This window comes from Schistocerca nitens, chromosome 2, assembly GCF_023898315.1.
Source record: "Schistocerca nitens isolate TAMUIC-IGC-003100 chromosome 2, iqSchNite1.1, whole genome shotgun sequence".
Lineage (NCBI taxonomy): Eukaryota > Metazoa > Arthropoda > Insecta > Orthoptera > Acrididae > Schistocerca > Schistocerca nitens.
In genome coordinates, this window is record NC_064615.1 from 1,165,516,095 (window position 1) to 1,165,588,183 (window position 72,089).

Below are 72,089 nucleotides of genomic sequence, written 5' to 3' on the forward strand. Positions count from 1 at the left end.
TTATGGGTTTTATTTAAATAGTCATTTTAGGTTAAAACGTTGCCACGCTTCCACCGAAGGAGATTTTTTTTTTTTTAAATGGATGCAGTTTCGGTGGCAAATAATTTGAGTGTTGTACCATTTCCATCCCTCTTACTGGGTGCATATTTTACGTGTTCGTGTGAGTTGTTAAAATTTTTTTAGTTTAAAGTAATCTGGTGTGTTGCAGATTTGCACCAGTGTAGTCATTCAGAGGTTGTTGTGAGTGGTCATGACTACGGCTGTGTTGAAAGGGAGCGGCAAGGTTATCAGCGCGAAGGCTCATACTGTTAATATTGTTCTTTCTGCCTCTAAATAAAATTGTTACTTGATATTTAGAGGGTGCTTTCCTGCTTATAATTTCAAATCTGTTTTGAAAAAGCTTTTAGGGATAAAATTCACATTTGTTAAAAGTAATTTCATTTTCCATCAGTTACTTCCTGGCAACAACTTCCACGTTCACCTAGCGTGATTAAATGTGTTAATGTTCATGATGAATCGCTAGTAAATAAAGTAAATTCTTTAAGAAAAGATTTTGAAAGTAAAATTTCACGGTTCAATAAGTAACATTAAATTAAAGTCTATATAAATAAGCAGGCCGGTGTGGCCGTGCGGTTCTAGGCACTTCAGTCTGGAACCGCGGGACCGCTACGGTCGCAGGTTCGAAGCCTGCCTCGGGCATGGACGTGTGTGATGTCCTTAGGTTAGTTAGGTTTAAGTAGTTCCAAGTTGTAGGGGACTGACGACCACACATGTTAAGTCCCATAGTGCTCAGAGCCATTTGAACCATTTCTATATAAATAACAAATAAATATTCCTTTGTACAAAATAAGTCTCCGAAAGTTCTTCGCCGACTGCTTTGAAATTTTGGCACAACGTTGCATTCGAATACTCACTTGTTTTTAGGAGGGTGTGCTGAAAAGTAATGTCTCAGAACTTTTTATTCTGTTCTCATTATGGGTTGAGGCAGTACATGTCATGCGTACTTCTCGGCCAACTTCCCGTTTCGCTGATGCAAACTGCGACGCTCTGCCGCTAGAGGGCTCCGAATTGTAGTGGGTAATATGTAATGTGTGTATCGTAACTATGTCGGTGCGTGAGAAACAGTGTCCTGTAATTGAGTTTCTAATCACAGAAGAGTTCGTCCACCTGCAGAGCACCCTCTCCTCCAGCGTGGTAACGCCAGACCAAGGTCCGTAAAAGAAATAAGGTTGAGCAGTAAGCGTTCTGTCCTGCCATTGGCTGAGGCTGTGACGTCACGAAGGAACCGCCGCTGCCTCTGGAACAGCGCTACAAGACGCAGCCCGCGCATTTAAGCGATGTATTTGTGAAGTGTTTGTTTCTACAGAAATAGTAAAAGGTAAATTGTTATTCTGCTATTTCTAGAAAGTTACTGCTATATTCTGTAGCTTGTCCAGCTTTAAACATACACTCCTGAGTGCTGACCTTAACAAAATCAAGCGTCTATAGATCAAACTATACAAAATAAGTGCAAAGTACAGTTTGTTTTGCAGTACTCTACCAAGTAAACGTTCGAAATGAGCATTCAATTTTCTAAATTTGGCTCTGGGAAAAGTGTTAACTTATAGACAAGCTCTCTGTAACGCTCATTTATATTCTGTTTACATCATGTCTACAAAAACACTGTCGTTTTCACTCAAGAAATTATGCAATTGCCTTATTTGTAGGAAGCATTTGAATTACCTACCTGAACTGACACACACACACACACACACATTCTTAATTTTCTCACACTTCAAACCTTTGGCTTAAATTTTTATCAAGGTGGATGTATAATGTTTGCCCTACTTGTTAAAATTCACTTATATAAAATGGCATTGAATCAAAAAAAGTGCTGCAAAATACGATTTACAGGAAATAGTGGTAAATTAACTTACCGAGTCCGCCGTTCAGCAAAGTTGGTATGTAGTGTGGGAAACAATAAGCCAATCCTTGGCACTGTCAGTGTAGAGTCTTGCTAGTTGTGAAACAAACACAGTCAGAGGACCTTCACTTCTATCACTAAGTTTATATATTATTTAACTTTCACAAATACTGTTTATTTATATTCTAAAGCGATGACAAATACCACTTCCTTGCTTTCCGTTGCTGAGCAGCAACTGCTTTCTTCGACTTGTCCTTTGCAGACAGCCAACGCAGTCGGATAAATGTTGTCGTCCTAGCGTAAATCTTAATGATTTCTGGGTGAATAGTGGAGAACCGCTCGGAAAGGATAGCGCACAGGTTCTTGATGACACCAGTTTCCCTGGACAAACTGTCGTGTCCATGGATCTGGGCAAAAATTAATTCAAATTTGCTAATTGTTTCGAGCCACGTTTCTGAAGGCACAAGCAAACCCCCACGAGAAACCATGCCCAGCCATCCTCTCGATGTCTCCTCAGGCAGTGTCAGTAACTCTCCAGTGGGTGTGGCCAGTGATCTGTCATACTGTCTGCATCGATAAGCTACATATCCAGCAAGATATTTAAATCCTTCAGTGCTACAATCAGAAGCCAGTGACATTGGAGGCACATCGGATTCTCCTATTCCAAAATCTAAATCTTCTATCCTTCTCTCCTTCAACCATTGCCAACTCCTCAGACATATCAGGCAGGATATTGCCAAAAACAATTGCAGTCACGAATCTTCCTTCTTCATCTGGCTCAACAGACGATGCGTTTGCTCCCAACAACAACAGTCTTATCCGGCTCTTTACCTCGAATGGCGATGGATGATCATAAAAACGTCTACAAAGTTAACCAAACGGAAACGACAACACGCATGAAACACAACACGGACGAACCACGACAACACAAAGATCAGACGTACACTTCGCGCGCGCCAAGAGCTGTTCCTCAATGACGTCATGCGCAGAACGTCAGAAATGGGTTTGCTTCTGCGCAGCAGTTACTGCTCCCTCGTGCGCCAGACCACACACGAGCGCTGCGACACCTGCAACAATCCGCCACCTCGGATTCACTGTCACCGATCATCCTTCATACAGTCCCGACTTGGCCCCATCCGATTTTTATATGTTTCCAAAATTTAAGCAACACCTCCGAAAAGACTTTCCTTTGGTAGTAACGGATCCGAGCAACAGGAGAGGCTGTGACTCCGTCAAAAGCGTCAAACAAACCTTCTCCAGTGACGGCATCAACAAACCGGTCTCTCGTTGGGGGAAATGTGTTCGTGACAGGGTGACTGTGTTGAGAAATAAATACACACTGATGTGATCAAAGTCATGGGATGCCTCCTAATGTAGGGTTTGACCTCCTTTTGCCTGACGTCCTGCAGCAACCCTGTAGAAATATTGAGCCATGCTGCCGCTATGATTGCGAAAGTGTTCTAATGCAGGATGTTGTGCCCGAACTGACCTCTCGATTATATCTCATAACATTCGATGAGATTCATGTCTGGCGATCTGAGCAATTATCTAGAACGTTCCTCAAACCAGTTGCGAACAATTGTGCGCTGATGACATTGCCCATTGTCATCCATAAAAATTCCATCACTGTTTGGGAACATGAAGTCCACGAATGTCTGCAAATTCTCTCCAAGTAGCCGAAGAAAACCATCTCCAGTCAATGATGGGTTCAGTTGGACCAGAGGACCCAGTACATTCCATGTAAACACAGACCACACCATTATGGAGCCGCCACCAGTTTCCACAGTGCCTTGTTGACAACTTTGGTCCATGGGTCCGTAGGGTTGGGTTTGACTTGGGGGAAGAGACCAAACAGCGAGGTCATCGATCTCATCGGATTACAGAACGATGGGGAAGGAAGTCGGCCGTGCCCTTGAAAGGGTACAGTACCGTCCGACATTGAAAATAGGTACAACATTCTTCATTAGTCTTGTCAGAACAACATATTTTTTTTAATAATAACTCAATTTCACTTAACACACCGAAGCCGGATACCAGTGTAGCAAATAATGACAATTTATTTATTTAATTGATCACATGTGCACTCCCAAAAAATAAATCCCTACATCCAACTTGGTGAGATCTGCGAAATGAATGAATGTATGGTCGTCTGCTAACCACAGATAGTGAATGTGCAATATATGATCATCTTTGAGACGATCCTTTGGCCACCTTTGGTGGAACCAAAGAGATGAAATTTACCACGTGTAGCAATAAGTTGAAATACTTCCGAGTGCTAAAGTTAAGCTGAATTACTGGCGTGTGTACTATAAGCTGAAAATATTTAAGAAATGGCGTGTGCAGGCCTTGAAATTAGAGACGAGTACTTCCACGTGGTGAGTACTGTGTGAGTCTCAATCTGTGTATGAGACAAAGGATAAAGAGAAGTACTCGTCCATGGTATCAGTTGAGAACTCGCGTGTGTGATGAATATGATATTAATATTACCTTTGTGTGTTATGTTTCCGTGTGACGCTAGAATCAAACTCTAATACTCTGAGAGTGAAGCAAAGTGAGTCAGCCGTCTATCCAGCAACGCCACTTGGCTTGCATTGCACAGGAAGACGTGCATATATCCTCCAGAGTTGGTAGTAGGAAAGAAAAGTTACGAAGTGCGGCAGTGTCATGTGAAACTGGGATGAACACTAATTGAAGTGGGAAAGCTGAAAGTGATGTGATTCTAACGTTGTGACTATTCTTTGTGTTGTATCCTATGTTGCCAGTGTGATGTATTTCATGTAATTTAAGTATGTGTGGTTTGCATGGGAGAGTAGCAAGATAGGTTCAGAGGCAGTGGGTTATGCATGTTCCTTTTTGTACCGCTCGGTCTGGAGGAAATTTTCGTGATGATGGGTGTGAGAGTCGAAGTGTGAGATACAGCAAAAGATCCACCATCCTATCCAGAAAGTGCACTGTAGCGTTAAATAATTACGAGACCATAAGACAGAGAATCACCAATATAAAGCCATGCCCACTGGGCGGAATTTCTCATGTGTAATTGTTGTATAAAATGTAATGGTGTATTTAGATTATCTTTGAATCATAATACACTCCTGGAAATTGAAATAAGAACACCGTGAATTCATTGTCCCAGGAAGGGGAAACTTTATTGACACATTCCTGGGGTCAGATACATCACATGATCACACTGACAGAACCACAGGCACATAGACACAGGCAACAGAGCATGCACAATGTCGGCACTAGTACAGTGTATATCCACCTTTCGCAGCAATGCACGCTGCTATTCTCCCATGGAGACGATCGTAGAGATGCTGGATGTAGTCCTGTGGAATGGCTTGCCATGCCATTTCCACCTGGCGCCTCAGTTGGACCAGCGTTCGTGCTGGACGTGCAGACCGCGTGAGACGACGCTTCATCCAGTCCCAAACATGCTCAATGGGGGACAGATCCGGAGATCTTGCTGGCCAGGGTAGTTGATTTACACCTTCTAGAGCACGTTGGGTGGCACGGGATACATGCGGACGTGCATTGTCCTGTTGGAACAGCAAGTTCCCTTGCCGGTCTAGGAATGGTAGAACGATGGGTTCGATGACGGTTTGGATGTACCGTGCACTATTCAGTGTCCCCTCGACGATCACCAGTGGTGTACGGCCAGTGTAGGCGATCGCTCCCCACACCATGATGCCGGGTGTTGGCCCTGTGTGCCTCGGTCGTATGCAGTCCTGATTGTGGCGCTCACCTGCACGACGCCAAACACGCATACGACCATCATTGGCACCAAGGCAGAAGCGACTCTCATCGCTGAAGACGACACGTCTCCATTCGTCCCTCCATTCACGCCTGTCGCGACACCACTGGAGGCGGGCTGCACGATGTTGGGGCGTGAGCGAAAGCGGCCTAACGGTGTGCGGGACCGTAGCCCAGCTTCATGGAGACGGTTGCGAATGGTCCTCGCCGATACCCCAGGAGCAACAGTGTCCCTAATTTGCTGGGAAGTGGCGGTGCGGTCCCCTACGGCACTGCGTAGGATCCTACGGTCTTGGCGTGCATCCGTGCGTCGCTACGGTCCGGTCCCAGGTCGACGGGCACGTGCACCTTCCGCCGACCACTGGCGATAACATCGATGTACTGTGGAGACCTCACGCCCCACGTGTTGAGCAATTCGGCGGTACGTCCACCCGGCCTCCCGCATGCCCACTATACGCCCTCGCTCAAAGTCCGTCAACTGCACATACGGTTCACGTCCACGCTGTCGCGGCATGCTACCAGTGTTAAAGACTGCGATGGAGCTCCGTATGCCACGGCAAACTGGCTGACACTGACGGCGGCGGTGCACAAATGCTGCGCAGCTAGCGCCATTCGACGGTCAACACCGCGGTTCCTGGTGTGTCCGCTGTGCCGTGCGTGTGATCATTGCTTGTACAGCCAATGATGGTCGTATGCGTGTTTGGCGCCGTGCAGGTGAGCGCCACAATCAGGACTGCATACGACCGAGGCACACAGGGCCAACATCCGGCATCATGGTGTGGGGAGCGATCTCCTACACTGGCCGTACACCACTGGTGATCGTCGAGGGGACACTGAATAGTGCACGGTACATCCAAACCGTCATCGAACCCATCGTTCTACCATTCCTAGACCGGCAAGGGAACTTGCTGTTCCAACAGGACAATGCACGTCCGCATGTATCCCGTGCCTCCCAACGTGCTCTAGAAGGTGTAAGTCAACTACCCTGGCCAGCAAGATCTCCGGATCTGTCCCCCATTGAGCATGTTTGGGACTGGATGAAGCGTCGTCTCACGCGGTCTGCACGTCCAGCACGAACGCTGGTCCAACTGAGGCGCCAGGTGGAAATGGCATGGCAAGCCGTTCCACAGGACTACATCCAGCATCTCTACGATCGTCTCCATGAGAGAATAGCAGCCTGCATTGCTGCGAAAGGTGGATATACACTGTACTAGTGCCGACATTGTGCATGCTCTGTTGCCTGTGTCTATGTGCCTGTGGTTCTGTCAGTGTGATCATGTGATGTATCTGACCCCAGGAATGTGTCAATAAAGTTTCCCCTTCCTGGGACAATGAATTCACGGTGTTCTTATTTCAGTTTCCAGGAGTGTAGTTACTGGTGGCTTGTTATCTCTCCTACAGCTATGTAGGAACACTATATAACTTAATTCGATTACATTGTGGAATGGTATTGTTCCAAAGGCATACAGAATTTGTTTACTATCTAATCTAGTAGTAGTTATTGTTACGTGAACTAACAAACATCAACTCACACAGAACTGTAATCAACAACACCGACATAGATTAGATCCTCATGGGCTGAACAAATTTTTTCCTGCAGAGGGATGTTCATGTGGATGATACTATAATGGGTAGCACCTCATGTGGACGCTGAATTGAAGTTCAGTGCCAAGTCCCCTTCCCCAGGTGGTGCTGGTGCAGGTATATATAGATAAACCTACTCTTTCCTGTCTTCTTTTATTCTCTTCTTTATTTGATTATACCATAAATTTATAATTCCCTACTTCCAAATCCCTGTATTCGTCTTTAAAACTGGGTGCAACAGCTGTAAATAAATAAAAGATAACAGCAACGTGCAGGCAAAAGAACTCCACAGAGCCCCAATTCCACTTGATGCTACAAGAGCAACAGTCCCCGTGGTCTCAACTGCGTAGCCCAATTTTGCCGTGCGGTGATGGTCGTGGGTACTGGCTAAGAGATCTGGGTGGCGCACTATGGCCTGCATTAAGTAATAAGATGGCAGTCCCTAGTAGTCATAATGCAGCTTGAAAAAAAATAATAAATAAAAAATCCAACTTATCCTAATGGATACGTTCGTTGTACGTACCACATTGATTTCTGTGGTCATTTCGCACAGTGTTGCTTGTCTGTTAACACTGACGACTCTATGGAAACGCCGCTGCTCTCGGTCGTTAAGTGAAGGCCGGCGGCCACTGCGTTGTCTGTGGTGAGAGGTGATCCATGAAATTTGATATTCTCGGCACACTCTTGACATTGTTGATCTCGGGATATCGAAATTCCTAACGATTTCCGAAACGTCTAGCTCCAACTACCGTATTGTGTTCAAAGTCTGTTAATTCCTGCCATACGGCCATAATCGCGTGAGAAACTTCTGCACATGAATCATCTGAATACAAATGACAGCTGCCCTGCCCCTCTACACCTAGTGTACGTTACACGACCACCACCTATATACAGGTATGTGCATGTCGCTGTCCCATGACTTCTCAGTGAAATTTCAAGTTGATTGTTGAAACAATATTTTCGAAAACAGTTTTTGATAAAGGAAACTGAAGAATTTTTATTAAATGAAAGATAATTTTTTCCCTCCCAAGGGACACTGCCTTATCGAAGGTACCTTCAGTACTGGGTGGGAGGGTTTGCGTGCTTCAGCGAAGTTGCGGATAGGCCTCAGCGGAGGAGCCAGACGAAATATGTCTCACCTAGGGAAGGTGACCCCCCTGCGGGTTCAGGGGTAAGAATAGGCCCGCGGTATTCCTGTCTGTCGTAAGAGGCGACTAAAAGGAGTCTCCAACGTTTCGGCCTTAATGTGATGGTCCCCTAAGGGGTTTGACTACTACCTTTCCAAATTTTCAGTTAGTGCGTACCATTTGGGGAAGGACACCTTACGTGGTGCATTCTATATCCATCTTGCCCTAAGATCTGGCATATTCGTTTTTTTCATGGAGTTGGACTGACACTGAGCTTCCGGCCACATCGGCTGCAGTGTGCTCTGGGTAGCCTACATCCACTCCATTGTGAATTTCCATCTCTGCTCTGTTTATTAATGGATATTAGACACCCGTCAACCAGCACAGTAGCCAGTCTGTTGTGTCGTCATGTACCCTCTTGCTGGTAGCCCCCTGACTACACAGGGATTGCACTGCTGATGCCTGAGCTGCTACCTCCCCATGTATGCCGAGGAGTAGATGCCTATCCCTCTGGGGCATCGGGACTCCCGGGAAAGGCCATCCTGACAGGTGGTCTTTGCTGTGGCTGGGTGGCCTGTGGGGAGAGCCACTGGTCGGAGTGGGTGGCATCAGGGTGGATGACCCGCAACGAAGCGTGGTACATCATCTCTCGCTGGTGGTCCTCCACCAGCAGTCTCTAAGCGATTGAGGTCTAACCTCAACGGTAAGAAGTACGAACCAAGATCATTTCCCTCCCTGGCCACTCCATTGGAGTAACGTATGGCTAAAGAAGGCAGTGGAGAATATTCACCCTGGTACCTTGTCTGTATGCGGGTTGATGGTGAATCTTTTATGCCAACCAAGCCTAAGTTTTTTGTGGAGCATTTAGAGGACAAGTTCGGGGAGGTGGAGGGCTTTTCCAAAATGCGCTCTGGGTGAGTACTCATCAAAACAACATCCTCTGCCCAGTCACGGAGGTTGCTCGCTTGTGACAAGTTGGGGGATGTTTCAGTTAGCATCACGCCCCATAAGAGTCTCAACATGGTCCAGGGTATTATCTTCCACAGGGATCTTCTTCTGCAGTCCGACGATGAACTACGCGCCAACCTAGAACGACGAGGTGTTCACTTCGTCTGGCGCGTCCATCGGGGTCCGAGGGATAATCAGGTAGCCACCGGTGCCTTCAACTTGGCCTTCAAGGGTGATGTCTTACCCGAAAAGGTTAAGGTGATGGTTTACCATTGCGATATCCCTCCTCCGATGCAGTGTTTTAAATGCTGGAAGTTCGGGCACATGTCATCCCGCTGTACTTCCGGCATCACGTGTCGAGATTGTGGACGTCCTTCTCATCCCAATACTCCATGTGCCCCGCCTCCTATCTGTGTTAACTGCGGAGAACACCATTCCCCCTGCTCACCGGACTGTAGGATATTCCAGAAAGAAAGGAAGATTATGGAATATAAGACCCTGGACCGCCTGACCTACACTGACGCTAAATGGAAATACGAGAAGCTCCATCCTGTGCCAATGACGTCGACGTACGCTGCTGCTGCAACAACAGTTCTCCCATCATCACATACGGTTGGCTCTCAGATCGGTCAGCATCAACCGGCCCCCTTGATTATGGGGGGCACTTCACTCCCTGTTGCTCCTGCTCCATCTACTTCAGGAGCAACACCCCCCCCCCCCCCCCCCAACCATCGGGGACGCCAGTCCCCACTTCTAAGCTGGAGAAGCGTCAGTCTTCTTCGGCTTCTCTCGCTCGGAAGGGATCCCTTGGGTCCCTCCCTTCCCAGGTTCCTACCAGCGGCACAGCAGACACCCACTAGTGGCTGAAGAAGCCACAGGTCGCTGGTCGTCAAGCTTCGCGCTCATCTTCGGTCCCAGAGACTGACTGCAATAAGCCCTCCCAGCAATGGCAACCTAAGGAACAGCGAGAGAAAGCGACGTTGAAGACCCGTAAATCCAAGGCACCTGCGGTGGCGCCTACTCCACCGCTACCTACAAGCTCTGCGTCTGAGGATGAGGTGGTGATTATTGCGTCCGTTGAGGACCTCGATCTCGCCAGTCCCTCAGACGCAATGGATGGCGCTTGCACAGGTGCTCCATCGGAGGCAGCAGGTGACCCGGCGGCGTAATCTACCTCTCTAGTCCTTTCACACCTTTCTGAGCCATGGACAATATCATCCTCCAGTGGAACTGCAGCGGTTTCTTCCACCATCTAGCTGAACTCCGACAACTTATCAGCCTTCACCCTTTCTTCTGCATTGCTCTTCAGGAAACTTGGTTTCCAGCAATGTGAACCCCCGCCCTCCGTGGCTATTGGGGTTATTATAAGAACCGGGCAGCTTATGAAAGGGTGTCTGGTGGCGTCTCCATCTATGTCCTTCACTCACTCACAGCGAGTCTGTCCCTCTACAAACACCTTTAGGGGCTGTAGCTGTTTGGTTGTGGACGCCACAGGCTGTTACCGTCTGCAGTCTTTACCTTCCACCGGATGGTGATGTCGCGCAGCAGGTCCTGGCTGCGCTGATAGCGCAATTGCCGCCGCCTTTCTTGTTACTGGGCGACGCCCATAACCCTCTCTGCGATGGGTCAGTGGCAATACGTCGAGGAGCCACCGTTGAGCATGTATTGGCACACCTCGATCTTTCGATGGTGCCTTCACACATTTCAGTGTGGCGCATGGCATGTACTCCGCCATCAACCTTTCGATCTGCAGCCCTAGCCTCTTACCACCTGTCCAATGGAGAGTGCATGACGACCTGTGTGGTAGTGACCACTTTCTGATCTTTCTGTCACTGCCACAGCATCCGTCTTCTGGGCGCCCTTGCAGGTGGGCTATGAATAAGGCTGACAGGGACTTGTTCTCCTCCACTGCCGCTATTGAGCCTCTCTGTAATGACGACATTGATGCAGTGGTTCACTCGGTCACCACCAGCATCGTCACTGCCGCAGAATCTGCAATTCCCCGTTCTTCTGGGTCCCCTCGGCGGAGGGCTGTGCCTTGGTGGTCGCCTGATATCGCTGAAGCGATTAAACATCGCCGGCGGGCGCTCCAGCGTCACAAGCGACATCTCTCCATAGAATACCTCATCGCCCTCAAACGGTTGCTTGCGCGAGCCCGCCGTCTTATCCGCCAACGCAAGCAGGAGTGCTGGGAGCGGTGCACCATTGGCCTCCATGTCACTCCATCGCAAGTCTGGGCCAAGATCCGACGCCTCTATCGCTATCAGACCCCTGTCAGCGTCCCTGCGCTCTCACTGAATGGAGCAGTTTGTACTGACTCCGACGTAATTGCCAACCACTTGTCAGAGTATTTTGCCCTGAGTTCCGCTTCTGCGAATTACCCTCTGGCCTTCCGCTCCATTAAAGAGCGGATGGAACGTTGGAGCCTTTCTTTTCGCACCCACCATGCTGAATCCTTCAATGTTCCATTCAGTGAGCGGGAATTTCACAGTGCCCTCACCGCTTGTGCTGATACCGCTCCTGGGCCAGATCGAATCCACTGTCAGATGCTGAAACACATTTCAGTGGACTGCCAGCGACGCCTCCTTGACCTTTACAACCGTATTTGGGTCGAGGGTGAGTTTCCGTCGCAATGGCGGGAAGGTATTGTTATCCCCATTTTGAAGCCTGGCAAGAACCCTTTGGAGGTGGATAGCTACCGTCCCATTAGCCTTACCAACGTTCTTTGCAAGTTGCTTGAACGGATGGTGACCCGGCGGTTGAATTGGATACTGGAGTCTCGGGGCCTTCTGGCTCCGTCTCAGGGTGGGTTCCGTAAAGGCCGCTCCGCAGCCGACAATCTGGTGAGCCTGAAGTCAGCCGTCCGTACTGCTTTTGCCCACCGTCAGCACATGGTCGCTGTCTTTTTCGGCATGCGGACGGCGTACGATACGACATGGCGCCATCACATCCTCTCTACACTTCATGATTGGGGTCTTCGGGGTCCGCTGCCGATCTTTATACGCAATTTTCTGTCGTATCGTACCTTCCGCGTGCAAGTCGCGGCCTCTCGTAGTTCCTCCCGAGTTCAGGAGAACGGGGTGCCACAGGGATCTAAGTGTCTGCCTGTTTTTAATAGTAATTAACGGGCTGGCTGCAGCGGTGGGAACGTCTGTCTCAGCGTCCTTGTATGCTGACGACTTCTGCCTTTACTACAGCTGTCATGGCATTGCAGGTGCTGAACGTCAGCTGCAGGGCGCTATCCGCAAGGCGCAGTCTTGGGCTGTAGCGCATGGCTTTCAGTTTTCGGCAGCCAAGACCTGCGTTATGCATTTCTGCAGGCACCGCACTGTTCACCCGGAGCCGCGGTTTTACCTTGATGCCGAACTTCTTGCTGTGGTGGAGTCACATAGGTTTTTGGGTGTGGTTTTTGATACCCAGTTGACTTGACTGCCTCATATTCGGCAGCTTAAACAGATGTGTTGCCGGCAACTAAATGCTCTGCGATGCTTGAGCCACACCCGCTGGAGCGCCGACCGATCTACCCTCTTACAGCTCTACCAGGCGTTAATCCAGTCCCGTCTGGATTATGGGAGCCTGGCTTATGGCTCAGCATCCCCATCTGCGTTGCGGGTGCTGGACCCAATACTACACAGTGGGATATGCCTTGCCGCTGGTGCTTTCCAGACCAGCCCTGTGGACAGCATACTTGTGGAGGTGGGTGTCCCTCCACCGCGGTTACGGCGCCAACGTTTGCTGGCCGCTTATGCTACGCTGGGTTCTGGCATTGTTTACACTGATGACTCGATGGTTGCTGGTCGTGTCGGTTATGCTGTGACTCTAGGGGACCACTATGAACGACATTCATTGCCAGCTGGCTGCAGCGTTTTCACTGCTGAGCTGGTCACCATCTTTCGTGCCCTTGAGTATATCCGCTCCTGCTCAGGTGAGTCCGTCATTATCTATAGCGACTCCCTGAGCAGTTTACGAGCTATCGACGAGTGTTTCCCTCGTTGTCGTCTGGTGATGGCTATCCAGGAGTCCCTGCATACTCTTGCCCGTTGCGGCCACTCTGTTGTCTTTGTTTGGACCCCAGGCCATGTTGGGATACCCGGCAATGAACATGTCGACCACCTGGCGAAAGCGGCCACGAGTAAACCATTTCTGGACATTGGTCTCCCGGAGACTGATTTGCGAGCAGTCATCTGCCGAAAAGTTTTTGCGCTTTGGGACGCTGAATGGCGCGATCTCACCACGCCCAATAAACTCCGTGCTATAAAGGAGACGACGACTGTGTGGCGTTCCTCCATGCAATCCACTCGCAGCGACTCCGTTGTCCTTTGTCGGCTCTGTATTGGCCACACCCGGCTGACGCATAGCTATTTACTGCGTTGTGAGGACCGGCCACTATGTCGCTGTGGGGCGGCCTTGACAGTGGCCCATATTTTGTTGGCCTGTCCTCTTTTAACTATGCTCAGGCAGACATTTGCGCTGCCTGATATGCTCCCTGCTCTTTTAACAGATGAATCCGCCATAGCAGGCTTAGTTTTGTGTTTTATTTGGGCAGGGGGCTTTTATCATTTGCTCTAAGTGTTTATTTGTGTTGATTCTGGCCTTTGACCTATGGTTTTAGATTGAGTTTTTAATATGTTTCTCGGTGGTTGGCTTTTCCTTTTTTTCTCTATGGTCGGCCAACCACCGTCACACTCTGTGTGATTTTAATTCGTTTTGTCTGGTCTTTGTCTCAGTTTCTCTTGTCCTGTGTCGTCTGTCATCTTTTCCATTTTTCGTTTTTACTCTGTGTTGGTGTTTTTTTTTCAAGTCTTGGAACAAGGGACCAATGACCGTAGAAGTCTGGTCCCTTTAATCCCCTCAAACCAACCAAGGGAAGGGGGGGGGGTCTCTATATGCGTGGTGAAGCCAACCCTCCTAGGAGAGTAAACCCTGATATCAAATCCTGGTCCTCCAAGTTGGGGGCTGGGTCAATGGGCCAGCACCCCATTATCCACAAAAAAACTTCTACAAGCTAGAGAATCTAAAGCGGAGCCTCTAAAATCGGGTAGCAACTCTTCACGACAATTGTTGACAAGGAAAAGGACATTCAGAGTTGGTGCACAGAACGTTCAAAGCCTGACAAATAAACACACCGAAATAGAGAATGAAATTAGTCGACTGAAGGTGGACAAAATTGTTCTGTCAGAAACAAAAATGAAGGGACAAGGGAATGAGAAATTTGGAAATTTCATCCATTTTTGGTCTGGAGTTGATAAACATAAACGAGCAAAAGCAGGCGTTTCCACTCTAATTAACAAAGCTCTGAGCGCTTACATCAACGACTATGCATTTACATGTGAAAGAATTGTCACTATTACCATCAAGTTATATGGCACTGAAACAGTTATAATAGGGGTGTATGCACCAAACGATGCTGTGACACAGCAAACCATAGAGCATGTCTACCAGAAATTTGACCATTTACTCATCCCAGTCAAAAAGCACCAAGAAGTAATAATACCAGGAGCTTTTAATATGAGGGTTGGTTCACAAGTAAATGACGCAGTAGTAGGAAGATATGGAGAAAATGTCATTAATAGTTCTGGAGAAAATCTTGTAGAATTCTGTAACCAGTATGACTTGAAAATTCTGAACACTTACTATTCACATAAAGATATCCACAGATATACATAGAAGAGACCATCATTACAGCAGAAATCAATACCTCGTTACATCATTACCAAGAAACGGCCAAAAATGGTAGTTTACTTCTGCAGAGTCATGCGGGCAGCCAACTGTGGATCTGATCACTACTTAGTTTTAACAAAGTTGACATACCCAGTTAGGAGAAAACCATTAACAACTGGACAAGTGGCTTACCACAGCAATCATGAGAAAGTAGAGCAGGCAAGGTATAAGCTCTCTCTACTGAAGCAGTTCAGCATCAAGGATTTATTTCAGTGTAGATTAGAAAATGATCTAAAAGCGATTCCAGACGATGACAATGTTGAAGTAGAATATGAAAATATTAAAGAAGCACTTACAAAATTTTCTCTAGAGGTACTATGGACTGAGAGTGAGAGTCTAGGTAAACGGGATCCTCCATGGATGTCTGATGCTATGAAGATGTTGATTAGGGAGAAGAAAAATCTCTACAAAAAATGGTTATCAACTAAATCACTACAAGACAGGCAAAACTACAGGGCAACAAATTACGAATTAAGAAACAGAATTAAATTAGAAAAGAACAAGATTTGGGAACAGAAATATATTGAAATTGAGAGTCTAATAGGTGGATCAGAAACAACAGAAGTGTGGAGGACAATTACCAGTATGAAGAAAACACAAGTAAACAAAGCAGTAGACAACCTAATTCCCGTAAAGGAATGGAAAAAGCATTATGCAGACCTTTTAATTGACCATAGGCCATATTACACGCAAGGGAATGAAGAAAAGATGGAATTAACTGATCGAAATATAAACATTACAATAGAGGAAGTGAACTGTGCATTAATTAAAATAAAGAATGGCCGATCACCTGGCCCAGGAAACATTCCTGTTGAATTACTGAAGGCTCGAGGAAGATATCTGAAGAAACGAATAACCTGCCTGATGAAAAACTATATTAAAAGGATTGAAATTCCCCCAGAATGGAAAAAAGTCATATATGGTTTCTATATTCAAGGAAGGGAACAGAAAGGACAAAAACTTCTTTAGAGGCGTTAGTGTCCACTGTACAATGAGACACTTATTTGGCATGATAATGTTTGAAAAAATTAGACAAAATGTCTGCCACTATATTGAGGAAGACCAGAGCGGGTTTAGGCAGAGCAGATCATGTACAGATAACCTATTTATTTTACAACAACTAATGGAGAAATTTACAGCAGTAGGGAAGGAGCTACATATAGCCTTTGTAGATTTAGCAAAAGCTTACGATACAGTCCCTAGATCTAAGCTCTGGGAAGCTATGAAAGGTATAGGTGTGGATGATCACCTTTTATTAATTATTATTGAAATGTACAGAGATAATGTGGTACAGATTAAACGAGGTTCAATGTTATCAGAACCTTTTAATGTCACTAAAGGTTTGCGACAAGGCTGCAGTGTGTCACCTATCTTGTTCAACTTATATGTAGAAGTGGCTCTCCGAAATTGGAAGAACAGCTGCAGAGCAATGGGAATCACTGTCATCGATGTACAGATATTTTCATAAAGTTTTGCTGACTATCAAGCTATTATAGCACAAGATGATTATGATCTTGAATTCATGATACGATAATTATATCAGGAATACAACAGATGAAGACTACAAATGAGTCTCACAAAAACAGGGTATCTGATGATGAATAGTGATGCTAAATTCGAAGTACACATAAGTGACAAAGCAGTTACGAGACAGTTAGAGAAATTTAAATATCTCGGAGCACATATTGATAAAAATGGATTGGACCATACAGAAGTAACATATAGAATACAGCAAAGCAGAAAAGTGTTAGGGTGTATGAATTCGTTTTGGTGAGATAAGAGTATTTCCAACAGAAATAAGAAAAGAGTAGGTACGATAATGGTTGAAACAGTGCTATGCTACGGATCAGAACTATGGATGTTAATTGCGGATCTCAAAAGAAGACTAATAGCTGTGGAAATGGATTATTTGCGTAGGAGTGCCAGAATAACAAGAATCGAAAGAAAAACTAATTACGAAGTAAGAGCTAGAATGAAGGCAGATGATACAGAGTTAGAAGTAAAAGAAAATCATTAAAATGATACGGACATATGATGAGAATGCGAGATCATCAGTGGCCAAAGAAGGTTTATGAACGGAAACGTAAGTGCGGAAGACCACGACGTTCTTCGACAGACCACATAAATGGAGTAATGGAACATCGCAGCATCGACAAAAGGGATAAAGAGGCTTGGCGGAGGATAACAGGAATACAACAAGATGTTGTTATTAATTAATCTTTGTACTGATTAATCCTGTAATAAAAAAAGATAATTTTTAAAAAATTAGTGTTGATTGAGGAACTTGGGCTGCTTTGATATGCTGAAGGATTCGGACTTGGCTTCGTCAGGTAAGTCTTAAATTAAATACAAGTATGATACCTATTGTCGAAAGAGATATGAAACTATTTTCCTTTATAGGTTATTCAACCGAACGTTAAGATTCTTTTGCTCTGTGACAGTGAAACATATTACAATACTAAGGCGTGTTTTGTTAACAAGATGCAACACAGGATATTGGAATTTTATTTGTTTGGCTATAGAGTGAATTTATCATAGTATGAAATAAAGAAATGTAATTGTACATTTGAGTGTGTGCGTGTGTGTAATGGTGAGGATATGCATTAGACTTTTCCAACAGAAGTTTTTCTTGCTCAGAAAAACGTGAACCTTTTCAAGGTTCTCTTTACTATATCGGATCCTCCCTTTGAGAAAATCCTGACAATATCCTTGCTTCAATGCCGAAAAAATGAAATGAAATGAGCGTATGCCATCGTTGGCCGGGAGGCCCCACCGGGGAAGTTCGGCGGCCAAGTGACCTTGACAAAGTCCACCACAAATGCTGTCGAGTGAGTAAGAAATTCTTCCATTGCCTTAATGGTTCTCTTCGAGGCGTAGTCATGTTATAGGTCTCAAAAATTCGTTGTCCACGCTGGATGAAAAACTTCACACGTAAACGGCATTCTGAAGGCACAGAAACAGAGTAAGAACTATCTGCAAGTCGAGTGTACCATATCATGTAGCACGATGAGTAACGTGCTTAGTTCATATGCGTAAAGGGTGTGTTAGAAATAATTTATTCCTAGACACAAAGAAGTGACGAGCTATATGTAATAATGTAATACATTGTTCCTCAGAGTTTGATCGTGAGCTTCTAAAGCGCTCTGTGTATGTGTAACGTTTGGACGAAGTGTTGTTCCATATTTTCTCATAAGTGACAGAAGTTATCGTGATACCGGAAGTCATTAAGGCTGTGCATAGCAGACGAGTTCTCGGTTAAGAATAACATTCATTGTACTTCTTCACTAAGAAGAGTATTTCGCTGGATGAGACGCAGCAAGCATTAAGTCTAATGATCAAGTAACCGTACTGTGTTCTCAGCAACTCCTGGTTTCATACGCCCAAGGAAATCACCCACGCAAGTTTCTCACGATTGCGTTACATACTCAGAATGCTGCTGTAGTACTATTGTCTGCTTAAACTGTTTTAGGAAAACGATATTCGAAGTTTGACCAACCGGTTGAGTACCATACGAGAGCACCAGTTTTAGGGCAGCGGCTTTGGCGCAATCGCTTACAGCTGAAACACTTCGCATCTGTAAGACAAGGTTTCACAACTGTTTCTTTACTACACTTATCAGTCGACATTTATTAAATGACGACAAGGAGGCCCATGTGTTCTTCAGATTAAATATTGCCTAGTTTAACTGTGTCGTGGCTATGGAAGAGTTCATCAAATAGATATTTGTATCGAATAACACCGGATGAAAAATTAGCGCTAACACGGAAGTAAGAAATGTCAAAATAATTTATAGACTACTTGTTTTGTTGTGGAAGAATGAAAACCATTTATAACGCACTGTAATTTGTTATCCTATCAGGTCGTGCATAATCAGTTATGTTCAGTTGCATTGTTGTTGGCAAAATTCACTTTTGTTGGCGCTAAAGATGTGTCAGTATTAATAACTGGAGACTTTGAATATGCTATTTGAAAATTTGAACGAGTTCATCACGATTTTCCAGATCGAAAACAATATGCGATGACGTCATTTTCGGCTATTTTCTGAAGTACAGTGCCACACTTCAGAAAAATAAAACATCATTATCATCAGATACCTACTAAAAGTTCTTAATAATAAACTTGGGTACTACTTCCACAAGTTTTTCGTTTTATGTAATTATAAATGACGCTTTTGCAGACGAAAATTGTCAGTAACTGATTTGGTGACGGCTGCGCTGCCATCACACTCGTGTTGCCACAACTGCGATACGAGCAACAGGACGGCACGAACAACTTTTCTGGCTCAGTTGAAATCATGAGCTCTGTGCTGAAGAGGATGGTACTGAGCTTTATTGTTATTTAAAGCCCTGAAAACTGAAAAAGAAAAGGTAGTTTTGGGTGCCCCGTGCAACGCTGTAAGTATCTAATACACTTAGGCTGTGGTTTCTTCTGAGCTGTCTGAAGACGAACACAAATTCCACGAGTTCCACCGAATCAGTCCAGACAGTTTCCATTTTTAGGAGCAACCAGTGCCACCTACTCTCACAAATCAAGACACGAGCTATTTCTCTTGCTGACAGGCTGCTCATTACAATAGTGTATCTACATCAACATCTACTTCTGCATACATACTTCGCAAGCCACCGTATGGTGCATGGTGGAGAGTACCACGACTACCTCTACTAGCCATTTCCTTTTTTGTTCCACTTGCAAATGACGCGAGGGAGAAACGAGCATTGCATGCCTCGCTAACGTCCCTTATCTTCTTAGACCTTACTCAAAATGTACGTTGGCGGCAGTAGAATCGCTTTGCAGTCGACATGAAATGCCGGTTCTATAAATTTTCTCAATAGTGCCTCGCGAAATGATCATCGTCTTTCTTCCGTGGATTCCCATTTGAGTTCACGAAGCAAAGCCCACTGTAACACTTGCCTGCTGAACGAACCTACGGTGAGAAATCTAGCAGCCCACCTTTGGGCTGCTTCTGTGTCTTCCTTTAATCCGACTTGGTGGAGATCCCACACACTCGAGCTGTATTCAAGAACGGGTCGCACTATTGTTCTGTACGCTGTCTCCTTTACATATGGGCTACACTTTCCTACAATTTTTCCAGTAAACCGAGGTCGAACATTCGCTTTCTCGACTACCGTCCTAGGATGCTTGTTCCACTTCATATCGCTCTGCAACGTCATGTCCAGATATTTAATCGATGTGGCTGTGTCAAGCAGCACGCTACCGATGCTGTATTCGAACATTTCGAAATTGCTTTTCCTACTCATCTGCATTAACTTACATTTTTCTAGCTAGCTGCCGCCGACTACAAACTTTGTCTAAGTCATCTTCTATCCTCGTACAGTCAGTCAACGAAACCTTTCCGTGCATACGGTATCATCAGCTAAAGGCCACACATTACTGCTCATTCTGTCCGCCAGTTCCTTGGGGAACTCCTGACCATACCCTTGTCTCTGAGAAACACTCGCCACACAAAACAACGTGCTGGGTTCTATTACTCAAGAAGTCTTCGAGTCACTCACATATGTGGAAAGATATTCCGTATGGTCGTACCTTTATTAACAGGCTGCAGTGAGGCACCGTGTCAAACACTTTCCGGAAATCTAGAAATATGGAATGTGCCTTTTGCCCTTCATCCATGGTCCGCAGGATGTCAGGTGAAAAAAAGGCAATATGAGTTTCGCATAAGCGATGCTTTCTAAATCCGTGCTAATTTTCAAGTTGGTGCAACATTTGAATGACATTAAAAACAATATGAAAAGTTTATTTCGTGCAATTGCATCTAATATGATAATTTATTCAGTGAGGTATATATAATGGCTTAAAATTAATAAAGCTAGGATAGTACTTCTACAACTGCTGAATTTCGAAGTCAGTATGTAATTCAGCTTGAGGCGCAGTCAGAAGAAACGTTGCCGGATGTGAAGTGAGCTCAGTCACCATCGATGGTGAACTTTGTGTAGGGGTACACAATGAATATGTAGAAATGGAAGAGGCCCATAATGATAAGGGAAATTCAGACACGTAATTCTCAGCTTCGTTCAGCTGATCATTGAAAAGTAACAGATATTTAGCCTTCAAATATCTTCTGTGCCTATGACAAAATTGCCTGCAGTCATGGAACACTCACTGAAGGAGCATCCAGTCAGCATCATAAGCTGATGATTCCTGGCGTCTCTTCATTTCAGTTAGATTTTTCATTTCCAGCTTCACCTTTGTATCGACAGCATACGAAAATGTGAGACACGAGCCCTCTCTGTACTGCAACGTAGCAGGCGGCAACAGACACACCCGAGGTACTTAGCTGGCAACCTCACTGCGGATAATCTCCAGAATATCTTACGAATTTGCTCGAGAGTGGAGAGAGGATTGGCTCTCCATCCACCGATAAAAACAATTCCGATGTGTTAGCTATGTCTCATACAGCAATGCGTGACTTAAAACGCACAAAACGTAAACTGGCCAGCGACTACATTCGTCACTGCAAATGTAAATCAAAATATGCGCAGTGGTTTATTTATTTGCAACATATTACAATAATTATGAACAATGGTGAAAAGAAAACTATTTCGTTACCAAGTTCCGATGCGGGACTAATGATGAGAAAAAATCAGTTCTTTTCAAACGCATAGTTTCCTTAAAATCGAATGAGAAACTAAGCATAGCGGAAAACGAATGTGAAGTTAAAAACACAGCTTTTGAATTTTTTACCCCAGAAGTTAAAGTTTTACTGACAAAACTAAGTAGAGAAACAGACGCAGCTTTGCATCTATTACATACAACAGTTCTTCTGATGACTCAAAATGTATGACTACACAGTTGCTGTGTAACAACCGGCGCTCCCTGTTGCTCCATGCAGTACAATAAAGCTACGTGCCTGTGTCGTATTACTGCCGTACCAGTGTGAACCAGTTTCTGCGCTTCAACTAATTATCTATGTGTTCCACCAATGTAGGTTGCTTCTATGTTGTGTCGCTAGTCGCATAACGTTTCATATTGCATTATGCATCGCTTCAGTGAGAACCGCGCCCTAGACTATAATTCTGCACCTATTATGTTCGAGTAAAGCAATTATCTTTTTATTTCTAATCTTCGTTCACACACTTGCGTCGCTACAACAAATCATGCTTCTTCGGAATGGAATAATAATAATAATAATAATAATAGGCTCTGTGGTAAATTCGTGAGGAGATATGATCGAGATAAGACAGGAATCGTGATGGTTTGACCATTTGTTTATGGATACATTAGTAGTGGAGGAAAGAGAGCGTCACCACACTCTGTATTGTTTGCCAAATTTATTAAAAATGGCGGATCTAAGATGGTGGCCACAGATGTGGCAATGTCGCAGTGACGTCATGGTGGGAAGTGCAAATTTTGACAGGAAAATAGGGCAGTTGGGGTACCTACGCTAACCTAAGCCCCTTCCCCTCCCCTCCCTCATGAGGAAATTGATGGGAAAAGGATTCAGTCAGTGCAGGGCTGCCAGATAGGATGGATGTAAGTCTTCATTTTGCATACATTGTTTATTTAAACAATTTGAGTTGTCGCAGGCAGCAGCTCCATCCAGTGTGTGTTCACCATGAGGTCCAGAGTCCAGCTGAACTAGTTCACAACACTGCCATCAGAGGGCGCTGTCAGCCCTCCCCCTCACGCCTCTTGTGACGTAATCCAAGATGGCGGTCTGGGGAGAGAAATGGGGGGAAAAGGACTCAGTCTGTGTCTAGCTGCTGGACTGGGAGTGCGGACGTAATTGTTTACTGTGTTCAGTGGATGAGATGTCCGTGCTGGAGAAGGAGAAGTATATTAGCTGTAGGCAAGCAGGTGAGGACTGTGTCGATAGCAATGATATTTGGTGAAGATGAATACGTTTCATGGAATAATGAACATGCAGCAGGATGGGGCAAGTTATGCTTTGCATCTCATACAAATAAATGCGTGTGCTGTAACTGCAGATCACTGGATAGAAGTCCAGTTAGTCAGTCTTCTGAAGCACAAGAGGCAGCAGGGAGCGCGCCGACTCACGGCATGGCAACGCGGTAGCCGCGCGCTGATCACTTCCTGTCGTGTTGGAAGTACCCGCGGCCCTCCTCCTCCTTCCCATCCCCGGCGCACGGATATCCTTTGTTGTTGAGCACGAACTGCTTCAGGAGTTATTACATCTGGTTTTGTGGAATATTGTCACATACATAACTTGAAGATGTCACACGGTCTAAACGTACCACTGCACAAAGAGAGAGAAAGAGCTTTGCAGATGATGCGAGAATATTTAAACAATTACACGTTTAATTCCGAGGAATACCATCATTGCAACGCTTGAACACGGGCTCTAAAAAAAAAAAAAGATCGAGACACACTTATGAAACTGCCGCTGAGAGACTTCGCGCGCTTTTGTGGGAAATACTCTTGTCTTTGAGCACTAGCTGCTTCAAGAGTTACTAAATCCAACTAAAAAGATCGCTGCACAGAGGCTTACCTCATTTTGCGGTGTATACCGCCATACTTGAACACATTCTAAAAACGATCGCGGCACGCTTGTGAAAGTGTCCCTGAGACACTTCGCGTGCATTTGTGAGAAACGGACCCCGAAACTGATATCAGTTGCAACATCTTATTTTACACGCCAAAACGACTATATTTGGAAGTCGAAATAAATATATCTGTAACTAAACAGTACGCTCGCAGCTTTTCGAGTTTTAGTTGATTGTTTGAAGGCACTGCCAGAGAGAGAGAGAGAAAAATTTCTGAGTCCTATAGCTGCTGTGGTATCCATCACTTTTCTGAAATGTGAGTGGGTTTAGTTTTATATTTACTGCTGCGGAAATCAGGGACGTTATTTTCCTCACTTCTCCAAACACTCACCGGTGCCTAAGCACAGACGGGAAAATTGGAACAGAATTCGAAGCCCTGTCCTACAGACGAGAAAAATGGATGGAATTTTCGGTGACTTTTCTATGTCCTGGGGATGCTCTAAAACCACGATGGCGGACGAGGAAGAACATCCCACCAGAGGAGAAAGATGGTCTGCTCGGAAGTGTCTCTGACTACTCGAACAAAGAACGCAGCTTCTATTATTAGCTGAAATTTATTGCACAACTCAATTAGGCTTCACCTTTCTCATTCCTACTACCAAGCCTATACTCTACCGTAACTCTTTCTTCTGGTCTACCCCCTACAACAGAACTCCAATCCTACTCCATTATTATTAGATTTTTGTCTACCTTTACGTACTGATTTACCCACTGAATATCCTGATATACTTTATCTTTTCATCTCCTGATTGTAATGTTGGCGTGTATACCTCACTAACTTTTCGCAGTAATTCTCTCTTTGTGCTACTTTCCTATTCATAACGAATCGTACTTTCGTTATAATATTTTATGCTGCTGTTGATATAACTCTATATTCGTTTGATCAGAAATCCCCCATCTTCTTTCCGTTTCAGTTCACTGATCACCACTATGTCTAGATCGAGCATTTGCTTTTCTGTTTTAAGATTTTCTTCCATCCCTACTGTAGCATATTAACTTTCACCAGTTCAGTTGACTATTATGAAGAAATATCTCTGATCTGTATGTAGTAATATCAGTGTCATATTTTCGTTGTCTTTTTTGCTAAACAAACGAGCTTCCCCAGAATCTTTCGGACCCTTCTTCTCTCATCTGTTTTCTTAAAGAAAGACGTCCATACTTGTAGTGTTCAGATCGTCGTATTCTGAGATACAATGAGTTATTATTTATTACATAAACCCATCACGTATCACTTCTGTATAAGTATATTCTATGTTTCAGGTATTTACTTCCGCTGTGAGGCGTTCGGTGATGTGATGATTGCGCTCCACCCGCGCACAATCACATGCTTAATTACATCATTTATTTTAGAACCTGTAATCTGATTTGTTTTAAACACGAAATCTGATTAATGTTGCTGTGCACTGCTGCATATTTCGTCTCAATGTACTGCGTTTTCACAGTCATGCTTCAGCCAATTTACCGCTATCCGGGAGCGATCTCTGCGCCTGACTTCATCAGAATAGAATGAAAAATCGATAACACGCGCAGTTAGCTACTGTGGGAATTTAATTCAAAACATATTTCTGTTTAAAATTAATGAGAGTAATTCCCATTCCCGTTGCAGTTCTTACAATGTATCCCGTCACAGAACAATTAACATTCTTAAAAATGAACATGAACAGTCACAACTGAAAGAAACTTCTTCTTTTTAATAAGGTTACCGCCTTCGGTCTGTTTTAGACCATATTCAGACCTGATACCGTGATGCTCGATCGTGTGTGTGAATGGAGCAGGCTCTACGAGTCCACGAACGCCAACTGCTAACGCCTACTCCATTCACACCATTCTAGCTAGCATCATGGTGTGAGGTCTGAAGATGGTCTAAAACAGACCGAAAGCGGTGACCTCATTAAAAAGACGTTTCTTGCAGCTGTGACTGTTCATGTTCATTTTTAAGTAATTAAAAAACCGCTGTTCTCCAACGGAAATGTTCTCAAAAATTGCTAATTGACATTGCACCAGAACTTTGCTTTGCTTGACGCGTGCCTGTATTACACTATCACGTTCAAGCTTCCGACATTCCATGCTCAGACTCGTAGAACGTTACCATTTCGCTGGTTATTCAATCTTTTTCCTATGATAACCTCAGCCTTGGCAGTCCCCTCGCGAAGATCCGAAAGGGGGGACTGATCGGCATCTTTTGCTATTGAAGAGATCATCACGACACTTTTCAATGACAGGCTACATATCCTGTGAATATACCCTATACGTCTGTTACGCAGTGGTTTACGTTGCCTTCTGCATCCTCATGCCGTTGATCATTGCTGATTCTTCCACATTTTAAGGCCGGTTTCCCATCCCCAAGGGCATGGGACTGCCGTCAATGTCTGCCTTCGATCCTCTTTAACAGGGTCATTGGCAGTTGTCAACAAATGTTAGTGAAAGTTTTTCTATTCTCAAAAATCGACGAGTGAACACCTGATTGCAATAGTATATCCAGTGAATGAACGGATATTATTAGAAAAAGAAATAAGAACGAAAGTACAGTTTTGTTGAATTTCGCAAAGAAAACGTATTAAAAATAACTCTTTATTGTTAGTGAAGAATGGGCGCTCAGAATTTTGAGAGTTAAGGCTTCCCAAGGTGTAAAACGTCTTCAATGTAACGCAAGTACATCACACTCAAAGGCTAAACTGGGCCATTATAAATATGGATAAAAGAAGTAAATAAAAAAAAGCTGCTGAAAGCAAAAATGCTCGAATTTCCACTTTTCTCGGAAATTTTCCGATACCATTTTGACTAAACACAGAGGTAAAATGGATCATTTCAGCTCCGAGATACACTATGTGATCAGAAGTATCCGGACACTTGGCTGAAAACGACTTACAACTTCGTAGCGCCCTCCATCGGTAATGCTGGAATTCAATATGGTGTTGACCCCCCCTTAAACTTGCTGACAGATCCCCGAATTGCTCTCCAACAGTGGGAAGCAAGAAGGTGCTTAAAACATCGATGTAGCGCTGTGCTGTGATGGTACCACGCAAAACAACAACGGGTGCAAGCCCCCTCCATGAAAAACACGACCACACCTTAACACCACCGCCTCCGAATTTTACAGTTGGCACTACACACACTGGCAGATGACATTCACCGAGCATTCGCCATACTGACACCCTGCCATCGGATCGCCACAGTCTGTACCGTGATTCGTCACTTCAAACAAAATTTTTCCACTGTTCAATTGTGCAATGTTTACGCTCCTTACACTAAGCGAGGCGTCGTTTGTCATTTACCGGCGTGATGTGTGGCTTATGAGCAGCCGCTCGACCTGAAATCAAAGTTTTCTCACCTCCCTCCTAATTTTCATAGTACTTGCAGTGGATCCTGATGCAGTTTGGAATTCCTGCGTGATGGTCTGGATATATGTCTGCCTATTACACATTACGATCATCTTCAACTGTCGGCGGTCTCTGTCAGTCAACAGACGAGGTCGGCCTGTACGCTTTTGTGCTGTACGTGTCCCTTCACGTTTCCACTTCACTGTCACATCGGAAACAGTGGACCTAGGGATGTTTAGGAATGTGGAAATCTCGCATACACCAGTGAAACTCAATCACCTGACCCCGTTCGAAGTCCGTGAGTTCCGCGGAGCGCCCCATTCTGCTCTCTGGCGATGATAATGACTACTGAGGTCGCTGATGTGGAGTACCTGGCACTAGGTTGCAGCGCAATGCACCTAATATGAGAAAGGTATGGTTTTGGGGGAGTCCGGATACTTTGATCACGTAGTGTAGATCTCGTTTCACATAGTTTCAGCTCAATGTATCGGGGGCTCCTGCACAGCTTTGTTGTGGGCAGTATGATGGAAACTTTACTAGTTGAGATATCGGTCCAGGTAGGTTGGCTTATGAATCACCAAGTGACCAAGCCGACAATTTACATTCCGATTAACCAGTGCCTGTAAGAACGGCATTTTCCTTTCCCTCTCCATTGCCGAAGCGAACTTTATGTTGGGTTGTCCCTTCTTTACATCATGGATGTAATGCTGTGAACTTTCTTTGCTACCAACGCAGATCAAAAATCAACGTAACGGTAAAAACAGGATGGACAAACAGGACATGTGTTCGTTGTCGTTCTTCAAAATTCTCTATGGAACACTGACCACAGTCGGAGGCAAAGGTGAACACTGGCCATTCGAACGCTAAATCGCGCGGGATTAGCCGAGCGGTCTTAGGCGCTGCAGTCATGGACTGTGCGGCTGGTCCCGGCGGTGGTTCGAGTCCTCCATCGGGCATGGGTGTGTGTGCTTGTCCCTAGGATAATTTAGGTTAAGTACTGTGTAGGCTTAGGGACTGACGACCTTAGCAGTTAAGTCCCGTAAGATTTCACACACATTTGAACCAACGCTAAATAGTGGTCACCGTATGTCGAAGTACTCTGACGACTTCTGTTTGATCGAGTGATTTAGTAATCCGAGACAAATGATTGTCATGACAAAAACCGCTAGATTCTCTCCTTTATGAACCACCGTAAGGATGGTAAAAAGTACCTCAGGACTTGAACCGAAAAGTGAACAGTCAAATTTCATGTGGTAAAATTTCAAACACTACACTCTGTTTGCATGATATGATTGTATTTGTACACCACTCACATCATAAATGAAGCGTATAGACAATAAATATCCATTAGAAGGCTCAGAATGCAATTTCTACTACAAATGTCTCTATTTTGAGATTTTTAAATCCAGTAATGTTTCAATTTCTGTATCTTGAAGAATTGTTAATCATTTTTGTGCATGATTGAAGTAGCTGTAGTTCTCTTTAAACAGTTAAAAAGACGGGGTTCTTTTATTTATTTTGTGTGAGGTTACAAAAATGAGTAATCTGTTTTCTGTTTCTTATGATGGTAAAAAGAAGAAACTGGATGTAGCTTCTTGTTACGAGATTGATGTGATTTCATTTCCAAATGCGGTATGAGGTGTAAGTATGGTGTGGCACATTAATTTTAAAAGTCCTGAGAGCGAGAACTTTGCCTTGTGTGATAGTTACTATTCACAATATGAATAAAATACTGGTTATTAGACATTTATTTAGTATAAATTAATGTAATACAGGAACGGTGACGCCTTCAGTATCTGCTGCCGTTTGGGTAGACAATGATGTCATGAACCTGAAACAAAGAAAAAAAATATTTGTAACACATTGCTAACTGTGGAAATAACTTCAGGAAAGGGTGAACAAGGAAAGAAAAGTAGAACGTGTCCCCTCCATTACAGAAATGTGTTACAATTACTACCTCTTGGGAGTCGTTCAGATGGTTTGGATACATAGCCATAACCGGATTTTGAGCGAAACCTACATGTTTCCATGGTGATACGGTGTACCGATCTATGCCATCGACAGTTATCATTCATCCTTAGACTCCGTAGTACCATCTCGCACTGCAGGTGAGCTCAGTTGTTGTCAAGTCTTCGAAGAAAACACTCGAATAACGTTATGTTGGCATTTAGCATGTAAGGGTTCGATGTTCATCTTGATTTGATAGTTTAGGTTTGACTGTTTGTGTTTTCGTTTTAGAATTCATGATGTTCAGACACTGATAGTTCCATTAAGCCAATGTCGATACATCTGAGCGTCAATACTTGATGTGCATATGGTGAGTAATTTCTTGCTCTGTGGCAGTTGATGTTATGACCAACTGTGTCGAGTAGCTATTTTTTTTTTTAACTTTGGACCTATGTTCCGCCACTCGTCGATTGTATTGAAGTCGGGATGCCTTACTTATTTGACGATCGAACATTTATGGGAATAGAGATGATTGCTTTTGAAGTGGTATGTTATATGTTCTTTTGTGGAGTGGTTACTATATTTTTACTGATACAGTTCCCCGTTGGTTTCATCGTAAATTATGTGGCGTATAGTACTTATATTACGGTCGTACACTTCTCCTCACAGGAGTGAATTCATATGGAAGTGTCACGTGATGACAACAGCTGTTTTAGCTGTTGCTAAATGCGTTTGTGTGACAGTTGAGGTATTTAAGTTAGTTCTTATTGGTCCTTCTTTACATTTTTTTGTATAAACCGTAGGTTTTGCCACACATTGATGATCGTTTATTTTTGATGATTCGATTTCGGTAATGGTGGGGTACTACATCGTTTCTTTAATTGTATACTTGGGCCAGTACAGTATGGGTTGGTTAGAAACATAGGTCACCTGATATTCTAGTAGGTTTTTCGCATGGCTTTTTATATTTATTGGTAAATGCATTACTTAATTTCTTTAATTACAGTCATTAGTCCTTCCCATGACAGTTTTGTCGGCTGGCTATGCCTACCACTGACGGTACTTTTTTTGTTTATGCACTTTTCATGGAATAGATTGGAGAGACTGATTTAACTTTTTAGAGGGAGCGGCGCTTTTGCCTATTTTGGTTGGGAATACATGGCTTGCTGTCACAGGTCGGACTTCCATTACTTATTTTTTCTTGACGACTCGTATTTGCCGATACTATGCTTTGTAGCATATTTACCTTGGTATAGTCGGTTCTGTGAGCGGGATATGTAGTTTTTTAGCTATATATTATATTATGGGATTCCCTTGGGGCGTTTTCTGTCTTTACTACCGATTTCGTTTGGCTAGATTAACCCACGATTAATTTGCCACACCGCATATTTAGGTCAATTTTTACACTGATTTTTGTTTGGGGGGAGGTCTTGATTGTCTGGAAACTATGTGCCAGTTAAACGAGTTTCATTTTAGTATTTTTTTTTTGCTTTCTTTAGCTTATAGGTGTTATCTTGGCTTACATATATTTCAGTACTTTTTTATTAACACAAGATTTTATGTCTTTGACTATAATGTTTCCGATTTTCTACGCGTTTCTCTATCTGTAACCTTTTGTCTTCGATTCTTAGCACGAGTATATTTGTGCTTATACGTTACGGTAACGCATTAATTTGGCTGGTTGTGGCGTACGGTAGGTACCTGGATTATGAGTAGTGGTTTATCTCATAGATTTTGATTGTTTTTCAAGTCTCTGTATCTCGCTTTGTAACGCTGCATACTATTGGTACGTTGTAGGTTTTTATTATTGACCACGTGTTCGTCTTTTGTGAATTTGTACGCATTTATGAGGGGATTTTCCTGATGATAGTGAAGTCTTCTTGATATTTTTGAGAGTGAGGTTGTTGCTGTTTCCTTATGGTGTGAATTGTTGCAATCAATTCATCTTCATACCCCTTATAACCGTTTACATGTTTAGACTCAAACTGACATATTCCCCAGGTACCTCTTTGCTGTATCTCATGAGCAGTGTTGGATTGGTTTAGCATTGTTCTAGCTTTGTGACCGTAACTTCACCACACTCCTTGTGGGGAATGTTGATATGTGCTTACCATATACTTGCATTTTACCGTGTATATAGGTTCTGGATTGATGTCGACCTGATGATAGCTGCGAGTCTTGAGTTTATGTGCAATGTTGTGGCTCACAAGTTTTACTGCGTGGCTCGAGACTCATGGCATACTTAGGCTTGTGCCCATACATTGTTTGGTTTATCGCCTTGGTTTCTCCATCATTTGCAAGATTTTGATTTAGTATTGTTCCACTCTACCACTGATTTTTAGTATGAAGTTATTTAACAACTCAATTTTTCTTTCACAATTGTTGCCTCCTCTTTTTGCGATAGTATGGTCCTTAATTAATGAGCTTATATTTCGGTGATTTGTTGGTCTTCACACCCTTATCTTAATTTTAGTTTGTTCCATTCCCACATTACCTATGCGAAACAGCTTGCTATGTGTGGGTTCTTATTTGGACGGGTTCGTCGTCTTACAGAAAAGGACAATACTACGATGCCTTATATTCCCAGTAAAATAGTATAACATTGTCATGTGAGATTTTGGAGGAGACCCCTTAGTGAATATGGGTTTGAGCTCCTTGTTTGTTCCACTCTTCTTTTTGTCCGCCTATTAATTGATGTACGCGACGTCAAGTCTTATCCGTTTTTTTTTATTTGGTTTATTGGATATGCTCTCGAGGTAAATTGTGACTATTCCTCGCATGTTCTTTGCATACCGTTATTCAGTTAATATTTCGTTTGCCATTGGGTTTTGCGTGTGGTTGCATTTTTGATGTTGTGACAACTAATTCTGATGTATCAGCAGTGATGGTAATACATAGGGGTAGATATGCACAGTATTGTGTACTTCATAGATTAGATCGCGACTTATACTTAATGAAGACAGGTCTTCATATAGACTAGGGTTTTTCTCATCTATAAGAATTATATAGGTTTTTTTAATTAAAAAACTTGACAAGCTCTTGTTTGTTTGAGCTTCTGAAGGTGTACTGTCTATTATTGGTCTTTTGCAATGTTTGGCATGCTCTGTTATAATTATGTTACGTTAAAATAGTTTCAGTGCTACTCAGTGCTGTATGTGGGCAGGTACTCGTCTTAACGCTGCCAATTGCGTTTGTAGGTATTAAGGCTATTATTATTATGCCCAGTTTTCTATATACTCAGCTGTGGTGTACCTTAGTATACACTACATGTAGCCAAAATGAAATAAAATAACCACTCAAATACGTGCGACTGTTTGGCGATCGGCCCTGTGAAATAAAAATTATAAATGCGACTGTTTATCAAATGCAGCTTGAATTCCAAGGAATAGTACCAAATAAAAAATGATAGAGAAACGAAAAAATCAAACCAGAATATAAGAGGAATAGTGCCATTAATATATAAGCAGCGAATGAATTGTTACGAACAAACAGTCAATGAAAATGCGGGTGTTGTGTGGGGATAACGCAGGGCGCACCAGCTCACCTGCACTCGTAGGTTCTGCGACAGCATGTAGACAACGGCCTCCGCCACGTCTTCCGACTCCAGGCAGGGATTCTTGTCATAGTGATCCGCAGGAACCCCAGGGAAGTTTTTGGCGAACTCAGTTCTCACAGATCCTGGAGAAACTTCCTGTGGTGAGCAACAGAGAGAGAAACAGTGAGTTTATTACTTGGAATTTTATCCATTAAATGCACGGAATATTTCCATGATAAGAGTGCAAGAATTATATTTAGTCGTAAAAAAATTTAAGATAAGGAAGTCATTCCAAGAATCCGAATGGTTAAAGGCATCTATTTTCAATTACAGTGCACTGGATATGAGTGTGTGAAAACAAAAACTGAAAAAATGCAGATAAGTGGTGGGATCTTCTGTGACTGCTTAAAAGGAGTTAGCCTCAATTACAACGAATTTTCAGCGCAGATGTTCGGCTTTAGGCAAATGGACATGGCAGACTTACTATCTCACAAAAAAATATGGCCAACCAATTGAGTCTGATACTAGATTTTGTCGTTTTTAAGGCCGTTTCCTACTAAACCGATTTACATTTTCTCGATTCTTTCTTTGATCATAGACTGTTCAACAACACTGCCTCCCCTTCCTTTACTACAGTTTTCCCGTCTCTCAAGACTATCATCTGTCGTAATGAAGTACTCATGTATTATCTCCGTGTAAAAATAATCTATGTCATGTTGATGTTAATTTGTACACTGGAGTTGTGTATAATTTAGTTCCAGATGAATAAAATGAACACTGCATACTAACCATAATTTCCACTGTCACCTGATCATAGGTTCAGCTCCAGTTTTAGCAAGCGCTGGCATGTCGTCCCTAACAGATTTAATCACTGGACCCGAACGATGAACTACTTTATCTGTGGTTATAACAAGATCATTTCATGATATTCCAATGTGTAGTTTTTATGTCTTAAATGCTGCTAGTTTACCTTCCTTTCTGCACCTTTCCGGATTATTCGACATCTTCCTCTACGAGACCAAGAGGATACGTTATATGTGTGTCCCCTCCTCAGTCCTTTAGAGTTTAACATAAAAACTTTTGGGTGTCCGTGCTACAATCGAATACCATTAGCTTATTAAAGCAAGACCGTGCGAAGAATATTCATAAGTTTGGAAAGGGCCTCAACATAATGGCCGCTTTATGGGTTTTATTTGTCATAGGAACTACTACCTTAAAAGAATTCTGCATCGACATTAACTATGTTTCTACAGTGTAATGAACAAATACCTCGTCCGCAAATATGACGTCCAAACCCTACCACTAGTTTGGGACTGAAAACTTACTCCAACGCGGATCTTGCTCTTCCTGGCGACCAGGTCCTTCCGGAGTCCTTCCAGCAGCACCTTGACGGCGTGCTTGCTCGCTGCGTACATCGAAATGAGGGGGGCCAGCGGTGGCACGTGCGCCGCTATGCTGTGAACAAAGTGTTTCACGTAAGAGGCATGTCTTACAACAGACAACAAGATTAGATTCCTGAAGTAGGCTACAGTTTCAAAGCTAGTAAGCAGCACTCATAAAAGCTTCATATTTCTGGTATCGCAAGGTTTCTTACTGCGAAAACGCGAGAGTGTAGCAGAAGATTGTGAAGAAATAAGAAACAAAGTGTGCTTGATTGGAACTACAGAAAGAAACAAGCGCAATAAAGAAGTGGATCCCATACTCCCAAGTGCGCGTTGGGGGCAAGGAAAAAACCAAGTGACTTTCATGGGCTTTAGCTCTAGTGGATGAGTGTCAGTGTTTCTTCCTTCAACCAGAACATTATTAGCACCCACCTAATAGACGGAACGCCCACGTTTCTCACGATTAACAGCGCCAACGCATTGTGGCATGGAAGCAATGAAGCCTTGGCAGGTCGCTGCAGGCAGTTGGATCCACATTTGCACACACAAATCACCTAATTCTCCTATGTTCCTTCGAGGGGGGCGATGAGCTCTGACGGCACGTTCAATCATCTCCAAGATGTGTTCGAACGCGTTAAGATATGGCGAAGCGGATATCAGTACATCAATTGGAACTACCCACTGAATTCCTCGAACTATTCCGTCACACTCCTGACCTTGTGACATGGTGCGTTATCTTTCTGAAAAATGCCACTGCCGTCAGGAAACACCATCGTCGTGAAGGAATGTACGTGGTCTGAAACCAGTGTACTATATGCTTGGCCATCATGGTGCCTTACACGAACTCCACTGGACCCATGTAAAACCCACGTTAATGTTCTCCAGAGAAATAATAAAGGCGCCACCTGCTTGTGCAGGTGTGAAGGAGGTGTTCCCCTGGAAGGGGACGGATTCGCGCCCTTCCATCGGCACATGAAGAAGGTATTGGGATTCATCAGAACATGCAACGCTCTGCCACTGCGCCAACGTCCAGTGCCGATGGTCACACGCCCATCTCAGTCGTAGTCGTCGATGTCTTGGTGCTAACATTGGCACGTGCATGGGTCGTCGGCTGTGAAGGCCCAACATTAGGAGTGTTCGTGTACTATGTGTTCAGACACACTTGTACTCTGACCAGCGTCTGATTTTAGTTCTACTGTATTCCTTTTTCCCGTTTCACTGAAACGTTGTCTAATGGCCTCTCTGAAACTCTCAATAGCCTCAATAGCCTCTGGTTGCTTCAGATTATCCATGCCTCATCTCCTTGATATCCTTTCTTTTTGCTATTTCTTGAGTTTTTCTGCAGTTCAAAACCGATCAATTACGCTCAGGGTCCACATATGCCACAGGAAATGTCTTGCACTTTAAAATCGGGTTTCTGAATCTATCTTGCCTTTATATAATTGATCTGAACATTGCCATTGGCGCCAGGTCTGTTCAACATATACAACCTTCTTAGATGATTCTCAAACCAAGTGCTGACAATTATTATATTATACTCTGTACAAATTTTTTCTATCCAATTTTCTCTTTCATTCATCTCCCCGAGTTTGTTCTCCTGCTGTTTTTCCTTCTATTTCTTTTTGTGTTCACAATCAATATTCTTCGTTCGAATTCAAATTAATTTTCACTTAATAATGTTTATTTTCTTAATTATACTCTGTGGCAACATTCAGATCCACCCAGGCCTTGTAATCCGGATGAGAGGTGTTTTGTCACGAAACTTCGGATATACATCTGTTGATCCATTCATGGAATTCAACAGGTCCGTTGATTGTAACGGGTATCCATGAACGAACCATTACAGGAAATAATTCATCATTTATTCCTGATGGTGTTAATCGTATTACAGGAATAACCGTTATACACTACAGTGTAAGTTACCTGATGAGTTGTGACATTCAGTTTAACATTTGAAACATTGGATTTCCTTCAGTTCGAGACAAAAGTTAATTGGTCCATTGATGGCATCCTATATAGCTCATTTATGTAATATTTTTCAGTGATACTTAATTTCAATCGAAACTACTTTACGAATTACAAAATTGCCTAAATATATATAGAAAAAATTTCAGAAAGGTAATTTTGTGTGTGTATATGGGGAAGGGGGCAGGGGGCGCTGGACAACCGCTGTATGGCTCTGACCAGAAATTTTCCTTGACTATGGACGAATAAAAGGGTATGAAACCGATAGCATTTGATAACAAAATTAGAGGCGAACATTTTCAGCACGCATCATCTTACACGTATTTAGTGCTGCTAGTGAAAAGCTTTACCAAGGAGGGTGAAAGGAAGACTTCGATTAGTTGGAAGCGTTGTGGGAAGTGCAGTTGGTCTTCTGAAGAAATGTTCCAATAATTCTACAGTTTTAGCATTTGCAGTCTCTGTCACGTAGGCAAGACAATAGACAACGAACGGGTTTAGAGACGCGCTGCTTGTATCACAACAGGGAGGCGTAGCTCACGAGAATGTGTAACAGAAATGCTCGGGAACATGAAATTGATTCCTTGAAAGAAATGCGACGTAGTTCTCGCGAAATCATTCTGGGTTCATTTAGGGAACCTGGATTCCAAAAGCACAGTGTAAGAGATTAGGGCACATGCAGAGACGTAGAGATATTTTTCCTCCCTCAATACGCGAATGGGAATTGTTTATATTGCCTCAAAGTACCCTCCGCCATGCACTATGTGCAAGCTCTCGTAAGAATCACGTTGTATTTCGACTAAGTCGTGATAGGTATGAGATGACAGCATTGCACCTTGAATTGTTTTAAGTAAGAGGAAATTTCTCCACGTTCGAAATTTAAGTGCTAAAGAATGTTGTAGCATCCTGTAGGAAAATTTTGAGAGAGGATTTACCAGGATGAGTGGCTGTAGGCGTGCTGTGAATCTCATGTAAGGGAATTCAGTGCCACCCTGCTGTGAGAGGCCAGTCCAGCTGGAAAGAGCTTAGAGCGGCGAGTAAAGTGGTTTCCATGAAGGGAAGTGTTAGAAAAAGATACCTGAGCATATGTGAACGGAAACACAAACGTAGTCTGCCTCAGTAGCCTCGCGCTCAACACGGCAGATTGCTAACCGAAAGTGAACAGGTTCGATTCCCGGTCGGGTCGGAGATTTCTCCGCTCGGCGATTGAATTTTGTCTCTGCGCTCGTACCGTCATAATTTATATTCTTCTGTTGAGGTAGCTCTATGATCACGCCCCGAAAGACAAGCGTCCAACCGCGGACGGCGAAGAGCTGCCTATTGCACGGAGTGAGGAGCAGAAAGCGTTTCGCGGAGAGCGTTCCAGGTATGTTGATGCAGCCAACGTAAAACGGAAAACCCATGAAAGCTTAAACTTAGGACTCCCAAGATATAGACAGTGAAATGAAAATTCCGACTAGATACCCCGCATAACTAATGAAAACATTCTACGACATAGAAAATTAGGAACGTCGTTATCTTTGGCCCACATCAGTGTCATAAAAGTAAGACCCGTGGACAATTATTAATACATAAATGTCTAGCAACGGTTCTAAGTTGAGTAAATGGTACAGACAGTGATCAGTATTACTATACATTGCACTTTAGTAGTAAACAGTGTCAGTAATTTCTTGTTATTTACTTTACTAGATGTGAAAAGACTTAATTTAGAGATGCTGCTAAATATTGATGTAACATGATATATAAATAATTTATGTATACGTTGTGTAACATCAGATGGACGTGCGTTTTAGCGTGTTTCACATAAGACGTCATTGACGTTAATCCTTGAATAATCTCTAAACTAGTAAATTTGATGTTTTTATGAACGTCACAACTGGATACGCAACTGGAAGGAGCAGTAAGTAAAAAGCTACAGCCAATTGAAAACCAGAGAGCCCTGATAGCAGGGTACACATAAGATGGAAGTGTTGGCGAGATTTATTTTTTGGGGATGAAATGGAAACTTCGTACTGGGAGATAGAGGAGAGGAAACTTGCTCCAGGAGAAAGACTGGCGACTTCTTGTGGAGACATAGCACAGACAAGTTGATTTCCTTCGTTTCTGGGCGGTGGGCAGCCGCGTAGTCGAAAGTCACAAGTTCTGTAACAGAATTTCATGTGGGATTTGAATGTTTTCGGAACGGATTCTACGTTGTGAACTCAAGTTTTCGTCAGGCTCCGTGAGAAACGACTAAATGTTGAAGGAAGTGAAATTTGTTCTTCATATAGTGGGATTTAGTAAAGTACTGTGCACACAGTCTGCTAGATTGCGTACTATTTCAACAATTTTCTGTTTTTTTTAAAATTAAGATTTTTTTTATTTGAAACTGTAGACTACATTGTCGACTAGCGTAATCTGCCATTTTGACTTCGTATACTTACATTCATTTAATACTGCAGTGACCTAGCTCTACAAATAAACCTTATATATTCCATCATTTTTCGGGAGTGCATGCGGGATATTTTTAATTCACATAGCGGTATGTCGGCTGACAACCTTTCAGCCATTAACAAGATGAGTCGCTTTCAACTTTTTCAATCAATTTACGCTCTGCGGAGTAAACACGTAAGCGTCAGACATAAGTGTTGATAACAGGAGCAACGAAGTTAGCTTCCTTGAACAAGAGCGCCACTCATAGATTAAACTTGATGCGTCTAAGAGTAAAATAAAGCAAGCCAGAATTAGCGATCATGTAGACTTAGCATTTTTCCATGATTTCTCTAGCTGAAAACCCTAGTCTGTGTTGAGCAGGTTGTCTGCTAACTGCATTTCCACAGCTTCGTTTACCACCGAATCGTAGTAGAATGAGGGTCTGACCAATATCTTTACTATACCGTAATTCAAAGCATGACCAGTGAAAATACAGTGTTCAACCACTGCTGATTTATTCGGCTGTAAAAGGCGGATGTATCGCTGGTGTTCAGCGCAACGTTCTTTTACAATAAGTGTTGTCTGTCCTACGCACCATTTACCACACGCACATGGAATTTCCTGAAAGCAGACCATCCTTCAGGGATCCCAAAAGAGCTTGTGTCTTGGCCGGTGGAAGGAAGATCACATTAGTTTTTGTTTCCTATTTATTCTTGCAATTTTTGAAGAGATATTTTCCACAAACGCCAGGATGGCCGTAGAAATTACGTCTCTTTTTTGTTGCTGTTCTTTTGGCTAGACTGGCTTGTGCGCTTTTACGGCTCCCTTAATTTGGTGTTTTGTGTATCCATTCTTATGGAACATTTGTTCCAAGTGTATCAATTCACTCTGTAAGCTGTCAACCCTATGTGCTTAAGCTTTAAATACACTCATAGTTTGTGAAGGATGTTGTCTGCATGCAAGAGTAAATCGGTATGAGCGGGCATACGGTAAACACTATGTACTAAAAAGCCATCTTTCTTATGTCGAACTAATACAGCCACAAACAGACATTCGTTTCCCGTGCCGTTCTAAATTAAATATTTTCTTGAAGGGAGTTGAGTCGTCCAAGACAATCAATCCACTTGTCTTCTCCGTGGAGCCAAACTATGTATGTTCCATCGATACATCTCCAGAACACTCTCGGTTTTAAAACTACGGAGCTGAGTGCTTTTTATTCGAAGTTCTAGATAAATAAATTAGCTACCAGTGGTGAGACGAGGCATCCATGACAATGCCGTCAATCTGTTCAAAACGAAAAGTAACTGGAGGTTAGCGCATAATTAAATAATGCTGTTATGTCTTCTTCAAACCAGCTACTAATCATTGTTAGGTACCAATAAGTACTCTGATGAACAATGAAACGATGTCAAAACTGACCAAAAAATCAGAGTTGTTATGTTCGAAAGTTTCCGATCCTCCGGGAATAATTCAAAAACCACAATCGTTATATACTTAAATTTAAAGAAGGAACGGTTTTGCACCGATTGTCGATTGACCCCTTCGTAGTTATTTTAGAGTCAAAACATTATTTCAAATCCGATCGTAAGCTCAATCAAGTCAGAAATAAATTTATAATTTAGGCCTACTTGTTTAACGGAGGGTGTTTCCTAGGTCGCAGAGACCAGTAAGCTAGAAACGCGTCTATCATTCGCTAGCGGAAGAGGTTTTTAGCTTGAAGGCGGGTAATACGCTTCGCCAGACCCGCCGTCGCAGCCCACCTGCTGATGTGGATGATGAAGCCGTCGTCGACGCCCCTCCTGAGCATGTCCTGCACGGCCTCCCTGGTGCAGATGCTCAGACCCAGCACGTTCACGTCCAGGATGCGCTTCCACTCTTCCGTCTTACCAGCTGCGGACACAAGGGAAAGCGGTTTTTGTTAGCTGAACTCCCACTGAAAGGAAGACAAAATGCAAAGTGGAAACTGAAAGAGAGACCAGTATTCGTCGTAAGCTAGGTACTGGATGTAGGTCAATAGTGAAACCAAGACGTCCACAAAGGAAAGAGAGTCCTCGTAGTCGCAACGATATGGCGATAAACTAAAAGCAACATTGCACTCCATAGCGCAAAAGAAAACGGGTCGCCCAGCTGCTGTAGCAGCTTCTGGAAGGCGCGGCGCGGCGCACCTGACTCGCCATTGCAGCACATTGTGGTCACAAACGCAGTTGTAGTGAGTCACAGCATCTCTGCGTCACTATCGATACTCGCTGTCGGCGTTGATTCTAAAAAAAGGGAGACAGTGTTTCCAGTACACGAACTCGGTTGGCGAGAATTGTGCAGTAAGAATGTACAGTTTTCCACTATTACTAGTTTCAGACTTGCGGGCACAAGATAAATTTTGAGATCTAAATTAGGAAAACAGAAATGGAACTGAATCAGGGCATTGCCTTCGGAAGAGACACTAAAACTGACGTTTAGTATGTGCTTATAATCGGAGAAATAGTGAATATTTAGGTGGACTGAAAGCAATTTTAGGTGCCATGACCTTACTCTGCTTTCTGTGTATATTCACTCGAAATCGTTTTGAAGGAACTATTCTGGTATTCGTCAGAGCGCAGTAAAGAAGCTGGGAGGAACTAAGCCAAGTAGATCGCATCCGTATCTGAATTCCACTTCCTCTGAATTCAGACACAGTGTCTCAAGCACCGTGTCACCTGGCTCGTGCAATCTATGCGATACTATATATCAAGCTAGTGGTCTACTACTCGCTAGTAACCAACGCAGACAGATATCTTCCAGTCTTCCTCGCTCTTATTTCGTTTTCCGTTTCTACGGGCCCGCAAGCATGTGTTAGCTGTCCTCGCTATATTTAGCATATTGACACTGCACTAATAAGATGTTACTACTGTCTCCACGGCGTCACTTTATCCTGGGAGGGATCTGTCTGTGAGTCGCGTAAATTCTAACACGAATGGTTTTTTTACTTCTTGCTGTGTTGAGAGAGTCCCTGAAAGAGTACCTTTCCTGAAAATGACGTTTGGGGCTTTCGACATATTCCTAGAAATCACATTCACCCTGCACTGTACGAAACGTTATACATCGTCTGCTGACAGAAACTACGCACTTCCCTACAACACAGTCGAGACCAAGATCGACGATGAGTCAGTGGTCGACACAATAGTACGGAGCAACCGTTCCGACGTCCAGTAACATTAGCTCAAATCACTACCTACGAACAAAGTCAGAGTAGTCTTAAACACCGACAAACATAATCAGAGTTGCAAAATCAAAGTCCATTGTCAAAATGTAGATGTAACACATCTACACTCCTGGAAATGGAAAAAAGAACACATTGACACCGGTGTGTCAGACCCACCATACTTGCTCCGGACACTGCGAGAGGGCTGTACAAGCAATGATCACACGCACGGCACAGCGGACACACCAGGACCCGCGGTGTTGGCCGTCGAATGGCGCTAGCTGCGCAGCATTTGTGCACCGCCGCCGTCAGTGTCAGCCAGTTTTCCGTGGCATACGGAGCTCCATCGCAGTCTTTAACACTGGTAGCATGCCGCGACAGCGTGGACGTGAACCGTACGTGCAGTTGACGGACTTTGAGCGAGGGCGTATAGTGGGCATGCGGGAGGCCGGGTGGACGTACCGCCGAATTGCTCAACACGTGGGGCGTGAGGTCTCCACAGTACATCGATGTTGTCGCCAGTGGTCGGCGGAAGGTGCACGTGCCCGTCGACCTGGGACCGGACCGCAGCGACGCACGGATGCACGCCAAGACCGTAGGATCCTACGCAGTGCCGTAGGGGACCGCACCGCCACTTCCCAGCAAATTAGGGACACTGTTGCTCCTGGGGTATCGGCGAGGACCATTCGCAACCGTCTCCATGAAGCTGGGCTACGGTCCCGCACACCGTTAGGCCGTCTTCCGCTCACGCCCCAACATCGTGCAGCCCGCCTCCAGTGGTGTCGCGACAGGCGTGAATGGAGGGACGAATGGAGACGTGTCGTCTTCAGCGATGAGAGTCGCTTCTGCCTTGGTGCCAATGATGGTCGTATGCGTGTTTGGCGCCGTGCAGGTGAGCGCCATAATCAGGACTGCATACGACCGAGGCACACAGGGCCAACACCCGGCATCATGGTGTGGGGAGCGATCTCCTACACTGGCCGTACACCACTGGTGATCGTCGAGGGGACACTGAATAGTGCACGGTACATCCAAACCGTCATCGAACCCATCGTTCTACCATTCCTAGACCGACAAGGGAACTTGCTGTTCCAACAGGACAATGCACGTCCGCATGTATCCCGTGCCACCCAACGTGCTCTAGAAGGTGTAAGTCAACTACCCTGGCCAGCAAGATCTCCGGATCTGTCCCCCATTGAGCATGTTTGGGAGTGGATGAAGCGTCGTCTCACGCGGTCTGCACGTCCAGCACGAACGCTGGTCCAACTGAGGTGCCAGGTGGAAATGGCATGGCAAGCCGTTCCACAGGACTACATCCAGCATCTCTACGATCGTCTCCATGGGAGAATAGCAACCTGCATTGCTGCGAAAGGTGGATATACACTGTACTAGTGCCGACATTGTGCATGCTCTGTTGCCTGTGTCTATGTGCCTGTGGTTCTGTCAGTGTGATCATGTGATGTATCTGACCCCAGGAATGTGTCAATAAAGTTTCCCCTTCCTGGGACAATGAATTCACGGTGTTCTTATTTCAATTTCCAGGAGTGTAGTTGGATATCGGAGAAACTTAAGCATAAAAGGCGTTGTACGAACTGATCATCCAGGTCGCAGGTGGGGGATTTATTTCATGCAGGAGACCAGTTGGCAACCGTACGTGACGTGTACGGAGTCGCATCTTCCGGGAGTGAAACTGTCTACCACACGGGCACTATCGCCGTAACTCGGTGGTCGATTTTCATATCGCTAGAGCGTTGGCATACTATCCGGACCGTCCACACCGATTCCCGCAGGTTGTGGTTTACCTGTCTCCACCATAAGCTGAGCGAATTGCGCTAAACGTGCAGTTCACTGACTGACGAACTGAAAAGGCCGATTAAACAGGATCTTTTGTTCCTTCTGAAACAACAGCCAGTAGAAAATGAGAATTTCGCGATAAAATGCAAGGAAAATCTCATGCGAAGAAAATCTCGCTGAAAGTGATACGTTAGCAAATATACATCGCTATGTTTTGGTTGAAATGGTTCAAATGGCTCTAAGCTCTATGGTACTTAACATCTGAGGCCATCTGTCCACTAGACTTTGTAGGTTAGTTAGGTTTAAGTAGTTCTAACACACATCCATGCCCGAGGCAGGATTGGAACCTGCTACCGTAGCAGCAGCGCGCTTCCGGACTGAAGCGCCTAGAAACGCTCGGCCACACCGGCCGGCACTATGTTTTGACATTGAAATATTACGTTTACAATAGTTTCAGAAGGGCGCTTGATAAAGAAATGAAACACAATAGTTGTTACGGATTTACTGACCTGTCTCAGCGCCTAGAAATGACAGTCAGTGGTTAAGGCACCGGAATGTGGAATGACATCCGAATTTAGAGAGGTTCAATTTCTCATTGTAGTATCCTAATTGCGACTTTTTCACATAGTCGCGGCAAATGCTGAAACAATTCCCTTGGGAATGTTGTAGGACGCTCTTAGCCTACTTGTAGCTTGTTGTAGGTGAGACGACTTGCATACTGCGAGAAAGTGAACATTAAGCTTCAGGCCTTTGCTCCCTTTGAAGGGAGATTGCCATATTGAAAGTCGTATTGTTTCCTATACAACAGCTCAAGTATGCATCACAGTGATTAGTTATTCCAAACGCAGATTGATCTGTTAGACATTAAATATAATATAGCTGATTTATAAAAAAAAGAGCTCATCTACTTACATGTCAAATCATGACCATTTCCCAAGCCGGCGTTATTAATCAAAATGTCGACGCCGGACAGGTTTTCCCTGATCCACTTGAATGCCGAGAGGATGCTGTCCTCGCTGCTGACGTCACCCTGAATAGCGTAAAGTTTACCGGGGGCGTCCTTCAGCTCTAGAGCCTGAAACAGAGGTGCAGAATCTGTCAACTTTGGCTCCGGTAGCAGTGTTGCCTCACTATCATCAAAGCACTAACACCCAGACTCTTTTCACAACAACAGCGCACCACAATTTGAGTAAAATAATATCGCGTCATAACTAAGTATTTGCCAAGTACATCAAATCACATTAAAAACTGAACAACGATTCATAATCATTCGGACTATTCAGATAGTAACATATACGAAACATTTATAGACCCTGAACCACCAAAAAAGTTAGATGCTTCTTCTCTACTAGTTTGCTTTAAATATAGAAATATTCGGCACACTGTGAAATTAAATTACTATGTTACACAAACATATGATGCAGCTGGAGTCATCAGTGGTTACTGTACAGGTGTTCAAGATCTTTTAAGGAGGTAACTCCCACAAGCCATCCAAGGGCTAGGAGGCTAGACAAACGTCATGGTGAATTTTTAATACTTTCGAATACGAATGGCGACTTGTAAGCAGCCATAAAAAATTTTCAGATCCGGCCATGTTAAAAACCTGTGTAATACTGACTTTTAAATCATCTTCTTCAAAGAAAAACACCTGAGTACAGTATTTTTTCCTTTTTTTTTTTTTTAAATTTGTTGTAAGTTCCTATGGGACCAAACTGCTGAAGTCATCGGTCCCTAGGCTTACACACTACTTAACCTAACTTAAACTAAGTTACGCTAGGGACGACACACATACCCGTGCCCGTGGGAGGACTCGAACTGCGCGTCTATGCCGCGCGGCATCCCCCCCCCCCCCCCCACCCCTTCCAGACCCACTCCTCTTGCCCATTGCTGTAGGCGCTCATGAAGCCATCACATTGTATGACCCACAAGTTCAATCTCATCATAGCAATAAGACGAAGAGTGATCAAATCAGATACAGACTTTTTTCTGATACTGCACGGACTCTGTGTTCCTACGAGGCGGTCGGAAGAGCACCAAATAAAAATGAATATTGCAAAAGTAGAATTTAAGAAGGTTAATGACACTATATGGGCCAGTCAGTACATTTCATGCTTGGTTGTGAAGAAGACAATTGAGGCTATCGTTGTAACTCTAGCAAATATCCAGGTAGAATTTTAAGAACGAGATGCAGAAGAATGAGGATTTAGTGCAAAGTTAAACATTTTTTTATCTAACATTTATGCTTATTGATATGTTTGCTAGAAAAGTGCTAGTTACTATTTGATTTCCCTCAGGGCAAAGACTGTGATATTGTTGGAGCAGTTAGCCGAGATAAGCTGCAAAGGATCACTTCACTGAAATGTGTGAATCACTCAGGTTTCTAGTGTGTGGAAATAATGTGTACATCTGCCAACAAAAATACTTGCTGATATTCCCACGGAATCCTCTTCCCTTGGTGGAATTCGAAAATTGCCAAAACATTTTGGGGTATATGTAATTTGCCGAAGAAAGACAGCGTGAAACCTGCAAAACCAAATAATTTCAAATCATTAGAGTTCGATAAAGTTTTACGTGTAGTAAACAGAGAAGTTAGAGGCGTTTTGTTTCAGATTCTGCAATAACTGAAGGAATCACTTGTCTAAATCCAAACACTGGAAGTTTTAGGTGCAAGCAAATGTTACTGTTGTAGGCTCAAAATTATTTATGCGGTATTAAATCGTTGGAGGCAGAAATTAAAATATCAAAAATGTTCTCATAAGACATGAACATCAAACTGGTGTGAAGAGTAATAGTTATTTACATTGTTTACGTTTTTAGAGCAGTAAAAACTTGATTGTATGGTTTGTACAAATTCAGTCAATCAGTGAATATTCCAGCTTCCTCTGCATAGAGTGAAAGAATATTTTCACATATGCGACGTGTAAAAAATATTTAAGAAGTTCAGTATCACAACTGATGTGCAAAGAGTGCTTGATCATTACGCCATCAGTCACAACAACACATGGATTAATCTGTTTCAAAATTACAAACTCTAGTTTGTTATTCTGTATTTCATACTTTCTCAGTGTTAGCATTATTGCTGTTTTCAAGGTGAATATGAAATGAATATACTCTAGAAACATGTCTTTTGAGCCATAATTTGTTTTTCTTACATGGTAGGCCGGAAATCGGGTGTCATTCGTATCGGTATGTTCCGTTTCAAGTGTTTGCTGTTAATGGGGTATTCACTTTAGTGTCCAATACAAGAATGGAAATGCTTGATAGGTTCCTGGGAATTACGCCGGATAATATTGTGGAAACCGCACAATATTTCAGTGAGACAACTGCCCGCCATCTTCAGGTGCTACTGTCGTGTCGCTGAGAAGCTCGCCAACTTATATGCTGGCTTTCTAGAACAGTGCAGGCGCCAGCAGAGGGCTCTGGTATTCGACGCTGTCTACGATTGGCCTTCGATGACGTTATGCCCCGCTGGCGCCTGCACTGTTCTAGAAAGCCAGCATATAAGTTGGCTTCTGCCATTTTACCTTTACGTCACCGATTTTCTCGCCAACTGTTGTTTTTTTCTTATCTTCATCTTTTTACCACAAATTCTGTAGGCTGAAGAGCGGCGTAGTAAGCTGCTGCCAGCCCGCCCCCTTCGGGGGGAATTGAAATTCAATAAAGGAAAAAAAAAAAAAAAATAAGTTGGCGAGCTTCTCAGCGACACGACAGTAGCACCTGAAGATGGCGGGCAGTTGTCTCGCTGAAATATTGTATATAGTATTGTATATAGCTTCAGAATAAAGGATGACAGCCAGAAACAGTTGCAGGATAGAATTTTTTTATTAAAACTCTTGACCACGGTTTCGGTACATATAAACATACCTTCATCAGAAGTAAAACTTCTAAAATTACATCATGCCATGGAGAATAATAAAATAATTATGCCAAAGGCGTCGTCAGTAATTTAAAACATCTCCATTTATACGACATGTGTAATGGGCACATGTCGTATAAATGGAGATGTTTTAAATTACTGACGACGCCTTTGGCATAATTATTTTATTATTCTCCATGGTATGATGTAATTTTAGAAGTTTTACTTCTGATGAAGGTATGTTTATATGTACCGAAACCGTGGTCAAGAGTTTTAATAAAAAAATTCTATCCTGCAACTGTTTCTGGCTGTCATCCTTTATTCTGAAGAATTTTAACAGTTGCTGCTGCAGCCATGTTTAAAATCTTGATATTGTATATAGTATTATCCGGCGTAATTCCCGGGAACCTATCAAGCAGATGCAGCGCCGGGAAAGCCTCAAACAGCACAAGAATGGAAATGATTTTCAATATTTTGCTGTTACCGGGGAGTAAGTACATTGGAAAACAAAGTTTATCTACACTGAAGCGCGAAAGAAACTAGTAGAGGCATGCGTATATGTAAACTGGCAGAATACGGCGCTGCGGTCGGCAACGCCTATAAGACAACACGTGACTGGCACAGTTGTTCCATCGGTTAATGCTACTACAGTGGCAGGTTATCAAGATTCAAGTGAGTCCGAACGTGGTGATATAGTCGGCGTACGAGGGAGCGATGAAGTGGGGATTTTTCCGTATGATCATTTCACGAGTGTACCGTGAATTAACCTGGTAAAACATCGAATCTCTGACATCGCTGCGGCCGAAAAAAGATCCTGCAAGAACGGGCCCAACGACGACTGAAGAGAATCGTTCAACATGACAGAAGTGCAACCCTTCTGAAAATTGCTGGTCCATCAACAAGTGTCAGCGAGCAAACCATTCAACGAAACATCATTGATATGGGCTTTCGGAGCCGAAGGTCCACCCGTATACCCTTGATGACTGAACGACACAAAGCTTTACGTCTCGCATGGGCCCGTCAACACCGACATTGGACAGTTGATGACTGGTTCAAATGGTTCAAATGGCTCTGAGCACTATGGGACTTAACATCTGAGGTCATCAGTCCCCTAGAACTTAGAGCTACTTAAACCGAACTAACCTAAGGACATCACACACATCCATGCCCGAGGCAGGATTCGAACCTGCGACCGTAGCGGTCGAGCGGTTCCAGACTGAAGCGCCTAGAACCGCTCGGCCGGCTGTTGATGACTGGAAACATGTTGCTTGGTCAGACTAGTCCCGTTTCAAATTGCATCGAGCGGATTGATGTGTACGGGTATGGAGACAGCTTCATGAATCTATGGACCCTGCATGTCAGCAAGGAACCTTTCAAGCTGGTGCAGGCTCTGTAAAGGTGTGAGACGCATGCAGTATGGAACCCTTGATACGTCTGGATATGACTCTGACAGGTGACACGTACGTCAGCATCCTGCATGATCTCTTGCATCCATTCATGTCCATTGTGAATTCCGACGGACTTGGGCAATTCCAGCAGGACATTGCAACACCCGACACGTCCAAAATTGCTACACAGTGTAAGTAGGCTGTTTAGGTTTTTATATTGGTAACGCCACGTAGCGCTCTGTATGAAAATCACTGGCTGTGCTGTGTGCAGTCTGTGGCTGGGTGGCATTGTTGTAATATTCGCTATTGTAGTGCTGGGCTGTTGGCTGTTAACAGCGCATAGCGTTGCGCAGTTGGAGGTGAACCGCCATCAGTGGGATGGCGGATTTTTGAGAGCGGATGATCTGGAAGTGTGTCCATCAGAAACAGTACATTTGTAAGAATGGATGTCATGAACTGCTATATATATATTATGACTTTTGGACACTATTAAGGTAAATACATTGTTTGTTCTCTATCAAAATCTTTCATTTGCTAACTATGCCTATCAGTAGTTAGTGCCTTCAGTAGTGTGAATCTTTTATTTAGCTGGCAGTAGTGGCGCTCGCTGTATTGCAGTAGTTCGAGTAACGAAGATTTTTGTGAGGTAAGTGATTTGTGAAAGGTATAGGTTAATGTTAGTCAGGGCCATTCTTTTGTACGGATAATTGAAAGTCAGATTGCGTTGCGCTAAAAAATATTGTGTGTCAGTTTAGTGTTGATCAGAATAGATAAAGAGCGAAATGTCTGAGTACGTTCAGTTTTGCTCAGCTGTTTGAAAATCAAATAATGTAAGAGGTTTATCAGCACAGTAATTAAATAATTTTTCTAAGGGGACGTTACAAGAGTTACTCCAGGAACACTCTTCTGAGTTTAAACACTTCCGCTGGCCACCAACCTCCTCAGACATGAACATTATTGAGCACGTCTGGGATGCCTTGCAATGTGCTGTTCAGAAGAGATCTCCACTCCTCGTACTCTTACGGATTTATGGATAGCCCTGCAGGATTCATCGTGTCAGTTCCCTCCATCACTACTTCAGACATTAGCCGAGTCCATGCCAAGTCGTGTTGCGGCACTTCTGCGTGCTCGCGGGAGCCCTACACGATATTAGGCAAGTGTGCGAGTTTCTTTGGCTCTTCAGTATATACAGGTGTACTGAAGTCTGCGATACAAGAATTGAAATACTGTTCAATTGTATTTTGTTGTTAGTAGGGAGCGCATGTATCGGAAAATACAGTTATGTATGTGGGTGCGTTGTGGTTTCAGTCACAGAATTTATTAAAATTTGTTATTTTGTATTGATTAAGTTGTCACCATTCAAAAGTTCCATATTTCCACTGCTCTCACAATAGTTTGTTTGGAATGGGAAAAAAAATCAGGCTGTGTAGATTTAAGGGAGAGTGGAATAGGAAATGATGATAGTGAGGTAGCAAACGAGATTCTTGTATTTACGGGCACAGGCCACAGGCCACAGGAACGAGCAGGAGTTGGAAATGTTGTAGAAATAAAAAATTAATTAATTATTTTATCGTCTTGTAAGTCACTATTATTATTATTATTATTATTATTATTATGTTTGTTATGTAAATTAATTGCACATGTAATTTTGTAACTTATTCTCATCCAAGGTGCAATAGTTTTTGACTGCCCCTGTACGCTTAAAATACCAACAGAAAGACAGAAACAGTGACTGGTTATTTTGATGGTTCTCCATAATCTACACGTGGTACGTCACTCAAATTACAGTTATTTACATTCATTTTTCCAGCATTAGCTGAATTCATAGTGATGCTACGTAGCATGTGAAAGTTGCTGGATTTGGACGGGTTACTCCTGTAACTGAAATATCAGATCTGAAGATGGTTCTGAATGAACCGAAACCGGTCATATGAATAATAAAAAAAATTTGCAATCAAGACGGATTTTAAGTAACTTCACGTTTATCTTCGTGTATTCGAGGTTTGCAATATGGCCCATCCGTGTGATATATGCTACAGCCGCCACTCTGTGTATAGCTTCCTACTCAATGCAACGAAAGAGCAGATCTGTGACTATATACTGAGCCGTTCCCGCACCGACGACAACTTCATAACAGTATTTTTGCGTCTGTATTCGCATCTAGGCGCCTAAAGGAAATCTGAAGCTCCCGTGTTACGTTGTTTGCATTTTGCATGCTTATTCGCTGTTGTGAATGTTTTCTCATAGAAACAACGATAATAGAAGAATAAGTTGTTATTATATTAGTGCGCTGCAAAGGGACACTAAAGACCACGATTCTCTTGTATCAAAATATTCATGAAACATCCTTAAACATCCTCAGAAATTTTGTCAGAGGAATTCGGAGTCACCATGTAGTGGCCAATAGTATTCAGGATTAGATTTGACGCTCCACTGAGTCTCTGGCTGACGTTTCTACTCATAGGTTCCTATCAAAAATTTATTGTGCAAGTGACGCTCTACAACTCCTCGTTGTCTATCGGTATATTTTCGTATCTGGGGTTTATACTGAGAGGCAATTGTTCGCTATCCAGAAAATCCATGGTATCTCAATTCGACATTTCGGATAACTATTAGTGCATTTATTGCATGGGTAACATGACACCATAACGATGTCTTACGAACTGTATGGAGCTCTTAATACTAGGTATGGGGAAAACCCATTGCTTAAAAACCGACACCGGTATTTTAGGTATGAACAACGGGTACTTCTCTATAGTTTTTGGTCTCGTTTACAATAGGTGTTCTTACTTTGTATTAATAACCGGATAAAAACCCGGATCATCAATTTATCATACCAGTCGCGCCAAATATTTTTGGTTTTTAAATTACACCTTTTTTTTTTAAACGCGTGATGCTGATTCGTAAAATTTCCATTGCTGTGAAATATTGGATTAGTGTACAAAATGGCGAAATTGATTATAGCTATTTTAATAATAACGCTTACACTTAAAACAGACAACACCCACATGAGATAAGAATCGGTACAGGATTGCAGAGACAATAATGTGTCCGTTATCCTTAAATACCCAAAAGAAGAGATCGTTTAGTTTTTTGGGAGCAGAGTAGGATTGTCGTATGTAGAAAAACAATATTTATCGTTGCTATAAAGATCTATGGGTTCTCAAAGACTGGTATTGTCTTTGAATAATATTATTTCTGAAGAAAGGAGTCGAGTTACAGATCAACACATTACAGAACGAGAATTTACGAACGCAATGGGGGCGACCGATGTGGCCGAGCGGTTCTAGACTCTTCAGTCCAGAACCGCGCTGCTGCTGCGGCCGCAGGTTCGAATCCTGCCTCGGGCATGTGTGTGTGTGATGTCCTTAGGTTTGTTATGTTTAAGTAGTTCTAAGTCTAGAGGAGTAATTACCTTAGATGTTAAGTCCCATAGTGCTTAAAGCCACTTGAACTATTTGAACGCAATGGGCAGTAAATATTAGCTGTTGAATTAATTCGTTACCGAAATTTAAACTATTGTCATGTAATTGTTTATAGTAAATGTTCTATTCTGGCTACTATCTAGATTGTTCATTTGGATTTTTTGAAGGAAAAATAATGAATTAAAAACTTAAACTAACAGTTGAAGGTAGCTGATCTGCTGATCATGTCTACAGAAAATGTATTTTTTGCTTAAAGGCCTTGGAATCGGACAACTTAACACGAAGGAATCTTCAACCTCACTTTTCACCCTTCAGCACTGACTATTCGTAACGCCCAAAAATTGGTATGATCCTCAATTAGAACAGGATTTTTGAGCTGAGTTTCAAACAGCTAGAATCAGTAGGAGAATACTGGTCACCATTTGTGGTATTCGACCGTCATTGTTTTCCGAATATACACTACTGGCCATTAAAATTGCTACACCAAGAAGAAATGCAGATGATAAACGGGTATTCATTGGACAAATATATTATACTAGAACTGACATGTGATTACATTTTCACGCAATTTGGGTGCATAGATCCTGAGGAACCAGTACCCAGAACAACCACCTCTGGCCGTAATAACGGCCTTGATACGCCTGGGCATTGAGTCAAACAGAGCTTGGATGGCGTATACAAGTACAGCTGCCCATGCAGCTTCAATACGATACCACAGTTCATCGAGAGTAGTGACTGGCGTATTGTGACGAGCCAGTTGCTCGGCGGCCATTGACCAGACGTTTTCAATTGGTGAGAGATCTGGAGAATGGGCTGACCAGAGCAGCAGTCGAACATTTTCTGTTGCCAGAAAGGCCCATACAGGACCTGGAACATGCGGTCGTGCATTATCCTGCTGAAATGTAGGGTTTCGCAGGGATCGAATGAAGGGTGGAGGCACGGGTCGTAACACATCTGAAAAGTTACGTCCACTGTGCAAAGTGCCATCAATGCGAACAAGAGATGACCGAGACGTGTAACCAATGGCACCCCATACCATCACGCCGGGTGATACGCCAGTATATCGATGACGAATACACGCTTCCAATGTGCGTTCACCGCGATGTCGCTAAACAGGGATGCGACCATCATGATGCTGTAAACAGAACCTGGAATCATCGGGAAAAATGGCGTTTTATCACTCGTGCATCCAGGTTCGTCGTCGAGTACACCATCGCAGGCGCTCCTGTCTGTGATGCAGCGTCAACGGTAACCGCAGCCATGGTCTCCGAGCTCATAGTCCATCCATGCTGCTGCAAACGTCGTCGAACTGTTCGTGCAGATGGTTGTTGTCTTGCAAACGTCCCCATCTGTTGACTCAGGGATCGATACGTGGCTGCACGATGCATTACAGCGATACGGATAAGATGCCTGTCATCTCGACTGCTAGTGATATGAGGGCGTTGGGACCCAGCGCGGCATTCCGTATTACCCTCCTGAACCCACCGATTCCCTATTCTGCTAACAGTCATTGGATCTCGACCAACGCGAGCAGCAATGTCGCGATACAATAAAGCGCAATCGCGATAGGCTACAATCCGACCTATATCAAAGTCGGAAACGTGATGCTACACATTTCTCCTCCTTACACGACGCATCAAAACAACGTTTCACCAGGCAACGCCGGTCAACTGCTGTTTGTGTATGAGAAATCGGTTGGAAACTTTCCTCATGTCAGCACGTTGTAGGTGTCGCCACCGGCGCCAACCTTGTGTGAATGCTCTGAAAAGCTAATCATTTGCATATCACAGCATCTTCTTCCTGTCGGTTAAATTTCGCGTCTGTAGCACGTCATCTTCGTGGTGTAGCTATTTTAATGGCCAGTAGTGTACCAGTGGACAGTAGACGGACGAAGTTTTCTTTTATGCACCTAATTTTATTTGATGTTTTGATTCTACATATCTTGAAACGTGTAACGCAAATGTCTGAGGGAGCCTTAGAAATTTTCAGTCCATGTTGGAAGACTACGTTTATTACTAGAAAAACATGAATAAAGGAAATCGGAAATCGATCATTGAAGAAACCGGTTACTTTGAGTGCTTAAACTGGAAACGAAAAATATCCGTATAACCGAAAACCCACTGTTTCAGCGATAACCGCCATCCTTACTTAATACCTTAGCGATGTTTGTTTGCATCCTAGGGCATTGTCCCTTGAACGGCTTGTTGGAACCCATGCTAAATAACAAACATAATTAAAGCCTCGTATAAAGTGTTGTTATAAAATGTTAATCAATGTCCTAACATATGTAAGTTTCCTTTCTCTCAAGATATTTGCTAATTTCGAGCGACGTTTTCCCGTGACGACTCACCTTGACCCTGTCGACCCTCCTGGCCAGCCCGACGACGGTGAGTCCCCTCCGGAGCAGCGCCTGCACGATGGCGGCTCCTATGCCGGAGCTGGCGCCCGTTACCAGGGCGACGCGGCCCGCGTACCTCTCCATGCCCATTGTCGCTGCTACTTGATACTTGTTGCTCGCGTGTTGCAGTGGCCTGTTCGGACTGCCGCGGAGCAGCGGAGCTCTGTTTATATAGCCTTGGCCCCCTGCTGCCGCGCAGATGTGCCTCGTCACAGCAGATCCCCCTCCACTGTCGTATTCTGCGTGATACAGTGCGGCAACGCCGATAAGGAGAGCAGTCAGTTGCTCGTTCTGTCATATCCGCATATTCTCCTCTTATCACTACCGGTCGGCGGCTAATGTTCACTACATTTTCTTGTGTCTTTGGTTGTCGATCTTGCGGTCTCCAGTCCGAAGATTGGTTTGATGCAGCTCTACATGCTACTCCATCCTGTGCAAACCTCTTCATCTCCGAAAAACTAGTACAACCAACATTCTTCTGACTCTGCTTACTGTATTCATGTCTTGGTCTGCTTCTACGAATTTTACTCCCCAACACTTCCCTTCCCTACAGTACTGATTTGGCGGTCCCTTGACGGCTCAGAATGGGTGCAATCCATCAATCGATTCTTTTAGTCAAGTTGCGCCACAAATTTCTTGTCTCCCTAGTTCTGTTCAATACCTCCTCATTAGTTACGTAATATACTCATCTAATATTCAGCATTCTTCTGTAGCACCACATTTCAAAGGTTTCTATTCTCTTCTTGTGTAAATTGTTTATTGTCTATGTTTCCCTTTCATACATGGCTGCTCTCCACACTAATACATTCGGAAAAGACATCCTGATATTGAAGTCTATATTCGATATTGTGTTTCTCTTCTTCACAAACGCTTTTCTTGTCATTTCCAGTGTACATTTTATATTCTCCCTATTTCATCCATCATCCTTTCCCTTATTTTGCTTCTGCTGATGTTCATCTTATATCCTCCTTTCAAGACACTGTCAGTTCCGTTCAATAGCTCTTCCAAGTCCTTTGCTGCCTTTGACACAGTTACAATGTCATCGGTGAACTCAAAGCTTTTATTTTTTCTCCCTGAATCTTAATTCCTACTCTAAATTTTTCTTTGGTTTCCCTTACCGTTTCCTTTATGTACAGGCTACAACCCTATGTTACTCCCTTCCAAACCAGTGCTTCCCTTTCATGAACCTCGAATCTTATGCTTGCCATCTGGTTTCTGTACAAATTGTAAGTAGCCTTTCGCTCCCAGTATTTCTCCCTTGCTACCTTCAGAATTTCAAAGAGGGTATTCCAGTCAACACTGTCAAAAGCTTTCTCTAAGTCTACAAATCCTGTAAACATAGGTTTGCCTTTCCTTAACCTATCTTCTAAGATAAGTCGTAGGGTCTGTGATGCCTCGTGTGTTCCTGTATTTCTCACGGATTGAAACTGGTCCTCCCCGAGGTCGGTTTCTACCAGTTTTAGCGTTCTCTTGTAAAGAATTAGTGTTATTATCTTGCAGGCATGGCTTATTAGACTGACAATTCGATAATTTTCATGCCTGTCAGCACATGTTTTCTTTCGAATTGGAATTATTACATTCTTCTTGAAGTCTGACCGTATTTCTCCTGTCTCATACATCTTTCGTACCGGACTGAAGAGCTTTGTCATGGCTTGCCCTCCCAAGGCTATCAGTAGTTGACAGAGTGTTCTCAACTCAAGGGGCCTTGCTTTGACTTAGTTCTTTTAGTGCCCTGTCAAACTCATCTCGCAGTGTCATATCTTCCATCTCATCTTCATATACGTCCTCTTCCATTTCTACGATATTGCCTTCAAGTTCGTCTGGCTTGTACAGACCCTTTATACGCCCCTTTCACGTTTCAGCTTTCCCTTCTTTGCTTAGAACTGGTTTTTCTTCTGAGCTCTTCATATTCATACAGTTTCTTCTCTTTTCTCCAGAGCCGCCTTTAATATTCCTCTGGGCGGTGTCCATCTTTTCTCTGGAGATATATGGTAGCCATGTATGGAAGTGAAACATGGACGATAACCAGTTTGGACAAGAAGAGAATAGAAGCTTTCGAAATGTGGTGCTACAGAAGAATGCTGAAGATAAGGTGGGTAGATCACGTAACTAATGAGGAGGTATTGAATAGGATTGGGGAGAAGAGAAGTTTGTGGCACAACTTGACTAGAAGAAGGGATCGGTTGGTAGGACATGTTTTGAGGCATCAAGGGATCACAAATTTAGCATTGGAGGGCAGCGTGGAGGGTAAAAATCGTAGAGGGAGACCAAGAGATCAATACACTAAGCAGATTCAGAAGGATGTAGGTTGCAGTAGGTACTGGGAGATGAAGAAGCTTGCACAGGATAGAGAAGCATCGAGAGCTGCATCAAACCAGTCTCAGGACTGAAGACCACAACAACAACAACATGCGGTTCTGAATCCTTAGTTTGTTCTCTAGCCATCCCTGTTTACACATTTGCAGTTCCTGTCAGTCTCATTTTTTATGTGTTTGCATTTGCTGCATTTTTATATTTTCTCCTCTCATCAATTAAATCAATATCTCCCGTGTTGGTCAAGGATTTCTGCTCGGCCTTGTTTTTATACCTATTTGATCCTCTCCAGCCTTCACTATTTCATCTCTTAAAGCTACCCGTTCGTTTTCTACTATATTTCGTTACCCTGTTCTAGCAACCGTTGCCTATTCCTCTCTCTGAAGCTCTCGACAATCTCTGGTTCTTTAAAAAAGATAGGAAATTAAGGAGATCGGACCTGGAAAACTTGAAAGAACTAGAGTTTGTTGTGTCTTTGGTATGATGCCTAAGGACACGAAACAAATTATAAAACTGTATACATCTACGTATCCACTCAACCATTCACAAATTTAAGCTTAAGTACACACTTTTTCTAATTTTTTTTGTTTTAGAGAGGTGCCCATTCAGCCTGTTGAAGCGTGGAATGCAAATTATGAAGATGCGAACCAGAGGACCACCTAGCAACTAGTCCACAAGCGGAGAAGATCTCTGATCCCGGCGGAAATCGAACCCGTGCTCCTTCACTAACGTGCAGCTACCGAGACGGACAGCTATAAAGTTAGATTCTGAGCTGTTGTATGAAACTTCCTGAGGCTGAATAGCGAAAACACGAGCCTAACTTGGTGGTCATCTTTGTTGCAATGTGACGTGATAGCAAATAAAATTGTTCTATGCAGTTGATCTTCATCCCTTATCTCCCAGTTGATATGTGTTTTATTTCTGTGCTTCTCATACTTTTCGAGACTAACACTTCTAACTTTCTTGTAAATGCCCTGCTGCCATTCAAAGCGAGAGCTTTCCATCATACAGGGTGTTTGAGAAGTGATCGCCAATAAGTCACACATGGAAAGTACAGACCAAAGTAGCTAAAAGGTTACAATAAACGTGGGTCCGCAAAGCAACCGTTGCCGAGGTGTCGCATTAATTCGAGTTGGGAGCCAGCTGTAAACGCCCCTGGGTACCGCAGTATTTGCGTTGGTATTTCAAGGTTTGGGATCGACTATCTGTTTGTTTGCGTATGTGCAACTCTTTCACTTTCCACCTCCGTGTACTGTGCACGTAACAGTCAGTTACGAACGTGAAGACACCAGGGACAGAGGTCACACCAGTGAAGAGTACGCTGACAAGCACTCTTCACGTATGACAAAGCGAATGGCGGCGCCGTCGAGGCTGCACGATTGTACGAAGAAGTTTTTCTTCTCTGCAGGCAGTCCGGCAGGTACATTTAGCCGGTTACATCAGCGCCTTAGAGAAACTGGGAGTATCGCACGTCCCGTACGAGAAGGTCGACCCAGATCCATAACACCCGATGTTGAGGAAAGGGTGTCGCGCATTATACGCGAACGTCCGAGTGCTTCACCCAGGAGGATTGCTACCCAAGAGCGTGTCCCCTGAGTCATAGCTGTGTGCGACGGATTTTACATCGGCAAGTACTCTATCCATATCATCTCCAGGGAGTGAAAGCCCTTAACAGTGCAGACTTCGCTCCTAGAGAGAATTTTGCAATGGGTGCAACAACAGTGTACCCTGAGTCCCCTGTTTGTAGGCAGTATTGTGTTCACGGGTGAGGCTGGATTCATCCGTGACGGTATTTTTAACTTCCGTAACTGTCACACCTGGGCCGATGTCGATTTACATGCAACACACGCCTCACGACATCGTCAGCGTTATTCGCTGAAGGCCTGGTCTGAGACCGCAATGGACTGCACATCCTGCCACAGAGACTAACTGGACAGCAGTACATGCGGTTTCTGCGGACTGTACTTCCAGATGTAAATGATGAAGTCTCACTGAGCCAACGCCTGAACATGTGGTCCACGCATGATGGTGCTGCAGCACATTTTCATTTACGAGTGCGCCGGTTTCTAACTCGGACGTATGGTCAACAATGAACAGGTAGAGGGGGGGGGGCCTGTGCCATGGCGTCCAAGGTCTCCGGACTTATATCCCATGGATTGTTGTAGGTCGGGTCATGCCAAAAGCCTGGTCTACGCTACCGAGGTCAGGTCTCTTGAGGAATTGGGCCTGCGGATTGAAGCAGCCTTCCAGCATTTTTACAATTCCCCAGGACTGCCTTAGATGATTCCAAGTCATTTCAGAGACGAATTCAGTGTTGCATTCAGATGCATGGAGAAGATTTCGACAGCCCCTCCCGCCGGAGGTTCGAGTCCTCACTTGGGCTTGGGTGTGTGCGTCCTTCTTAGCATAGTTTAAGTAGTGTGTAAGTCTAGGGATCGATGACCTCAGCAGTTTGGTACCTTAGGAATTCACACAAATTTGAACTTTAAACAACATTTCGAACATCTACTTTAACGTTTAGAGATACAATGTGTTCCTAGACAGTAATGAACCGCAACAAAAAATCTGTTGTATCTCGACAACGGTTGATTTGTGGACCCATGTTTATTGGCACTTTTAGCTACTTTTGCCCTGTACTTATCATATATGAGTTATTGAGCATCATTTCTGAAACACCTGTAGAAGGAAGGGATGGAGAATGCAGAGCAAAATGAAGATAAAACTGTCTTTGCAATAAATTGGGTTAAACTGTTTCTCCGCAGGTGAATGCATCAAACTAAAAGTAGCTTCTAGGCAGGACGAGTGTTGTCTCCATTTTGTAGACAGGTATTAGCTCGTAAGTTAAATCTAGAGACATTTATGATAAACAAGTCGAGTGTCAAATACGTTCAGCCGGCCGCGGTGGCCGTGCGGTTCTAGCGCTGCAGTCCGGAACCGCGGGACCGCTACGGTCGCAGGTTCGAATCCTGCCTCGGGCATGGATGTGTGTGATGTCCTTAGGTTAGTTAGGTTTAAGTAGTTCTAAGTTCTAGGGGACTGATGACCTAAGATGTTAAGTCCCATAGTGCTCAGAGCCATAGCCAAAATACGTTCATTGCGTTTCTTGGATGAACAAACACTTGACACCTAGAAGCTGACCCGGATCTGCTTGCAGATACTGCGATCCCGAGCTGCTGATAACTGCTGCTGATAACTACTGCTGGTCTCACCGTATCACGGTGACGCTGCAGTCCTGAGTCTTAGCGAACAGGTATATCCTGTACCGCTTTCTTACTGTTTATCTGAGATCTTTCAGTCTACTTTCCGTACATCTACCTTGTTTGGTTCTTCACACTGCTTTCACGTTTCTTGTTAATGAAGGTCTCATCGCACAGTATCATTTTTAACAAAGATACAAATTTATATCTGTTGCCTACGCATCGCACTCATGAAACATTCGTAAGATTCTGAAAATAAGTAATGAAAGTTCTGAGTAATTCTTATTTTTATTAGATGTGTAGCGTAAGGTTCTGAGCATAAATTGCAATGTTCCCGAATTGAATTTTATTACATGCATGCTAGAAGAAATTTAGAACTTCTTTTCACATTTTCACTGCAACGCCTTTCCAGCTTTGTCGAACGTAACATTGAGATCCATCTCACATATTTTGACGCTGTATTAAGTCATTCCTGTTTTCTGTAAATCTTGAGTAAGTCAATGAGTCGCTTTATTCTGCTTTTACATTGATGTTTGCCTTTCCCATACTCTTTTCATACAATCTAATCTGTGTACGTAACTGATGTGACTGAATGTGAGTTTCATAAGATTGAAAGCTGTATGCAGTTTTGCTAACGAGCGCCGGCTGGAGTGGCCGAGCGGTTCTAGGCGCTACAGTCTAGAACCGCGCGACCGCTACGGTCGCAGGTTCGAATCCTGCCTCGGCCATGGATGTGTGTGATGTCCTTAGGTTAGTTAGAATCAAGTAGTTCTAAGTTCTAGGGGCCTGATGACCTCAGCAGTTAAGTCCTAAGTGCTCAGAGCCATTTGAACCATATTTTTGCTAACGAGCAATAGCATAAGAGGAAAGGCAGAGAGATCTGACTGTACCGTGAAGATAGGTGCTTAGTAAGACAGACTGAGGTTCGCAGCGGAAGCCATGGAAAGCGAAAGTGGCTGTACTACGCCTGTTGTGGTACACAGCCGTTGAGACTTCTTGCTTACCATCCTCTTAAAATGTGGATAAAGAAAAAATCATCAGTATGTTTCTAAATCACGCAAATGATGCGGCCTTGCGACAACTGCTTCTTGGCCCTTTCAGTATCCCCCACATATACAGCTGATTGCGCCTCAACAAGGTAATTGGCTGGATTTCACTTCCTCGTGAACCATATGATTTCGCAAACATCATGTTGTACTGAAATGCATTCGCAGTTGCGAATATGGGCAATCATCAGCTGAATAATGGAATGACGACAGTGAAAATTTGTGCTGGACCGAGACTCGAACCCGGATTTTCAGTCGATCACGAGCGACCGCCATAAAATTATTTCAGTTCTTTAATTCCAATTAGGAATGCTGATAAGGAAACACCATTATGTATATGAACATAATAATCACAGTTCTTACATGAAACAGCATTTACTCTAAAATTAACTTCCATTCAATGACTAAAAATTGCAGAATACAGGTAACTAATAAAACAGGTTTGTGTGAGTCTTTTTAGTTATACAGTGTAAAAAAGAATAACGGAGAACTCCTTTATTTAATACAGGAAACAGAAAAAATAGCTCGAAGATGCTCCTGGTATGCCAAAACGAATCGGCTGGTTGAGGACATGCCTTTGGAAAGCGAACGCCGAGCCTTTGATGCTCCTGAGAATGCAGCTTCAGCTGTCAACCCTGCTCACCGAGGAGGTTCCATCTGCGGGGTGGCTGGAAAATATGCACCGTAGATAGCAAAAGCAGAAGGAACGTCAAAAAAACGATTGTGTTCTTGGGTCCATTTTTGAAAAGATAAACGACATTCATACCCTTTATCCAGGGGACAGCAACATCTTTGATGGTGGAAAATACGTCTCGTCCAGACAGAGGAACGCACTGGGGCACTGTGGACGATTATGTGCGATGGTACCCGGAGATCTTCTGAAGAAAGAAACATACGTCAGCCGCCAAGCTACAGAGGAGACTATGTTCGACCGTGTCGCCCACATGGCACCTCAGGCAGAGGCGGCTGTCCGTCGGGGCGATACCGTGGAGTTTGTGGTGGTGATGGTGGTGGTGGTGGTGATAAGTTCCTATGGGGCGAAACTGCCGAGGTCATCGGACCCTAGTCTTACACGCTACTTAATCTAACTTAAACTAACTTAATTTTAATTTTGATAGTCAACAGCCTCAGTTGCAGAGTTTACCTAGAATTTACCTAGGTTTCAGTCGGGATAATCCAACCTTCTTCAGAATAACAGTAACTACTGTTTGTCCATAGTGGACATCGTCAAGCTAAAACTACAAATCCATAAATTATCGTCAGACTAAAAAAGTTATCTGAAACTGCCTCGGCCCCACTTCGCGACCGCGATGCGGCAGCCACGAGTGCTGTAGTGGAACTACAGAGTTTATGGATTTGTAGTTTTAGCTTGACAATGTAAACTATGGACAAACGGTAGTTACTGTTACTCTGAAGAAGGTTGGGTTATCCCGACTGAAACATAGGTAAATTCCAGGTAAATGCTGCAACTGAGGCTGATGATTATTAAAATTAAAATTAATTTTTATACAGTTGCTGCCAGGGCCGCAGAATGTTGAAGATATTTAAACTAACTTACACTAAGGACAACACACACCCTCTGCCCGAGGGAGGACTCGAACCTCCACGAGGGAGCAGCGCGAACCGTGGCGAGGCACCTAAGACCACGGAGCTATCCCGCACGGGACGGAGTTTGTGCCCCGTCGGATATTTACCGGTAACGATGGTGTACCAGGTGGTTTTCGTTTCCGTGGTGAAGTACGGTTGATGAACTGCGCGCCACATCGCCAACCGGTTAACCTCTGGCTGACGTCGTTCGACAGCATTGCTGCGGTGAGTCCACATTAGGAAGTGATAAATATCTCGAATAGTGAAGTCCTAGTGAGAATAAAGTCTTCATGGACATAACTGTATTCCAGAATGGAAAGTCTGATATGAGATAGCGCTGGTGTAATGTGGGCCAGGGCTATGGGCGGTTTACATGAACGGGGTTCGAGTTCGTCGACCAAAAATCCAGTGATACTGTTGAAGCTGTGAGTCCATAACTTCAAAACTGCATATACGTAAAGAGCGCTTGGACACTGACCAGAGAGAGACCCTTTCTTCACTTAGGGAGTGCGAGGGTGTCATACTTGACATTGAATATGAGACCAGTACTGACAAAATATTCGAAGGCTGCTTGGATTCGACGCACAATCGCTAAAGTGATAGATAACATTTGTGAGATGTGTGTTACTCGAGATTCCATATAAATGTTAATAAACTGCACCTTTTTTAACATGTGCGTTGCTCGTAATAACTGACTTCGAACGTCTGTTATGATGTTCTGAAGAAGACGCCGGAAGTTGATCGCCACGTAGTGACGAATGTCTGGAGTAAAAACTATTCCTAGACAGCGCAGAGTCTCCATTGTCCTGAATGGAGCCACACTTTCATCAGGGAGTCTCCTTACATTGGCCATTGCGCATGATTTGGCGACGTTCATATGGCTACCCACACCGCCCCCGTATTGTTCGATCAACCTTGTTGCCTCTTGAACCTCCTTGTTGGTACGTACAAAGAAGAAGAGGTCGTCTTCATAGGCGCGGCGTCTGAATGTATGTCCTCGCAGTGTGATCCCTGATAAACGACGTTTCAGCGATTTTAGTGGGATCATTGAAAGCAGAACGGACCTGTCAGATTGACTGTGCAATCGATATTGGTGTCGTCATCCGTCCATTTACGATCACACTCGACGGAACGTCATGAAGTAGAAGCACGATTAAGAGTGCGAGAGCAGGTAGGGAGGTGAGAAACCTATCTGTTCCATCACGTTAGCGAGGAAGGTGTAGTTCATGTCAAAAAATGCCTGATCGAAATCGAAGGAAATCATGACACCCTCCAGTAGACAGACTGTTGCAACGGTGATCACGTCTCTATGATCACATAGCGTTGATTGTATACTAGTACGTCCTCTCAGTGGTGTCTGTACAGGCGACAGTACCTGGTACAAGAATCGTCTGAGACACATGGTGCTGTGGCGCTTAAAAATCTTAAAATTTGAGCTGAGTAAAGTGATTGACCGGTAGCTGTCAAGTCGCGAGACTCCAGAGACCTTCCAGAAATTCTGATGATGGCGTCATCATAGGAGTCAGTAGTTGCTGGTACATTTCCCTCCATTGTGGCAACATTAAGTCCTTGAATGTGCCATAAAGTTCTAAAGGCATGCCTTCTGGATCTGGTGATCGGTTGAGAACCCTGTTGGCGAATGCATCTTCAGTGGAGAGGTTTGTTAAGAGGGTCCACGGCCTGGCCATCAAGGGTATGATGGACTGTCTGCAGTATGGCTGTAAGTGCCTCATCATTAGGCTTTCCTTCACGATAGAAATGACTATATTGAGCTTCATACGAAGGCTTTAGCGACGTCCGCCTGTGATACCAATCGTTTGTAAAGGATGAGCCAGTCGGTAGGAAATTTTAATTTATTTTATTGGCTCCCAGAGATAACTTCATTTTTTCCATTATGGTCAAGCCACAGCCGGCAGCGGCGGCTGCCTGTAATTTTTCTCGTCCCACGGTCTGGCAACATGAAGTCAGCACCAAGCAAGGCTACCTCGATCACGCGCCTCCCTCATGTGCTGATGAGGTAACGCCACCCCAGCCGTCGCTGACCAAACCACACCCTGGAAAGTTCCATCGTTGCCTCTGTGGGTTTCTCGGTCCTGACCAATAAGGGCGGAGGAAGCTGCGTGCTGCGTTGGATGTACCCGGTCGCCCGCCACCAGGTCCCGCTCCATTGTCTTCTTGCTCGCCAGCGAGTTTGACGTTTGCCCTGTAGCAGTGTAGATATTCCCGCTTCTCCCAGTGCTCCGGCACTGTGGACTTAGTTTTTGCAGACACCAGCCTTCGCCATACTTTACCTTCTGGCTCACCCTCACCTCCCTTCGCCTGACAATGTATTCCCTATCGCGTAGCTTTTGCCAATAAATGGCCTTACAAAAGAAACTTTGTCCTGCTCTTTCCAAAACGCCCACCGCCGTCCCATCCACCCATCCTGTACACGTTGACTGTCAGCGAATCTAAAGATCAGCACTTGCTAACGGCTTCTGTGATCTGCGACTACATGATGCATTGATGCTGTCTTGGCATAGCGCTTGGACAAGTGCGCCTTCCAAGCTGCGCCGAGTAAGGGCCAAAATCTTACCCTTCACATGTTGAACCTCGGCCTGAAGTTCCGAGGTTGGAGGGTGCTCTAAAAGGTACGAGGATGAGTCAAATGAAAATCATAAATTTGTAATAACAAATCGAAATTTCGCGCCGTTATCCTGTAAGTTGGTAAGCATGCTACAAACAGCGTGCAGAATGGCCTGTAGGTGGCAGCATAGTGCAGATGGACACATACCGTCGCAGTATCAGTATACAGATAGCCGCCCCACTTGCGACTTGCACCAGGTAAGAACAGCGTTCTGTTATTCGGTTTTTGCGTATTGAAGGTGTGAAACCTATTGAAATTCATCGAGGAGTGAAGGTTCAGTACGGTGATGCATGTTTCTCGCAGCAGCAACTCTACGAATGGAGTAGGAAGTTTGCAAATGGTGTGACTTCAGTGGAAGATGCTCCTTGTCCAGGTCAGGCACAACGAGACTCCACAGAACATTGCAGCAGTTAGAAGCCATAGTGAAGCCGAGTGACGCTGAATGACATTGCAGCGTGTTTACAGACTATTCGTGGGTCAGCACACCACATCGTGCATGTTGTGCTCCAGTTTCACAAAGTGTCTGCAAGATGGGTGACACGGCAGCTGACTCCTCAAATGAGAGAACGACGTGTTGATGCTTGTGAAGGACTTCTTCGGCGCTTTGAACGAGAAGGTGGTGGCTTCCTTACAAGAATCGTTACTGGGGACGAAACCTGGGCTCACTTTCATCAGCCGTAAACGAAGAGAGCGAGCAAGGAATGGCGCCATTCTTCATCACCAAAACCAAAGAAGTTTCGAACAGAATCATCACCAGGGAAGGTTATGCTGACTCTCTTTTGGGACGAAAAAGGCGTCATTTTGGAGTATTACATGCCTAGAGGGACCACTGTCATCAATGCATCATACACAGATCTCCTAAAAGATCATCTGCGGCCTGCAGTCAAATCAAAGCGACGTGGATTGCTGTCAGCAGGTGTCCTTTTGCAACAAGACAATGCAAGGCCCCACCCTGCCCGTACAACAGTTGCAACAATCACAGACCTGCATTTTGAGCGTCTTCCTCATCCACCATGCTCACCAGACCTTGCCCCAAGCCATTTCCTTATGTTTGGACCACTCAAAGACGCAATGCGAGGAAAGAAGTTCCGTTCTGACGAAGAGGTACGCCACACGGTGCATGAGTGGTTGTGCGGGCTACCAAAAGAATTTTTTTTCTAAAGGAATTTATGCACTTTGTAAGCGCTGGAGGACTTGCATTGAGCGTGGGGGAGATTATGTTGAAAAGTGATACAGCTTTGTACCACTTCTGCACAATAAATAATATTTAAAAAATATTTAAGATTTTCATTTGATTCAGCCTCGTATTAAAATCCTGTCGTATCTCGATACCACTGGATTCGTTCCTTGCCATACACGACCAGCACGCGGCGTAGGGATGGCTATACACATTACACTCACCACGGGAGTATCGGCGAGTATTGTGTGATGCATCTTTCGAAGGATACCCATATGGTTGTGACCATTCGTCGATATTCCGGTTCTTGTAAGTAGGCAACGTTAAGTTTTCACTGACCCCGACTGCGCCATATTGTTCGTCGTCGAAGATTGGTCGTGCACGCGTAAGTGAAGTCACGTAGACGCTATGCATTCAGTGGGTGAGTGGTTCGTGACGTATGTATATGTCAGGAAATCGCCATGTACCACGTCCCAAATGTCTGCAATATTGAGTCTACGTACTAAGTAACTGAGTTCGGGACAGGTGGTAAAATTTGGATATTGGCCCTTCGTCGAAAGAACATAGTCGAAATCTCCACTGATAATTGTGAGCTCATATCGTCCCAGAAAAAACAGCCTAATTGGTTCAAATGGTTCAAATGGCTCTGAGCACTATGGGACTTAACATCTGTGGTCATCAGTCCCTTAGAACTTAGAACTACTTAAACCTAAATAACCTAAGGACATCACACACATCCATGCCCGAGGCAGGATTCGAACTTGCGACCGTAGCAGTCCCGCGGTTCCGGACTGAGCGCCTAGAACCACTAGACCACCGCGGCCGGCTAAACAGCCTAATTGTTTCAGAATAAAACTCCGAGCGCTCTCGTCGTTGGTCTGTGCCGGATGGCGCATAGACATTTGCTAGTCTGATCCCGTGTACTTCCTTCGTGCTGGCAGTAAGTAAGTGACGTCTTCGACTGCAATGCCTTTGCGCATGATAATCGCTGCTCCACTATGTCTGTTGGCAGCGGGGGTGAAGTATGAAGTATAACCATAAAAAGGGCCAAGTGTCCACCCTTAGCTCTTGGAACAGGCGAATGTGAACATCACTCCTTGTAACGTGTCACGTAACAATGGAAGTTTAACACAGGACTCAATCATATTTAAATTGACAGTGACAATTCTGTATACCTGCATCGGCAGCGCGTTGCCGTGCGCGCTCGTATCGGTAAGAACGAATGTTGTAGGATCTTCAGGATTATCTGTCTCCTGATCATGTTGGGGCAGACGGAGGCGTTTCTTGGTCTGGTGGGGTTTCAGGAGCAACGTCGTGCGCCCGCGAAACGAGGCAGTCAGGTCCGATCAGCGCTGATGCAGGAAGAGCGCCGGCCGGGGTGGCCGAGCGGTTCTAGGCGCTTCAGTCTGGAACCGCTACGGTCGCAGGTTCGAATCCTGCCTCGGGCATGGACGTGTGTGATGTCCTTAGGTTAGTTAGGTTTAAGTAGTTTTAAGTTCTAGGGGACTGATGACCTCAGAAGTTAAGTCCCATAGTGCTCAGAGCCATTTTTTTGCAGGAAGAGCCGTTGTCATCAGGGTGACCATGCTGGCAGCGTGTGTATCGTCGCCATTGGGGCATTCAGGGCGTTGCTGTGTACCGGAGTCGCTCGGTAAATTGTCCTGCCTGTAATGGGGGTGGGTACCGGCAACTGCGAATGTGAACTCTTTCTGGAAATCATCTGGTAGGCGTGTGACAGTTTCATTCTTGAAGCGTGATTCCGGCTCTGCCATGGATGTCATCCTCCTCTTCTTTCGCCTTATTGGTGACCTTTGTTTGTGGGGATGTGGTTTGGAGTCGGACGACGAGATGGAGTCGCTATGTTCAGGAACGCAGGTAACAGTAGGCAAAATTGTGGCATCGAGCGTTACATCACCTCCACGTCTGTCGAGACCTTCATCAGGCATCGGGGTCTCCGGGGCAGGGGCCGGTCACTGTTGGAGATTGTCGGCCTCGTATCGTCCGGTCTCTGCAGGTTGAGGAATATCGTGTGGATGTTGCTGTGAAGGCGTCTGTAGGGCATCGGGTCTCAGGGCCGCTGCGTTGGGGTGTTGTAGGGATGTCTTAGTCGCAAGAGGTGAGCTTCCTCGGTCTGCAGCTGCGTAATTCTGCGTTGAAGGCATTCATTTCACACATTTTCATAGTTACTCCACCCAGAACAGGTCGATAGTTCTTCTTCTTCTTCTTCTTCTTGTTTGGCTCTACAGTCCTTGAAGAACCTTGGCCTCCTACATTACCTGCTCCATTCTTCTCTGTCCATTGCCTTCCTTCTCCAATTTCTTATTTCCATCGCCTTTAGATCTTCTTCCAGATCATCGAGCCACCTTTTCCTGGATCTACCTCTGCTCCTTCTACCTTCAGGTTTTCCCATGAAAACTTTCTTGACACTTCAAGTTTCTGGTATTCTCTGTACATGTTCTGCCCATCTTATTTTTCCCTGCTTAATTTTAACAACAATATCCATGTGTCCAAAACATGTTTGTAGTTCTACATTTGTCCTTACTCTCCAGTCATCTTCCTCTCTCACTGCTCCAAAAATCCTTCTCAGTATCTTTCTTTCCCATCTCAGTAACCAGTTCTCCTCCTTTAATTTCAGTACCCAGACTTCTGATCCACATGTTACTAGGGTCTATAGGTCTTAATATGGTCGTGTATATTTTGATTTTTGTATTCCTACTAACATTCCTGGAATTAAATATTCTGCAAGGCAAAATAGCAACGATTTCCACTCGCTATCCTTTCTCGAATTTCTACTGCCACTTTATTGTCCTCCGTTATTACAGAACCTAAATATTTAAATGCTTTCACTCTTTCATATTCTTTCCCATTCATTATTATTGAATTCTTTTGTCCGTTTATATTGGGTTCCCCCATCACCATATTGTTTTGTTTATGTTTACTTTTAAACCTACTTCTCTTGCTGCTCCCTCTAACGTATCATAGTTCCCCTTTAGTGCCCTTACATTCCTTGCCATTAATGCTGCGTCATCCGCATATGCTACCACTTGAAGATGCCAATTAAGTATTGTTCCTCCTGGGTTTATCGGCATTTGTCGCATCACCTTTTCTAAAACTAAATTAAATAGCACTGTAGAGATCACATCTCCCTGTCGTAGCCCCCTCTGCACTTGGAATTCACCAGACAGTTCTTGCTCTATTCGTACTTTACACACTGTTGCTTTCATTGTCATTTCTGTTAAATTGACCATTTTTAGTGGGATTCTAAATTCCTTCATGATCTGTATAATTTTCTTCCTGTGTAGGCTGTCGTACGCTTGCTTAAAATTAATGTGCAAGTGATGTAGTTGCTTGTCATACTCATAAAACTTCTCTAGCACTTGGATCTGTTCCTCCTAAATCCGGCCTCATAGTCCCCCAATATCCATTTTATCACCCCTTCAAGTCTGGAGGCTAAAATTATACTAAATATCTTATATGTTACGTTCAAGAGAGTGATTCCACAATAATTGCTACATTCTGACTTGTCGCCTTTTTTATGTAACGGGCAGATAATTCCCATGTTACAATCCTTAGGCATTACCTCTCTTATCCATATTTCCTTTATCAATTCATGGATTGCCTCCTCCATTTTCTTTCTATGCCGTCTTCTCCTGCTGCTTTATTATTTTTTAGGCTCTTGATAGCATTTTTCATTTTATCTAGCTCTGGTAGTGCTTCCTCTTCCCGATCCTCTACATCTAACTCTGATTCCAATTCTGAGTCCTTTTCCTTTCATTCTCAATCACGGTTCCTTCTTTTTTATCCCCCTTTTTCCCAACAACCTGTTCGGTAATATACTTTTGCCACCTTTCTAGGACTTTGCTTTTATCTCCAATTAGATTTTCGTCCTTACCCTAATAGAAAACTGCTCGAGGTTGGAAGCCTTTCTTCAAATCTATTGTTCTTTCACAGAACCTTCTTATCTCTTTATTGTCTCCCATTCCATCAAAGTGCTCTATCTTTCTCCTTTCATGCTGCCTTTTCTTTACCCTACAAAGCTTATCCGCTCTTTTCCTCTTTTCTCTGTATTCTTCTGCCGCTAATCTCGTGTTCCTTTGCAACATTCTCCGTCTCACTTCATTTCTCACATGTATTACCGTTAGGCATTCCTCGTCGAACCACTTAACCACCATTTTGCGTTGTTCTCTTCTGCAGCTACACTAACTGCAGTTTTCAACGACTTCCATTTAGTTTCCACATTATCTTCATTCCCTGTGTTTCTCCCAATATCTCTTCTAGTTTCTTCCTATATTCTTCCTGTGTTTCCTTCGTTTGGAGTCTTTGTATATTGTGTTTCATTCTTATCTTATTTCTTTGGTTTCTTACCAAATCTATCTGAGCCATGCTGGTCCCGGCTTATGCGTTGGTTTAAACGTTGACTGTTACTCTGTGTTTGGTTTCCCGTGGTTATTGTGGTTATGCCGTGGTTCTTCTTCTTTCTACGTGTGGCAGCAGTGGTGTGTACCGATATTCGCACCTAGTACTATCTTTGGTCTGGTGCTTATAGTTTCCGCCTAGCCGGTGTGTGGCAGTCGGTCGATTGGTGTGGATGAGCCAGGAAACCTCCAAGCAGCACAGTGGGCTGGGCCCACTGGCGGTCTCTACACAGTGTCGGAGTGTGTGAGGGTTGTTCCAATTGCTACGAGGTCCGTGGCTCACCGACCCAGGACGTCAAAGTTGAGTGGTGGTTCAATTACCGAGGCCCGGCTGTTCACACTGAGCCGTTGGTTTTCATGGTTGGCACTTGGGGGTATACCCGTGAGCAACAGCGAGTGTTCGAGTTGGCGAAAGTTTGACCACCATCCGGTGGAGTTTAACCGTATTTTGGTTATTTGAAGTCCAAGTGCACCAGCGGAATTTTCTGCCTTGTGGCCGTTAGCGTTCCGGTTACATGCCCTGGCCGCTGACGTAAAATTCAGGCAGTTTCCTTTCCTCACCGTGTTGTCGCTGTCCAACACATGTGTGTAGTTTTGACAGCTTATGCGTACTTGCTTGTGGGCGGCTACGCCTTTTACGTTTTGGCTCTGGAGTTCTTTGTGTACTGGTCGGGTGGAAAGCAAGTCGTCGGTGGGTCCATTGACTGTCTCTTGGTTGGGTTGCCGGCGGATCGGATATAGTTTGGCCGACTACTTGTCTCCCTTAGCGAATGTTAATATTTCAAGTGCAGACCGACCCCGGGAAACTTCTGAGCGCCGCTGGCTGTACTGCCTTTTCTCATTGGTGTTTGTGTACTTTAATGGCTCATAGCCGATGGTTTGAACTTGTATGCTTTTAGTTGGGTTTTAAAATAATAGGCCTTCACCCGTTTTAAAACTGAAAGTTCCTTACTTGTCAAGTCTTGCATTGTTTGGGTCTTCACCCTCATTTAAAATATTTTTTCTGGATAAAGTTTTGGGCCTTCTGTCTTTTGAAAATTTATTGTAGTTGTGTTTTTCAATCACGGGTCTTCAGCCGTCTTAAAATTTAAATTCCTTACTTGTTAAATCTTAGATTGTTTGGGCCTTCAGCCTCATTTAAAAAAAAATATTTAATGATAAAGCCTTGGGCTTTCTGCCTTGCAAAAATTTATTGTAGTTGTATTTTCAATCATAGGCTTTCAGCTGTTTTAAAAGTAAAATTCTTTATTGTTAAGTCTTAGATTGTTTGGGCCTTCAGTCTCTTTTTTTAAATTATTTAGGGATACAGTTTTGGGCCTTCTGCCTTTAAAAATTTATTGTAGTTGTGTTTTTAAATAATGGGCATTCAGCCGTTTTAAAATTAAAATTCCTTACTTGTCAAATCTTAGATTGTTTGGGCCTTCAGCCTCATTTGAAATATTATTTAAGGATAAAACCTTGCGCTTTCTGCCTTTTGAAAATTTATTGTAGTTGTGTTTTAGATCATGGGCCTTCAGCCATTTTAAAAATTAAAGAGGTTGTGCCCTTAAGCCATAAGATTGTGTGACATATTCAG

The 72,089-nt window shown here is 43.9% G+C and overlaps 1 protein-coding gene across 1 annotated transcript; it reads right to left on the reverse strand.

Moving 5' to 3' along the window:
* Window positions 1–28,278: 28,278 nt before the first annotated feature.
* Window positions 28,279–54,280, reverse strand: LOC126234812 (dehydrogenase/reductase SDR family member 11-like). Its single transcript, XM_049943559.1, has 6 exons — window positions 54,105–54,280; window positions 43,998–44,160; window positions 39,874–40,003; window positions 33,683–33,812; window positions 32,367–32,513; window positions 28,279–28,706 (listed from the first exon to the last, which is right to left on the reverse strand). The coding sequence occupies exons 1-6, from the start codon at window positions 54,240–54,242 to the stop codon at window positions 28,665–28,667; spliced, it is 750 nt and encodes a 249-aa protein (XP_049799516.1). The 5' UTR covers window positions 54,243–54,280; the 3' UTR covers window positions 28,279–28,664.
* Between the last annotated feature and the right edge of the window lie 17,809 nt (window positions 54,281–72,089).

Excerpts from the sequence above, each read along its gene's own strand:
- LOC126234812 (XM_049943559.1), bottom strand. The coding sequence starts at position 54,242 with ATGGGCATGGAGAGGTACGCGGGCCGCGTCGCCCTGGTAACGGGCGCC. Across the intron at positions 44,161-54,104 it reads GGAGGGTCGACAGGGTCAAG|GCTCTAGAGCTGAAGGACGC; the intron begins GTGAGTCGTCAC and ends CCTCTGTTTCAG. Across the intron at positions 32,514-33,682 it reads AGAGCAAGATCCGCGTTGGA|GAAGTTTCTCCAGGATCTGT; the intron begins GTAAGTTTTCAG and ends TGCTCACCACAG.